This window comes from Notolepis coatsorum, assembly GCF_963971535.1.
Source record: "Notolepis coatsorum genome assembly, chromosome: 11".
NCBI lineage: Eukaryota > Metazoa > Chordata > Actinopteri > Aulopiformes > Paralepididae > Notolepis > Notolepis coatsorum.
The window spans coordinates 76,960,147-77,032,235 of NC_140175.1; the positions used below are offsets into that span (position 1 = coordinate 76,960,147).

A 72,089-nucleotide genomic window follows, 5' to 3' on the forward strand; every position below is an offset into this window, starting at 1 on the left:
CCCACCAATTGCACATGCTGAGATGATAAGGAAGGATGGAACTCTTCTCTGCAGCCCGGAAGAAATTGCAGATGGTTTCAATGATTTCTTTGTAAATGTTGGCTTCATTGGCATCTTGTATAGCAGACTCTAACTTGAGCCCTTGTCAGATAAAGGTATAATTCTCCTCACTCCCAAGTTTTGATCCTCCTAGTACTAAGGAAGTGTAGGAGATAATCATGATCTTAATTAAAGAACTCCGCTCAAGGTCATGATGGGATTAAAAGCAGTCTCTTCAAAGACACTTGATTATATCATCCATCCTTTAACTCATTCTATCATTATCCCTTCAATCCGGTATCATCCCTCACAACCTCAAAATCGCCAGTCATACCAATTTATAAATCTGGAGACCCAAAGGACTTTGGCAATTACCGTCCTATATCTATTTTGCCCTGCTTTTCAAAAGTCTTAGAGAAACTGGTATACTCAAGAATCTCTAACCATCTAACTAAGAACAACATCCTGTATAACCATCAGTATGGTTTCCGTAAAAAATACTCCACAGAACATGCATTGCTACAGCTAGTCAATAACATCTCCTCAGCACTTGATGACAAAAAAATTGCTATTGGTGTCTTTCTAGATCTGAGCAAAGCTTTTGATACCGTCAACTACAACATTCTCATCTCTAAACTCAATAGATATGGTGTTCAGGATATTGCCCTCAAGTGGTTTACTAACTACTTAGACAACAGAGAGCAGTTTGTGTCATCCAATGGATGCTCATCTGTTAAACCAAGGATCCTCTTCGGGGTTTCACATGGTTCCATTCTGGGCCCTTTATTAGTTTGTATTTACATTAATGATTTGGCTATGTCTTGTAATACTCTACTTCCATTATTAGCTATTCATCATGACTTCAAGTCCCTGATTGTATGTGTGAATGAGGAACTTGAAATAGTCTCTATCTGGTTTCAATGCAACAAGCTAACTCTAAATGTCAAACAGTTTTACTTCATGGTCTTCTGCAACAAAAATAAGTACTACCCTAAAGAAGAATCTAAAATATTAATTAATGGAAATGAAATTCTCCAAGTGCCTTTCACAAAATGTTTAGGAATTGCTATAGATGAAGGGTTCAATTAGCATAATCGCATTGACTGTCTGCAAAAAGTCAATGATGATGCTTGGAATTTTGAGAAAGGTCTGCCTCATGATACATCCCTCTGCCCATCTAACCTTGTATTATAGCTTTTTATATCCTTACCTTAACTACTGTAATATAGTCTGGGCTGCAATATATCCATCATATCTTAACAAATTAGTCATAATCCAAAAGAGGTTCCTCAGGACCTCTTTACCTTTCCTCACTACACGACTAAGGTACCCATGTACATGTCAAAATACTTCCCAAAGGTCAGTGAATACCACGACCACAACACCAGAGGGAGCTCCACAAATCATGTTAAACCCAGATTCGGCTCAAACAAGGGACTAAACGTGGAACGCCCTACCCAAAGCTGTAAAGGAATGTGAATCACTACCCACTTTCAAAACCACTCTCAGAGCACCTACGGGAGACTGCAATTCGAAACTGGCCCCTGTAAATGTACAGTAAATGTCCTAACCCAAGAATACACGAGACCCTCTTCTTGGGACCAAGTAAGGTTGTCGATATTCCAATGTACAGTTTTGCTTGTACAGTTTCCCCCACCCTGTCTACCCAACCCACCCCCCACCCAACCACCTCCAATGTACAGTTACCCCCCCCCCCACCCACCCAACCTCCAATGTACAGTTTCTACGTCAAATGTATATACTCTTTTTTTAGACTCTTTGTATCACAAACAGTAAATCTGGTATGTCATAAATGTATAGATGTAGCAGTACTGTCTATCTGTATGCTAGGGGGTCCACATCTCAGAGGACCTGACATGGTCAACACACATAGGCACAGTAGTAAAGAAGGCGAAACAGCGTCTCTACCACCTGAGACAGTTAAGGAAGTTCAGAGTATCGGGGAAGATACTCCAGTCCTTCTACTCAGGAGCTGTAGAGAGCATCCTGACCGGAAACATCACTGCCTGGTATGGAAACGGCACGGCACAGGACAAGAAGGCCCTACAGAAAGTGGTGCGCTCAGCCGAGCGTACCACGGGTATTGCACTACCCCCCCCTGCAGGTTCTATACAACAAGAGGTGCAAATCCAGAGCCTGCAGGATAATGAAAGACCCTCACCACCCCAATAACAGCCTGTTTCAGCTGCTGAGGTCAGGCAGACGCCTGCAAATCCTAGCTACTAGGACAGAGCGGCTTAGGCTCAGCTTCTTCCCCCAGGCCATCAGAGCCATGAACAATGTACATTGAGTGCTCAGAACATTGAGCTGTCCACACACAAGCACACATGAACACACACACGACACGCACACTGTGCACGCTCACACACGAGCAGCCACTTAACACTTTAACATGAGCGGGCACACACTCATGTCGCACACACGCACACTTATGGCCAAAGGAAAGGACACTTTAAATTAGAATAACAGGAACAGTGTATTGCACTACCAAAGCTAACTAGCATGTCACACATGCGCTGTAAATAACTATGTACAGATACCGAGATGTCACTCCATGTTACCTGCTATCTGTTACTGCACAATGTTGTTTCTTCTTTGATTCTATTATATGTACCACTGTATTGCACATCGTTGCGGGCAAGACCACCCGCATTTCATTGTATACCTGTATGCCGTGACAATTAAAACTCTTGACTTGACTTGACTTGACTATGTCGTGTATGTCATATATGTTATGATGAATTGAAAATGGGGGACCCTGATGTAAACTAGACGAAAGTCTCTCTGGTCTGCATCCCCTTAACAATTGTGTGTATTGAGCCGTACTGTATTGTACCCATTCTGCAATCTGTTAATAAAGTTTTCAATCAAGGATGATTTCCCACTCTACCAGATATGAACCATCTGCACTATCAATTGACAAACTTAATACCTTTCAAACATGCTCATTCATATTCAAGTTCATTAACAATAGGCAAGATCTTCCTGATACCTTCCATAGTTTCTTCATCTTTTCATCAGAATTTCACTCGTATCCAACAAACCATAGCAATAAACTCCACTTACCTCTCTGTCGGACATCTAGCCATCAATTCAACATTAGCTTTAGAGGTCCTAAACTCTGGAACACTAAGGCAGGGGTAGGCAACCCTAGGCACGTGTGCCTGCATAGGCACGCGGGGGCATTTTCATAGGCACAGGGGGCAGCATAAAATATTATATATTTTTGCTTTGAAATATTATAGTGAAATATTTTGCACTGTTGTCGCATTTATCTTGTTGAAATCCTCCCACAGGATCTTTTTACTACCACATATTTAATTGAGACCCTTTATTTGTTTATTATTTCAATTTAGCTGGAAATACATTGAATGTTCATCTGTAATAAAGTTTTCATTCAATGAATCAATCTGCACATTGAATGAAAACTTTATTAACAGATTGTTCTTGTTACTGACTCGTGTCAATCTTCCATGTTTTCGCTATAGTGTCTGCGTTATGTCTCTGATCCTGTTTTGTAGTTTATTTTCTAGACCATGCTTACATATATTTCGTTCATATTGTTTATGGACAATGAGATGGGAGTGGAACTTTGTACAAGTTCATTCCCTCCTAGCACCCTTTTTTTACTTTTTTTTTAATAATGTGCTAAATAACTAATCTCTCTCTCTCTCTCTAATGCTATTAAATACAATTAGCAACATACTCCGAGATGTATAGTTAAATAAAAATACAGATTTGGGTGGTCTAACCTAGTTTGCTAATTAGTCAAGTTTTTCTAACCAAGTAGGGTCCATTTGATAGTTTTATTAGTTTATAGCAAAGTGTTAGTGAATGAATGGGAAAAATAAACCGGCACTTGAGCTGCAAGGGAGCTCAAACAAACATCACAAAACTAACTGGTCAGACTACTGCTTGGCCTTACTCACAAAACCCACCTTACCCCTGCACATTTTGACAACCTGGGATGGCTTAGAGTAGACGACAGAGCAGTACAGCAACATGCAATGGGCCTGGTCTACAAGATGCACTACACCACTGGGATACCCATGTACATGTCGAAATACTTCCCAAAGATCAGTGAATTTCACACCCACAACACCAGTTCAACCCAGATTCAGCTCAAACATGGGACTAAACACGTTGCGCAATTATGCAACAATAATGTGGAATGCCCTACCCAGAACCGTGAAGGAATGTGAATCCCTACCCTCCTTCAAAACCGCTCTCAAAGAGCTACGGGTGGCTGCAATTAGAAACTGGCCCCTGTAAATGTCAAAATCCAAATTTTACTACACAGTTCTGTTTGTCATTGTGGTAATATTGCCTGTGAATTTCATAATTAATATGTGTGAATAAATTAGAGAACCATAATGTAAAGCCAGGTGTACCTTTCAATAGCAGAGTGGACTCAGTGGCTAAATAAGGAACCATACTGGAGACAGTTGCAGCAGATAACAGCAGGAACAGTTATTTCAACCCACACTCAAGCAATGACTAATTTAGAGAACAAACAACACCTTCTCGAATTGACTATGTAAATGTAGAAGCAGAAGACAGCTGGGCTAACCAGAGACCAGATACGGGCTCAGACTGGTTGAAGAGCAGAATCTATTAATCAACTGTTTAGTATCAAAAGGTCTCATATGATGTCTGGTATCAGTCTAAGAAAGCACCGACTGTACTTGGATGATATTAGACATCTATAACCATATAGAAGGAACGTTAAAGTTATATATTCATTTAGAGGAGATTTGGGCAGCCAAGGAGGGGGGCCATCAAGACCCCCCCTTCTGTGCACTGAAGGAAGACAATGACGGGGGCCACCAGCGGCCCCCTCTGTTTATTGAGTCAAGGCCCCCACAGAGAAACCCAGAGGTGGGGGCAGCCAGCCCCCTCAGAAGACCGCCCACAGAGGACCACCTGATTGGACCAAAATGTATTACTGGAATATTATGATTGGAGGAAAGTTATAGTATATAAGAGCGAACATATTGGTAGTTCAGGAGCCCAGACCCCACCCCAGGTCTGCGGCTCCACCTCTACCCACCCAGAGAATGCTGTTGGCTGATGTTCATGTAAGTAGGCCGGATGGTCCCATGGTTGGTTAGAATAGAATGTAAAGATACTTATCTTAGAAACCAGGCTTACTTATATGAACAGGGGCTTACAGTATTTTCTCTATGTTCAAATTATGTTAACAAATGACGTATGTACCTACATGTTGGGGTTTTGAGATGCAAACCTTGTTGATTCTGTGTACAAAACAGACATGATTAATGTATTCTGATAATCCTTGTATGTGAAAAGCAACCTTTTTATTCACTCTTGGTCGCCGAGACAAATAAATCCATGAGTTGAATTCGAACTCTGTTGTCTGGACTGCACGTTTATTTCTCATCTGACTAAGTCAGATGAGGAGAGATCAACAATTCTATCACTTATGATCCTTTCTCCTCCTTCCAGTTAAGCGACCTCCTTGTACTGTACAATAACCTTAGATTATTGTTAGGATTCTATAGGATTATACTACATCATGCATGTCATAAATGTCATGATTGAAAATGGGGGACCCCAATGTAAACAAGACAAAGGTCTTTTTCTGGTCTGCATCCTCTTAGCAGTTTGTTTTGTATTGAGCCGTACTGTATTGTATACCCATTCTGCAATCTGTTAATAAAGTTTTCAATCAAGCTGTGAATCATATGTGATTTGACAATTGAGAAATGTTCTGAGCAGCCAAATTAGCTGTTTTTGAGCTGGGTTTTATAAGTTATTCATGTTTATTTATTTCTTGATTTTTTTTGCATACATGCACACACAGACATGTTATTCGTGTTTTTAATCATTCAAATTTGACTGGGTGGTTAATTAATAACACATTGTTCTGTGGCGTGACCACGTTTATTTTTGCTTTAACCAGACTTTAACCTGGAGGAAATTGCAAAACGGATGCAAGATAAGTGTTAATAAGGGAGGGCGGCTGGGTGGCGCAGCGGACATTGTGCTCGTCACCAACGCAAGAGACACCAGTCTCGAATCCGGCTGTCAGCGTTGCCTCCGGCTTGGGCCAGCCGTCATACTGACTCAATTGGCAGAGTCAGCGGGAGGGGAGTCAATGGGTGGTAGTCTGGTCGTTGTAAACAGCAACTCCTACAGATCGGTCAGGGCGCCTGCACAGCAAAGACAGGAAATGGCAGGGGCAGTGTGAGCCTCCCACACGTTACACCTCGCCAATGAGAGTCCGCACTGGCAGGTGAAAAGAAGTGACTGGCTGCCTCCACATGTATCGGAGGGGACATGTGATGGGCTTCTATCCTCCCTACGACCGACCAGTGGGGGGCACATGCAAGCAACGATCAGGACAGGGGAGGGAGAATTGGCACAAGAGGAAAATTGGGATGGGAGAAAAAAAAATCACAGAAAAAGGAGGAAAAAAAGTAGGTAAAAAAAAAAGTGTTAATAGGGCAACTCCCCCCTCCTTGATGATCAGGAGTAGCGGGAGTAACCGTCCCATAGCAGAATAACACTATCTGCTTGGAATTGGAACAATTCTGCAAGGCTGTGCTCAACATGAAGACTATTCTGCACAAGATGACGGCTCTCTATTATTATAAATTGTGATTTTGTCTGAATCTGAACATTTTTAGATATGATCATATTTGCCTCTACTGTAGTTTCATAATTGATTTGTGGAAACATTGGAATCGATGCCTTTATGTATTTTAATCTATGTTGTTGGCCTGGTTTCTTTTGTTATTGTATTTTTGTTGTTGTTTTGTATATGTGTAATATGGACCTTGAGTCTGGAATAAAGTCTTCATCATCATCATCATCATCATCATCATAAAGCAATCATCAAAAGCAATAATAAATATTAAATGTTCTTGTTATTGTTCGAACCATTGGCCCAATTTATTAGGCAATCGGAGGACATCGTCCCCATAATTGTTATGGTTTGTAACCGACCCCAATCGCACAACACAAGACAGGTATGAGAGTAAGCCAAAACAGGGCATTTATTCAATACAAACAAAAAGCGGCACTGTCCCTTTAAGGGAGAACACAAAAATACTGGAAACAAAGAAATAGGGAAAAATGTGGCACTGTGCCTTTAAGAGGCGAGCAGGCTAAGGGGCTAAGGCTAAAGGACAGGGCCAGGGCAAAAAGGTCAGGGCAGGAACAGGGGCACTGGAGAGGGGGAAACAGGGACAGAGGCCCGGGGAGGCGGGCTGGAGACAGGGACAGAGAAACAGGGTTAAGGCCTTGGACAGGGCGAGGGCCAGAGCTGCTTACAGGGATGGCAGGGTTCAGACGGCGGAGGCCTGGCAAGGAGATCCTCCTCGGAAGTGAAGAGACGCATCCTCCCGTGGGATAGGAAGCGATGCGCGCCGGCTTGAGCGTCTGGAGTAGGAGCGCGCCGGCGATGCGCGCCGGCTTGAGCGTCTGGAGTAGGAGCGCGCCGGCTTGAAGAGACGAATCCTCCCGTGGGATAGGAAGCGATGCGCGCCGGCTTGAGCGTCTGGAGTAGGAGCGCGCCGGCTTGAAGAGACGCATCCTCCCGTGGGATAGGAAGCGATGCGCGCCGGCTTGAGCGTCTGGAGTTGGAGCGCGCCGGCTTGACGTCTGGAGTGGGACACTGGAAAACCTCCCGTAGAGGATTAGAGAGCGTAGACGGTGTCCCACTCCAGGCAAACGGCGACAGGTGGTGATGGCTGGCACCTCGTCTCACGCCGGAGACACGGCAGGTGATGGTAACGTCCAGGACTCCATGAACACTGAACACAGAAAAGGATAAAGAGTCCAGAACAAAGAACCAGCATACAGAACGACCCGACGAGGATTGGAGGGGAGGTCCAGGTATTTAAAGCCCTCTGGGGCGCTAATCATAACTTATCACAGCTGTGAAAGGTAGTCCAAGGGTGGGGGCTGGTGAAGAGCAGAGGAGAGTAAAACATCGCGAGGGTGGGGGCTGGTGAGGTGAGGAGACAGGGAATTAAAGGTCCAGGGAACAGGCGAACCTCACAATAATGGTCAATAATACTCCACACAAAATTGCTCTCTATGCGGATGACCTACTGATTTTTATGGACGACCCCTCCCGGTCGGCCACAAAATTACTGGGAATAATCGACGACTTTGGTAAATTGTCAGGCTTTAAGATTAACTGGAACAAATCAGCCTGCCTACCTCTTAATGAGCTGGCCAAGGCGGTGCGACTACCAGCTGATATCCCCGTAGTGGAACATTTTAAATACTTGGGCATAGAGATATTCCCCACGCTGAGTCAAACTACTAAGTACAACTTCACGGGTACTTATGAGAAAATACGCCAGGATCTAGACAGGTGGTCGTCCCTTCCTAACTTCTTACAAGCCCGGGCTTCCATAATCAAAATGAACGTCCTGCCTAGGATACATTTTGTTAGCTCAATGCTCCCCCTGCCCCCTCCAATAGACCACTGGCGCAAGGTACAATCGATGGTATCTAAGTTTATCTGGAATAACAAACGCCCGAGAATCAAAAGAGCTACTACTCAACGTAGGAAACAAGATGGGGGCCTCGCAATCCCTGATTTTAAGCTTTATTTCTGGTCCTTTTCACTGAGACCTCTGATGTGCTGGCTAGACCCTGTAGAGGCTGTATCTTGGCGCTCCTTAGAAGCGGCGGCGGTTTCACCGCTAAGATTGCAGGATGTAGTGTACTCCACTGTCCCTATTTCGAAATGCCGACTGAGGTATGGACCGATCATAACTCACGTGATCCAAACGTGGCGTAATGTACAGAAGTCGTGTGGGGTTAAATGCCCATGGCACCTGGACTCTCCAATTTTTAATCATCAGCAACTACTTGTTGGGCACAAGCCGGTTAGTATTCCTCAATGGCAAAGGAGGGGAGTTCATACTCTGGAGGATATTTATGATAAGAACGGCCTTTGGGCGTTTCAGGACTTAAGAGAATTTTATGATCTTCCCGGCGAGTCCTTCTTTCTTTACCTTCAACTAAGGTCAGCGCTGAGGGCGCATGGCGTGCCGTGGGCTCAAGCTTTGCAACCACACCCCTTCCTCAGGCTCATAGTGGACAGGACGACCTCCAGAGGGTTTGTCTCAGACTTTTATACGCTCTTAATTCAATCCACGTATAAAAATTTGTCATTGGATACAATCTGGCGTGTGGATATCCCGGAGTTGGACCCCGAGTTTGACTGGGATGATGTTTGGGCAAATGTGGCATTGTCTTCCCGCAACCCCAATCACCAGCAAATAAATTTTAATTATATTCATAGGACCTATCTTACACCTAGGAAGCTATTTGCTATGGGACTGGTAACCGACTCTCGGTGCACTTTGTGTTCTCAAAGGGCCGCTGGCACTTATATGCATATGTATTGGGATTGCCCACCAGTGGCCCGCTTCTGGAGGTCAATAACGGACAAACTTTCAGATTTGTGTGGCTTAACTATCCCATTCACAGCTGTTACGCTTCTCCTGAACGATATAACGACACTACCCGCATCCGTACAACTAAAAAGAGTTGTCCTAGCGGGCGTCACAGCAGCGAAGAAGCTAATAGCATTGAGATGGAAGGAGCCTGAGAAGCTCACAGTGATTAACTGGTCCCTAACACTGTTGGATGTGATTTATCTTGAGATATCCACGGCGCGGGTGATTGGGGTGGGGCAGGCTGGTATTGACCTGTGGTTTGCAACAGCTGAGAAGGTCAGGACCGCCGTGTGCGGCTGAGCGGGGTGGAGGTGCTTGTTCGGGGGAGTCCGGCGGTCTCGTGGGAGGGGGAGGAGGAAATGTCTTGTCTGTCTTGTCTTTTGTCTTGTCCTTCTTAACTTTAACTGGGGGAATAACTGGGGGAATTTTATTGCTATTTCTTCACTGTTTGGGCACTTTTGCACGGTTCCTGTGAGTCTATGGAACACTCTGTAGGTTTTTGTTTTTCGAAAAGGTTCATTGTTTTGTATTTCTGGTCGGGTACTCAGGGGCAGCGTTTTTTCTACCTCAGGATCTTAAGCCGTTTTGAGGCTGGGCTCCAACCACTGTGTGGCCTGGTGACAATTGCCACATTGTTATGCAGCTGGGAATCTCTGACATCACTGATATGCACGTTTTGAGATGACTCAGATTGGTGAGGGTGAGGGTTGTGAGGGGAATTGGAAGAGTGCGCCAATATGAGAATTAGAGACATAAGTCTTATTGATATAGAGCCACACGGCCGGGAAACGGTACTGAATACTGGGAAAGGCCAATTGTAAGATAGTACCCCTTTAAATTAAAATGTTGTACTCTGTTTTTATAAATTGTTATTTCTTTTATTATTATTGCTCTGTTATCTCCCTGTGAAGTTTTGTGTATTGTTATTATGGTTATTGTATTGTGTTGTCTTGTTTTCATGTTAAGAAAATTTGATAAAAAATTAGGCCAATATTGCGGTCTGGTGGGCCGTGGTGGAAAAACTAAAAGAACACATATGACTCTGGAAAGTACTGAAAGTACTGGATAAGGTATTATATTGATGGCTCACGTTGGGGTCCTGGGGCGAGAGGGGGGAGATAGGGCGAATATTCATGTATGTTGATGGTTATGGTGTTTTTGTATTTTAAATTTTGTTTTGTTTATTATTTTTCATTCAATATTGGTCCTATGTATATTTTCTGACCCCCTTCTGATCTGGGTCTGGTGATCGTGGGCTCTGGCTGGGGTGGGCCGCGGTTCGGGGTCTCTGCGGGTCGAGGCGCTAAAGAGGCGTGGTGCTTTGGCTCGCGGGGGGGCCGGGCTGTGGGTCCTCCGGGACTGTGGCTTGCGGTTGCTGGACCTGGAGGTGGAGGGGGCTCGGTAAGCACTTTTTATAGTAAAGATTTTATTTTGTTATCCTTTTTCTTTGTGACAACTTGTATTGACTGGTTGTGTATCCGATATATAATAAGTCTAATTTATTGTCTAGTCATTGTTGTGTTAGTTTGTGTTCTTGGATGTCTGTTATGTAATAGTCATTATTGTGCTGTGTTGTTTCTTGTTTGAAAATATGAAAATAAAAAGATGGTAAAAAAAAAAAAAATTCTTGTTATTGTATGAGCTGTATCATGTGGACTGCTTTTATCCAAAGCGCTTTACAACATGCCTCACATTCACCATTCACACACCAACAGCGGAGGCATGCAACCATGCAAGGTGTCAACCAATCGGGAGAAGTTAGGGGTTAAATGTCTTGCTCAAGGACACACGCATGCACACCAAGCTACAACAATGTAATGACCATTTTCTCAAAATTACATATTGCCTTTATGCAAAAAACTCAACTTAACAGTATTACCACATTTGATTCAGTGCTTCATAACAAAAATCGCTGGTAATTCTTTATTAAAAAAGCTGGTAAGCAATTTCTTTCATTATTATTATTACATTTTCTTTACAACTTTTGTCATTTCCTTTTTATGGGGTATTTTATGTAATATAATTGCCATATAGTATTTTTCTCACAATAGAATTAAAAAAAAAAAACTCTGTAGTTATGCATTGGGTTCCAAAAAAACTGAACTATTCCTTTAACCTTTTTAAGTCCAAAACCCATGAGAGATGCACTTCCTTGCCATGGGACCCAGACTCATGTAATTATATGGCTCATTTACATTTAACATCATTCTAATATTTGTGTGTGCAAGCCTTTCCCTCATTAACATACTATAAGGAGCTGTTGAACCTGGCTCAATGCGGTCTGTTATAGATCCTATGTTGACATTTTGAGACTTAAAAATATGTCAAGAGGTTTTCCTGGTTAGGGTCAGGTTAAAGATTGGGCAATTAAAAAGGTGTGGTAAAGGTTAGTGTTAGGTTATACATTATGGGAAAGTATGACATTTAAACATGATAAGGCCTGCGTACATGTAGTTGCCATAACACGGGACAATATCAGCAGGCAAAGGATTACCTGACTACCTCTTTAGATAACAGGCATCATTTATTTGAGCCCTTCTGAAGCATGGACAGATGCCAAGTTTTCACTTAAATATCTTCTCACAGAATGTATAAGAACTTGTTGTGTTCCTTGAAGAGATACCACTGCTATAATGTCCCACGCTATGATATCCCATCAAATGAACATGTATTGTTTTGCACGGCATTAAAAAGAGGTTACAGTTTAATGACACCGCAGTAAAACAAAGGTTATCCTATAACCCTAGTTATGAATAATAGCGAGCGCTTTGCTCTATTGGAACTATCCCTTCATATCCTAAAATGAAAGCTTTCACCTTGTGTACACCTGCCCACCTGCCTGACCACTCCCACATGGTCCGCTCCTATAAAGCGGGGTCATGGCCATACAACAGCTCCTTCCCCAGTCTTTCACCACCGAAACGGAAGACCGTGGGGTCCTCAGTGAGTCAGAGCAAAGCGCTCGCTACTACTCATATAACTAGGGTTATAGGATAACCTTCGTTATATTTCGTTAATAGTTTACGCTTTGCTCTATTGGAACACAAGAGCTGAGCAGAGCATAAGCCCGACACATGCACCCGCTGAGGTCCCCTACAACCATCAGAACCGGGGAGGATCCGGGCCCCCCCTAGCGAGGGACGGGAGGGAGATCGGACCCGACTGTGCAAAGAGGGTTTAGCGCCTCAAACGCACAGGGTGAGCAGACCGTGGGACTTACCTTTGTTTAGAAGGGCCCGCGACTACTCAGACGCGCATCCCACACGCCACCAGGGAACGGACGTGAGCAAAAACCCTGTCACAGCCCCCAATATCGCAGGGTTGGAGTAAAAAAACAAAACATGAATGAATGAATTAATGAATGAAAACTTTATTTAACAGATTGCAGAATGGGTACAATACAGTATGGCTCAATACACACAATTGTTAAGGGGATGCAGACCAGAGAAAGATGTTTGTCTTGTTTACATCAGGGTCCCCCATTTTCAATTCATATTGACATTTATGACATACACACAACATACATGACATTTATGGCATAGGGACATACAGGTATTTAGTACTGTTACATTTGTGACATATACGATATTCAAATATACAGTACTGTTACCCATAGATCCTGACAGAGTATATACATATGATGGGGAGGGGACTGTACATTAGGAGGGGGTGGGTGGGTGGGAGAGAAATATACATCCGGTGGAGAGGAGACTGTACATTTGGAGGGGGTGAGTGGGTGGGAGAGAATATATACATGCTGTGGGGAGGAGACTGTCTATTAGGAGGGGGTGGGGGGTTTGGACATTTACGGTGGCCAGTTTCGAATTGCAGCCTCCCGTAGGTGCTCTTTAAGAGCGGTTTTGAATGTGGGTAGGGATTCACATGCCTTTACAGCTTTGGGTAGGGCGTTCCACATTGATGTGGCATAATTGCGAAACTTGTTTAGTCCCTTGTTTGAGCCGAATCTGGGTTTAACATGATTTATTTTATTATTTTTTTTTATTATCTTTTTCCCCCTCCTTCTTTTTTCCGATTTTTCTCCCATCCCACTGTTAGTCGTTATGCCAATTCCCAACCCCCTTCCTGGTTGTTGCGCACTTTCCCCTACTGTTGGTCCGAGAGGCCGGAGACTGTCACATGCTTTCCTCCGACGCATGTGCAGCCAGCCTGGCCGCGCAGATTCTCACTGGGAGAGTGTAACGTGTGGGAGGCCGCACTACCTCTCACCAGATCCTACCTTCGCTGAGAAGGCGCCCCGACCGAACTGTAGGGGTCGCTGTCCACAACGCCCAGGACCCACCCACGGCTCCCCTCCCCCTAACTCAGCCAAACGAGTTAGTATAGCGATCAGCCCGAGCCAAGGCAATGCTGACTCTCCGGGAGTCGAGACCGCAGCCTCTTGCATTGGTGACGAGCACAATCTCCGCTACGCCACCTGACCGCTAACATGATTTGTTGAGCTTCCTCTGGTGTTGTGGTCGTGGTATTCACTGACCTTTGGGAAGTATTTTGACATGTACATGGGTACCTTAGTCGTATAGTGTATTTTGTAGACCAGGCCCATTGCAAGTTGCTGTACTCTGTCGTCTACTCTAAGCCATCCTAGGTTGTCAAAGTGGGCAGGGGTGAGGTGGGTTCTAGGGGTAAGGTCACGTAGAAGTCTGACCAGTTTGTTTTGTGATGTTTGTAATCTTGTTTTTAGCGCCTTTGAGGTGCTTTGGTACCATGAGATGCAAGCATAGTCGTAGTACCCTTGAATGAGTGCTCCTGCCAGAGTCTTCAGGGTATTCTTGTTTACCAGAGAGGAGATCCGGTACAAGAATCTAGTTCGTTGGTTGACTTTCTTTATTACATTGGATGCCATTTTGTCACAGGAAAGATTTGGCTCTAGGATGGAACCCAGGTAGGTAATTTCATCTGTCCTTGTGACAATATTATCACCCACTGTAACTGAGAAGCCGTCGGTCTTGCTGAGTTTGTTATTTGAACTGAAGAGAATGGACTCCGTTTTGCCCATGTGTAATGATAGTTTGTTATCAGCGAGCCATATGCAGATTTTGCCTAGTTTTGCTGAGGGTTTTTTCAACCTGCAACTTGTTCTTGTCAGAGACCAGCAAGGCTGAGTCGTCCGCAAACAGAAACAAGTTGCAGTCACAAGCTGACGACATGTCATTTGCATAAATTAGGAACAGTAGCGGTCCTAGTATGCTTCCTTGTGGAACACCACAGCTCACTGTGAGGGGGGGGGGGGGGGTAGAGTACCGTTTACCTCCACCATCTGTTCTCTCCCCTCCAGGTAGGATTGCATCCAGCTCACTGATAAACTATCAAAACCAATTGCTTTTAGCTTGTCAATCAGAATGGAGTGATTGACAGTGTCGAAGGCCTTTTGTAGGTCCACCATGACCATGCCGCAGTATTTGCCCGCGTCCACCTCTTGTTTGATGTGGTCGTTCAAATAGAGAAGGCATGTGTCAGTGGAGTGGGATGTTCTGAAGCCAGATTGGAATTCGTAGATTAGATTTTTTTCCGCCAGGTACTTTTCGACCTGTTCGTAGACTATTTTCTCCATGACTTTCGAGATGGAGGTAAGAATAGAAACAGGGCGGTAGTTGCCTGGGTCTAATTTGCTGCCCTTTTTGTGCAGAGGGGTCACTCTCGCAATTTTGAAGTCCTTGGGGACATGTCCCTGTTTTATGGAGAGGTTTATTATGTGTGTGATGACTGGGGTGATGGCGGCTGCTGAGTCTCTGAGGAATTTGGAGGGGATGTTGTCATGGCCAGTGGCCTTGTTAGGTTGGAGGGCGCTCAGTTTTTTGAGTACCTCATCGGTTGTTACCATTTCTAGTTTGAAGTCGTCTTTGCGGACCCCTAGGTTTTTGTAGTATGCTACTATGTGTTCTACCCCATAATGCCCTGAGTGGGAGGGTAGTTTGTTTACCAGTGTTGTGGCTATGTTTGTGAAGAAGATGTTTAAGTAATTGGCTACATCCAGCTTGTCTGTGATGAGCGTGTTGTCCGTCTTTATGTTTATGTTTGAGAATCTGGTTTTAAGTTTTTTACTGCAGCCTAGTTGATTATTGAGTAATTTCCAAAGTTCACATGGTTTGTTTTAGTTTCTCAGTTTTGTCATTGATGAATTATTTTTTCACGGTTTTGATCATGGTGTTTACGTCATTACTTAGTCTGTTTCTTTGAATTTTTTTTCAACCACGTTGGCTTAGAGTTCACTGTTTGAGCTTTTGGAAAGCTTTGTCTGACTTAATTTTTTGTCTCTGGTTTTCATAGCGGCCAGTATTTCAGTGTGCATCCATGGCTCAGCGCGATTTTTAATCCTGGTGGTTCTTAGGGGTGCCATGTTGTTGAGTATTGTTGTGAATTTGGTTTTGAATCCAAGCCATGTTTCTTCAACCTGTGTACCACTGAGTTCATCTGACCAGTCCATGCTCTCCAGTTCAAGGTTAAAGGCCTCGCTAGAGTAGGTTTTGAGGTCTCTAGATGTGACTGTTTTGTGACAGCCGGCCTTCTGTTTTAGCTTTTTGCGGGTACAGAAAATCATATAATGATCACTTAACCCGCATGCCATCACCCCTTTATTGGAGATCATGGACTTGTCAGAGGTCAAAATTAGGTCAATGGTGGTTTGTGTTGAATCACATACCCTTGTGGGTTGGGTGATTAGCTGGCTGAGGCCGTGCAGATCACAAAACCTACTGAAGGCCTTGAAGACGGGTGCTGCTTTACGCAGCATATCCGTGTTCCAGTCCCCAATAAGAATTTTTTCTACACCCTCCACCCCAGCTAAACACCCATCAAGTGTGTCATAGAAGCCACTCTGTTCTGGCGGTCTATAGATTGTGCCTACTAGTACTGGTTTTGCCCTATCAAATAAGATTTCAATCCAAACAGTTTCAATTTCGTCATGGTTAAGGTCAGTACGGTTGATGAATTTGGTATCTTAGTGAATATACACACAGACGCCACCTCCATATTGATTCCAACCCTGTGGCAAGGCCGTAGCAGCGGAACGTGGAGGAGGTCCCAGCCTCAGGCCACCCCGGCGCTAGGACCCCCTGAAAAAAGGGGCCTGGTGAGGTCTATGAGGCCGTGGCATCGAGACCCCACCAGACAGTCACTGGTGACACCACCACCCACATCGCCAGCGTATCGGACAGGGCCTAAACCAGGTGAAGGCCCTTCTCCCCTTGGCACGCCGCTCTGAAGCGCTCCCAAGGAGGCTTCCCCCCCACAATAACGTGGGGCCAGCCGGCGCACCGGGGAGACAACCCTCCAAGGAAGTTGATCCCTCAATCCAGGCCGACAGGTCCCAAGAGTAGAACTCGACCTGCGCCCGGAGCACTGCGAACTAGACAGACGCCTAAGGGGCTTACTGTAAGAACAGTATCCCGGTGGAAAGGGTGTTCCGGTATGCTGTGCACCATGTCACAATCTCCACGAACCCCGACCCCGCCAAATTATTAATCCCGCGGGGTCAAGGTTCAGAGAAAGAGTTTGACACAATTGGCAGACATCATGAAAGATGCGGGGGCATACTCTCGGGCAGCCGGGGTCAGACCCGGGCTCAACCCGAGAGTCGACTCTGCTACCAACACACGGGGGAGACAACCACCCCCCTATGTTTATTATAACAGGAGGTGGGAGCTCCCTTAACCCACTAAGAAACCCCAGAAACACAACTGCGTGTATACACAGGCTATACAATGCAGTTCAAGCGTTTCAGGTTTAAAAAGGGTTAACCCAGGCCAACAGGTTATTGAGGGCAAGGCCCGACCTGGGCCTGGTGGACCGGGACCTACACAGGGATGCATAGAGGAGTTGACCGAAGCAGCCTTCCCGACAGCCCCCTCCCATCCCCGGTTTAACATGGAGGGAGGGGTGAAACAAATGGAGAAGGACCAACCCCCTAACATCGTGCAAAAAGGTACAACACAGTATGGACCAATGCATGCCACTGTTAAGGGCAATTCAAGGTGACATGTATATGACACACACAACCCCCTGTGACGTCCGGCCCGACCTGGCACAGAGTCCCTCGGGGAACCAGAACCTGTCTGCGCCCCGGCGGACAACAGGTTAAACTGATCCGGTCCGGCGCGACAAGGACCAGTCCCGTGCCCTAGTCACGCCGCCGCCCCCATTCCTAAGAGGGGGGTAGGTACACGTGTTGATCCAAAACATCACAGAGGGCGCCACCAAGACGGTCAGTACGCAAACGCACTGCTCTTGGTGGCCCACCCAAAGGCGTAAACCCCCCCTGCCAATGTTTGATCTACTCTGTCATCTCCCCCCGGAGATGTACGTGAGCCGTCGAGTCTAACCTAGTGCACTGGCGCTGGGTAGAGAAAAAAAATCTCCTTCCCAGCCGACCGCATAAAAAAACGCAGTTTTTATGATGTTGGGCAACCAAGGCGCGCCGGACCCACAAAGCATATTCAATCATTGAAAAAACACCCTGGGCCAGCGCTGATCGGTCTCATAAGACCATACGCCGATTTCATAAAACAGCGTATGCTCGCAAAGAACCCAAGAACAGTGACGGCGAATTTCTAACAAGAAAGAGCCTCACAACGTTTCCCCTTGCTGTCTGGGACGAGCAGCAGGGAGCCGGTCTACAAAAGACACAGACACGGGTCCTCACATGACGAGCCTGGGAATAACAACCGCGTCAATTCTGCTCCTTATGTAAGAGGGGAAAACAGCGGTTTTCCCAGAGAGACCTCAACGTGAGTAAACAATTGAAAAAGGTTCATGTAACACATTGGACCAAGACTCTCTGAGGAGGAGGCTCTGAAACTCTGAGGAGGCTCCCTCACTGAGAGGGAGGTTCTGAAACTCAGAGGAGACTCTGAAACTCCCTGAGGAGGAGGCTCTGACCCAATATACACTACTGATAGGGAGCAGAGTAGAAGACAATTGTCCCTACTACATTGCACCACCTATCCTTTACAATGACAGTGGGCTGCAGCACAGGCCCTGTAACTCACGGACATGTCTCTTGGCCAGCAAGAAAAAGCGCCTGTGACGTTTTCAAATGGCCGGGGGAAACCAGTGTCCCACCTATCCTGATTTGGTGTGGGAGACAGGAACCCCCCCTGTGACGAGAGAGACCTCGACAGGGAGACTGATAGGTAGAAAGGCACAACCTCTCTGCCAATCAGTCTTGTAAGGATATAACTATATCCGGGAGGGGGGAGGTTTATTTTATCCTCCCCCTCACCACCTCACCCCTGATACGACGCCAAAAGAAAGCAGAGCCGTGACGCCAGGTGCATGGCGCACCAGATGAAAGCACATACTTACCTGTAGAGTAAAAGCTTTACATCATGCACGCCAGCCACAGCCGATAACCTCGTTTGTGTAAAAAACAGGCTTTATCCACGGCTCTGGCTTATGTGTGAAAACTTGCCACCCGTTATTTTTATCATTACCCTTAACACTTTGAGTGCCAGCCACGAGAAATCTCGTTAGTTCATGCCATGCGTTGAGTGCCACGAACGAGAAATCTCGTTATTTAATCGTAATTATTTTTATTATCGATTTCCATTAATTTTTCATCAATCTAGCCTCACGTTACCAGTGGGGATCTATCTGAGCTCGAACAGGGAAAATACCGCCCCCTAACGTCTCTCCGGATGGTATTGCACCCATTGGATTGGACTGAATGAAAATGATGGGGGAAAAAAGGGTCCGGAATCCACATTTTACTTGTCAGGCATGTAACCGCAGACGATCCCAGTCATTGCCCACCCTCAGAACAGCGTGGAATATATGTTTCCAGTACCCAGCGTTGGATCAATAAACACGATCGATATTTGGAATGGCGATCAGGAATTGGAATAATCTTTTTGGAGGACATCTGATCTGAGGTAAGGAATCTATTTTACCAGTCTGGGGATAATCAGAGCTCTTTTCACCTATATCTCAGCGTGTCCCATATGTGTGTGTGTGGCTGTGAGTGTGTGTGCTGATCAGGAAATAAGATAATCGATTCTTCAGCCCGCTTCTCTAGCGTGCATAAGTACACATATACTATCGATAATCTAGCGTTTATTTGAAAACGGTTAATAAATAGGCCGAAAAATTACAACGTGTTTTGTGTATTCCAGTAAAGCTCGATTCCTGCAGAATCTTTTTTTTTTCTGAAAGTTTCAAAAAACTATTAAAAAAACAATCAGTTTCGACAATGTTGACTGCACACAAGTCATTGATAAGCGATGGCGTATTAGACACATAGGCATAATTTAAGATATAGTTTATGCGTTCACAAATGTGCTCGCCCTCCCATTGACTACAGCGCTGGCACTCAAGCGCCATTTCTGGCGCCCCCTGCTGGCACTCAAAGTGTTAAGCAAAATAAAATAAAAATATCAAGCTAAAGAGAGGGACTCAAGGCCCTTGGTCATATGCCACTATGTACAACTCTGTAGGCTAACACCCAGACCAGTTGTGGACTCAATGCTACGTTTCCTAAACGTTACATGAAACACACACAACTTCTCATCATACAATAAAAAAACCCAGTTCACTTTTACTCACGTAAGAAGAACGCTGTTTTTAAGTAGAGAGAAGGACATAAGCCTTGGCCAAGTGCTAGAACTTACAAGCCTTGCTAAGCTATACAAAATAGCGACCAACACAATTTTCAAAGAAAACTGCAAGGAAGAAACGCAACCCCAGCATTTGTAGCTGTGAGTTCACATAGCACACGTCGTATCTCGCAAAATGCAGTGAAGTAACACACGTTCTGTTTAAACAAAAACATTGTTATTAACCAAAAACATTCGGGACGGGGAGGAAGGAAGAGTGGGGCATAGTGTAATGTCCTACCTGACCACCGGACGCAGGATGAATGGTCGCAACAAATGACTGGTCCACCATGTTGACGAGGCCTCTCGCTGGCGGGGCCAGAAGCGGCGACGGCTGGAGCCTCGCTCCGGCGCGACGCCCACATCCTGCGGCCGGTCATGGTGCAGGCCAACGACATCTTCTGCCAGAGATGACGCCGTAGTCAAGAGTGCTCAGGGCCCGCTACTTCCTCACGGCTAATGTCAACGGTTTTAGCACAAGCTAACAGCTAACTCCAGGCTGACGGTTAGCATCGCCTAACAGCTAACTGGCTAACAGCTAGCTCTTATCGGCTATCGATAGCCACCAGCTAACGCAGTAGCAAGCTAAAGCGGCTACTACTGAAGCTGTGTAACGTGAGGAATAGCGATACAGGCCAAACACTTCAGACAGCCGACTGTCTCTCCTTCTTTTTATCCAAAAGAAAAAAGAGAAGGCAACACACGTCCCTCTCACAGAACGGTGTTACCAGATACAGCGGCATCGGCAGCAAGCTCCGTTGTATGTGGGCTGCAGCCGTCTTGAGCTCGGAGATATTCTCCTAATGAAACACTGAGCTTGCATCCTCCGCGCCGGGTGCTTTCGTCTTGAAAAGCGGGGCCAGCGCGGTGGCAGAGGGTATCCGTCTTCAGAGACCGGGGACTTGAACCCCAGACTCGGAATCACGGTCCCAGGAAAACAAAGCTACGACCTCTCTGAGGAGCACTGTTTTATCGTGGGGCATCAAACTAGAACCCCCTCCACACCGCTATGGAGAGGCAACGAAGGGATTCTTGCTTGGAGCCGACCTTACGCAAGCTGCGCAGTTGCCCCCGCACAACTGACACACCTGAGGCTCGCGTCAAAACATCACCCGCCCTAGAGAGACCTTCAGCTCTCTCAGCCGACCGCCTCTCGAGGCATAGTATCCAGCTGCACAGCCGGAGCACAACGCCGGCGGGGGACTGCTCAGCGACGTGCGCCCCAATGCGAAGCGCCGGTGGAGGTCAGAATGATCATCATCTTCTAGACTCTCCGGTGGTGACGACATTATCCTTTCTCCCGTTAATTAGTGAGAGAGGGAGAAACTAAATAAAATGCCAACACAGCTCCTATAACTAAACTAACTACTTTAACACTAAACTTAAAGCAGTGCTATGACATGGGCTTCGGTGGTGAATGTAGGGAAGGAGCTGTTGTATGGCCATGACCCCACTTTATAGGAGCGGATGTGGGAGTGGTCAGGCAGGTGGGCAGGTGTACACGAGGTGAAAGCTTTCATTTTAGGATATGATTAAAGGGATGGTTCCTGTAACTGAGGGGTACAATTCCCTGACTGTATTAATCAAGTATTGGTATCATTAAACCACTACCGTCTTAATGTACATTACTGGCCATACTGTACACAAGTATATGATGAGAACTTCTCCACAATGAAACGGTTTCCACACAAATACTCGTTTAGAATATTTATTACATCAAAGGAATATTAGATTACATTACTTAGATCAATTCGGATGCGCTTATAAGGCAAAGAATGTGCGTAGGCAAGTCAATACTGAATATTAGGAATTATCTAGGGAATAATGGTAGGGGAGTTACTACCGGTTGTAAGCCAGCAGGGGGAGGCAATGCTCTATACAAAGTCAATGGTTCCACAGGCGACAATTACTCCCTGTGTCAGCGGGGAAAGGCAGCCTCTGTACTCTCAATGTGCGCGCCGCACAGGTGAAGCCGTGGAGTCTCTGCTCCGACAGAGACGGGCTCGAGTGATGTCCTCTCGGGCATGTGTAGATCCCACAGCAGTGGGTGTAGACGGTTCTCTGCTCCAGCAGCTTGGTGAAGAATGAAGAATAATAATAGTAATCCTGCCGGAAAGTGGCTCTGCAATCACCGGTGTAGGTATCCTCCGTGGTGCGCGGTGGTTCACAATTGAACTTGACGTTACTATCCTATTAGCACGCGGCAATAAGTGCTCTATGTAGACACACAATTACTCACTTCACGTGGTCTTTGACTCGTAATGAAGGCTTTTACTAGTAAGGAGCGAACGATACGTTAAACAAACGTAGTAGGATAAACACGACTCTATTTGGGGCAATACGAGCCCTACTCTGCCCACGTTGCATAATGGGGAGAGACGTCACTTGGATAACTGGAACTGAACGAGACTGAACGGGACAAGGGACTTCTACATTTCTTGCGCCATATTTATATGTGCGGGGGATAAGTAGTGCCGCTCTGCTTTCGGTAGCCGTATTCCTGCGCGGAGCTGGGGCTAGTAAGGGCATGTTCGTCGGCACCATTGAACTCGACTCAAGGGGCCTGTCTGCTGGCGCCAGGTCCTGGTCCAATGAGAGAATGAACTATTATGGGCTGTAGGCTAAAGGGATATTCCGTGCATATGTACAAAGAATATACAAGGGATATCAAACGACATACAAATACTATTCAATCTATATCCATAAATAAATATATATATTCGGTTTAATCTGACCCTTTGTAACAGTTCCAATAGAGCAAAGCGTAAGCTATTAACGAAATATAACTGCTTCTTATCTTTGTAGGAGAAACACTTGTTCCTTTCGGACACATTCTACCTGAGATGAGACAAACACTGGACACTTTCTTCGCACTGGTACAGCCGATGTTCTCCCTCACAGTACTGGCACTCAATCTTCCACTGGTCCTCTTTCGTCAAGGGGGTGTTGTGGTTCTTGTGTGGTACTGATTCGGCTTGGTGCATAACGGTCACCAACCGGCGGTTATCCGTTTGTCCCCGAGGTCCGAGTCTTGGGCTTGGTCCACTCCATACGAACGTGTCGAGTCGTAGGCTACTGACCTCCCTGGCGAGGAACTCAGATAGGTCTAGGAGGGATGCCTCTCGACCGTTGGGGTCGCGGTAGTCTCTCTGCCGCCTGAAGCGCTCTTGTCGGGCGGGAGGGAGCTTCTCTAATATCCTCTCTACGTTAGAGTTAGCGTACAGTTCGTAGATACCCTTTTCCTTTTGGGACCCCAGCATCCCTACCAGGGACTGTACTTTGATAGACAGGTCATCTAATGCTCGGTTGTCTCTGGCTGGGGGGAGACGGTCAATGTCTCTTATCTCCTGTATCACATAGTCCCATACGCGTCCATAACGTTGGTCGAGTGCTGCTAGAGCCGCTGTGTATGGGGTAGTAGAGTTGGCATAGGCCAGCGCTATATTGTGCGCTCGGGGCACCTTGAGGTGCTTCAATAGGGTAGCATACTTGTGGCGTTCATCAGCTACATCAACCATCATGGTCTCTAAGCACATCCGTAGTTCCGTGTACTGTGCTCGGTTCTCATGGGTGAAGTCTGGAAACGTCGGCGCGCCAAGGTACGATGCCATGGATGACTGGCACATCGGTGAGCGTTGGGGAAGAGGCCTCCTAGGCGAGTCTCCCCGTGCGTGTCGTCTTGGGCTGGTACTTGGTGGGTACCGAAGGTCGGGTACCCAGGTGCTGTCCCTCGGGGCTGGCGGTGCGTCAAACTCACCCGTGAGTTGAGTCGGGGGTTTGTAGCGCAGGGCCTCGGGGCTGACTTCTGGGCTGTACTGGACCTCCTGGTCCAGAGTACGTTGCTGCTGGTCGGGGCTGTACTGGGCCTCCTGGGCCAGAGTACGTTGCTGCTGGTCGGCTTGACATTCCTCCTCTTCCTCTTCCTCTGCTAGGACCTGGAGTCTTTTGTTCAGTCTCTCGGCGTGGTCCGGTTCTTCCCGGTTGCTGGGTCTCGTATGGACCGGCTGGGGAGGGGGTTCGGAGACGTGGACAGGATCCTCCTGTTGGCGGGGTCCCGGGTCGCTTCGTCGGGTAGGGGAATGTGTCCTAGACCCATGTCTTGACGATCTCTGAGAGCTCCGTGTGGAGTGAGGGGGTGTCGCCATGGCAACCAGTTTGTCCATCAGCTCCGCCTGCAGCCGGTCGTGCTCTGCCGCGCGCTGGGCATGGGCTGCGTCGCGCGCTGCTTCGCGCTGGGCATTGGCGACGTCGCGCTGCGCATTGGCGCTGGCCTGGGCAGCGTCGTGCTGTGCGTTGGCGGCGTCGCGCTGGGCATGTGCGACGTCGCGCTGTGCATTGGCGGCGGCGTGCTGTGCATCGGCGCGGCTTCTCTCAATGTTCTCTTCTGTCTGGAGGCGTCTGGTCTCCAGTCTTATGCGGTCGTCTTCACTCCTTTGTTGCGCCTGGAAGCACTCTCGCTCGCCTGCAAAATGTTCGCGCTCGCGCGTCTGTTGCGCTTGAAGTCGATCGCGTTCGGTGGAGGCTGCCAGGGTGGCGATGAGTGCTTGCGCCAGCATCTTGTCCGCCGCGCTGGGGGAAGACGCCGTTCGGGGCGATCGGCTCCCGGCAGTACTTGTTGGAGATCCGTTCTCCTGTCGCGCACCGAGGAGATCCATCTCCTGGGTGCGCGTCTCTTCTTGTGGTGGGTCGGGTTCCATCCCGGGAGGGCTTTCTTTATCCTGGAGCGCTCCGGGGACTACCTCGTCGGCGTTGTCGGGGGATAAAGTCGTGTCAGTTCCCTCCTGGTCCCCACCGTGAGCTTGGTCAGTTACATTAGAACCCACTAGGGCCTCTGTTGGCGGGGTAGCCTGGTTGGTAGGGTCGGACATAATTTTACTGTCCGCTTTAGTTATTTTATCCGTATCTAATTTCCCTTTAAAGCTAGGTATTGGACTGACAGCGTATGCCTCTAGATAGGGAGGTGGCTGCCATCTGCGCTGCGGGCGATCTAGCTTAGGAGAACCGTTTGTGGAGTGTTCGTCATCGGCCATGTCAATATTAATATTATATTAATATTACGCTAATTATTCTCCGGCTCGAAGGACCAATTGTAACTGAGGGGTACAATTCCCTGACTGTATTAATCAAGTATTGGTATCATTAAACCACTACCGTCTTAATGTACATTACTGGCCATACTGTACACAAGTATATGATGAGAACTTCTCCACAATGAAACGGTTTCCACACAAATACTCGTTTAGAATATTTATTACATCAAAGGAATATTAGATTACATTACTTAGATCAATTCGGATGCGCTTATAAGGCAAAGAATGTGCGTAGGCAAGTCAATACTGAATATTAGGAATTATCTAGGGAATAATGGTAGGGGAGTTACTACCGGTTGTAAGCCAGCAGGGGGAGGCAATGCTCTATACAAAGTCAATGGTTCCACAGGCGACAATTACTCCCTGTGTCAGCGGGGAAAGGCAGCCTCTGTACTCTCAATGTGCGCGCCGCACAGGTGAAGCCGTGGAGTCTCTGCTCCGACAGAGACGGGCTCGAGTGATGTCCTCCCGGGCATGTGTAGATCCCACAGCAGTGGGTGTAGACGGTTCTCTGCTCCAGCAGCTTGGTGAAGAATGAAGAATAATAATAGTAATCCTGCCGGAAAGTGGCTCTGCAATCACCGGTGTAGGTATCCTCCGTGGTGCGCGGTGGTTCACAATTGAACTTGACGTTACTATCCTATTAGCACGCGGCAATAAGTGCTCTATGTAGACACACAATTACTCACTTCACGTGGTCTTTGACTCGTAATGAAGGCTTTTACTAGTAAGGAGCAAACGATACGTTAAACAAACGTAGTAGGATAAACACGACTCTATTTGGGGCAATACGAGCCCTACTCTGCCCACGTTGCATAATGGGGAGAGACGTCACTTGGATAACTGGAACTGAACGAGACTGAACGGGACAAGGGACTTCTACATTTCTTGCGCCATATTTATATGTGCGGGGGATAAGTAGTGCCGCTCTGCTTTCGGTAGCCGTATTCCTGCGCGGAGCTGGGGCTAGTAAGGGCATGTTCGTCGGCACCATTGAACTCGACTCAAGGGGCCTGTCTGCTGGCGCCAGGTCCTGGTCCAATGAGAGAATGAACTATTATGGGCTGTAGGCTAAAGGGATATTCCGTGCATATGTACAAAGAATATACAAGGGATATCAAACGACATACAAATACTATTCAATCTATATCCATAAATAAATATATATATTCGGTTTAATCTGACCCTTTGTAACAGTTCCAATAGAGCAAAGCGTAAGCTATTAACGAAATATAACTGCTTCTTATCTTTGTAGGAGAAACACTTGTTCCTTTCGGACACATTCTACCTGAGATGAGACAAACACTGGACACTTTGGTGGTGACCTCACTATGCTCTGCCTGAGATGAGACAAGCTACTGGCAAACACTGGACCCCTGCACACATCTTCCTCTATGTGACAATCTGACCGTAACCTGACTGCTATTTGTTATCAGACTCTCTGACTCATTGGTAAAATAGCTAACTTAGTAATCTCAACTTCCTCACTCATGTACTAGGCACTGCAGCAAACAAGCAAAGTTATTAATGGTTATAGTAGCAGGTATGCATGTTGAGTTCTATACCTACAATGTACTATGGAATTACTATGTAGGGTGTGGGGACAGCAGTTTATTATTTGGGATAATTTTTTTTATCAAAATCTTGATTTGGCCATATCTGCATATCATGGCCATAACACACATTTAGACTGGCGCGAAAGACTAATGTCACCGTTTGTTGTTCTGGCAGTTAATCTCACACCCCTCTCTGAGTCCACTGGTTGTGAAATATTTGCTAGTACTTTCGCCCTTAATTAGTTCAAGACATCAAGTATTTTCACATTATTGGAAAATTAGGAACATTGATTCTTCCCTCACTGGGGCAGAACCCTCCAGTATAGGGAATGACAATTGTAAATTTCTTAGGAAAAAGATAAACGATATTTGTACCTTATAAAGAAACATCAATTTAAATGAGAAATATATGAATGGACCATTTGTACCTTTTAGTACAAACATGAACCTCCAAGATATACAAATGTTTGATGAAGGAAATATACATACACAAAATGAATGTAAAACGCACTGGGTTTATTGATAACCTGTAGTGTTAGACAATGCAGTGAATGTATCTATGCATCATGTATTCGTGTGTATTATATGCAACATATTTGTGTTTTGTAAACATTGTAAATATTCAAATACACATTATTTTGTATTTTCAAGAAGTGGTAGTGCAGTTTTTCTTCTTTTATGTATAAAACAAACAAGCCATAACTCCTGCAGCACTTGGAATACAATCAAGCAAGATGGAAGAACGTTGATTTTGTAGTGTAGGGGATACTGAAACTGAGCAGCATAGCAGAGACATAACACAATGTGTCAGCTTGGAAACAAAATCACAACAGGCTATTATATCCACAGAAAGCATTTAGTTATACATTATTAACTTTAAAAGGAAGTGATTCAAATATCTGGTGAAATACTAGTTAAAGTTGTCAAGGTTGTGTGGCTTTAAATCTCTGGTGAAGTTGCACAGGTTAACACGTGATATGATATGTAGTGCACAATGTAGAGTGATGGTGCATAATGAAACAATTTTAACTGTTTTAATTTTTGTTCAGTTGTCTTTCAGTTTGGCATAACAAATAGCAAATAGACTGTAGAGTGTGTGACTCTATTTTCAATCTAACATCAGAATTATACAGGCCAGACAAAGTGATTAGCGAAAGCTAATGTACAATGAATAATGCCAACATGCAAGTTCCCATATGGGCTGAACATTTCCCTTTGAGTTGCTACTGTTGCATACATCAAATAAGGGGCGGCGGGGTACTGTAATACCATTTGATAGATAATAATATCTAATTTAAAGAGGAATACCAGTACCTTTAAACATTCATATATGATATTCCTTTGGCATAGTAGATCAGAGATCTAAACAAAAGCAAAGGAATATGGTATTTCCACACCTTCCCACCAGTGTAAACAATACTGGTCTTACAGAACATGGTATAATATAGTAAGATTATGAAAAAACAGTGTTGATAATAAATCATGGCAAAAAAAAGTGACAGACGCATTTTAAGTGAAATCCTCAAACTACAAAGACAGACAATTAAAAGGAACTGTTGATTTAAGAAATTAATCATTTTAAAGTGCAGAAATATTACTAATCACATAGAGATATACAAATTCAGGAAGCAGTCTAGGCTGTCATTATTACTCACAATGATTCCTGTGAACCAAAGTTATACAGTAACTACCAGGTTTCAAACCATATCGATGTACAGTACATTAACATTAGCTGCTAACACAATGCTGTACCTGCCTGCACACATCAAAATCCACTCATGGGTTTAAAATAAAATTTAAAACCTTAACAGCACAGACCAGCAGATAAAATCATTTGGTTACTATGGTAACCTCGGTTCTCTGATAACATGAGGTATCTCACTATGGGGTAAGCCTCTTTGCCTAGTCCTCAGAAGCCCAATATCATTACGCCATGACTGGCTGGCAGTCGCGACGCCTGCGTCGGGAGGAGGGCCCTACTCTCCCAGATATGGCTGATGCAGCGTCACAAGGCCATTCAAAATAAACACACCTCTTACTCTGAGGTGTGGTCTGGTGAGATACCTCACTCATGTTATCAGAGAACCAGCGCTTATGATAGTAAGAGTAATAGTAAAGTTCTCTTTTGAAACATTTGCTTGGTATCTCACTATGGGGATATACCAACTCTCGTATTGCCAGACAAGCTTATCTTGATGACCGACTACCAAGTTTATTAGGCAGAGGAACAGTGACCCTCAGTGGAGCTCACACTGAGCACGGTATGCACCACATATGGTGCAGTGACATCCAGTGCATAAAACCCTGCAAAGGTATGTGGTGAGGCCAGACTTGCCACCATACATATGTCCTGGATAGAGAAGCCCTTGAACAGGACCCAGGACGTTGCCATCCCCCTGGCCGAGTGTGAATGCAAGCCAACAGGAATTTGAAGCCTCTTGCTGCTGTCGGCTAAAGCAAAAGCTCCCACTATCCAATGGGAGAGACGTTGTTCAGTGATAGGCTTACCTGTATGGAGCCTAGTCCAGCACACAAACAACTGATCTGCCTTCCTAAAATCCTTAGTCTTGTCCATGTAGATGCACGTGTAATCATCGCTGCTGGTGGAATGCTGCCAACTCAGGGGGAAGACACACCACGTTGTGATTCTTGGGTACGAATGCCGGATTAAGGCATAGTACCACCAATGCATCCCCTGGGGCAAACTACATTCAGCATGCACCAAAACCTTTTGATCTGCCCGATCCAAGAGCCCAAAGGGGGAGTGAGATAATGCGTCCAAGACCACATTCGGGTTGGGGCAAGTTGCTGGGATACTGGATGTAGGCTGCAAACGCCCTTCAGAAAACACCCAATAAGGGGATGTCACACCCCCATAGTCACATCTCTAAAAAGGGGGAAGTCTGGCCAAGCCCAGAGGTCCTGGGTAAGTCGTTCTGGGTAAGGATGAACAATTTCCCCCAGTGCCTGTGAGAGAAGGTCCCTGCGTGGGGAGGGGCCATGGCTGGCTGCAGAGCAGCTGAATGATCTCTTCCAGTTGATGTTTGTCCGGCCAATGTGGAGCTATCAGGATAGCTCCACATTGTGAGATGCTTTCTGAGTGAACGGAGAAGAGGTTTTTGAATGGATTTTTGACACTGCGTCAGCCATATATATATATAATATATACATTACACACACACAGTAAATAGGGAGAGGATGTCCCTTCTCCTGATGCAGGCGTCACAACTATCAGCCGGTCAAGTATGGCGTAATGATACTGGGCTTCTGAGGACCACACAGAGAGGCATATCCCATAGTGAGATACTGAGCAAATGTTTGAAAGATATATTATCTACATAAATAGTGGTGAAACACCTCAGACAAAATAGAAATAAAATGAAAAGCAGTCTCATCATTACATCAATGTCCATAAAATCATTCACAGAAACAGGACGGTCAGTAAAAAAATGTATAAAGAATGCAACATCACACTTGGGACCCGAGTAATGTCCCTTGCTCATATCCGAGCTGCATTAAGGTCCGGTTTCATATTCATTCATCTACTTTAAACTTTATGTCAAAGTATATCACATCAGATCGATCAATCAGACCACACCGAATGCTAATCAATGAGCCCGTTTTAAAATCAGGAATTGTTGAAAAATTAGATCTACACTAAGAGAAACGTCAGGTTATCCAACCGATAATATAAATATGGACAGACATAGTGCAAGGTTTTCAGTCTTGCGCCTAATAGTCTATGTCCCTGAACCGACACTCCATAATTAAGGCTATTGTCAAAAGGGTTCTAAATTGTTCCAGTGTGTCTGACAAATTCAGGAAAATACTTGAGTTCAATAAAAAAAAGACGAAGACTAAAAAAGTAAAAATTCTTCAATTGCTCAATGAAGCAGATCAATTATTGAGTTTTGATTGGATTATACTGGAATCACACTTTATATTAGTGCAATCTCTATTAACAGTGGATCACTGTTAGCCCTGATTATGGTATCGCACCATAGACACGAGTTTCATCACTAATCCCAGGAGGTTTAACAGGTCTTCAAAAAGATTATGTTAACTAGCAGCAACACACATGTTGTTCCTAGAAGTGATTAGGGCACATCAACCCCATCCCTCCGTCGGTGACGGAAACCTTTTTACTTTGACTTTGACAAGACTCATAGTTCTGATTCATTCAAGACAAATCAGGGAGCAATTTCACATCAAAATTCCAGATTTGAAAGAATCATACGAACAATTGACTTGAATCGAAAGAGAAGGGACCGCACCCCAGTAAAAAAAAAACTATATACAAGGTGAAAAATAAGATATAGCCTTTTGCAATTTTGTGTCCCAGAACGGTGGATTAAACAATAGATTAAAATGGGGTTTGTAAGGTAGGAACCTGAGGTAGGAACCACATGTTGCTGAGTCACTGAACCTTTGACATAAAGTAAGCAATATACTGCACGCTTGGCAATCCTCTTCTCCCAGATTTCCCACTTCCTGTTTGGGGCTATGACGTAAGCAGGGGCTGGCGTTCTGTGGCACTGCTCTGAAAAGCGAGATCAAAAGGAGAAAGAAAAGAACAGTTAGATCAAAATAAATTACTCTTATAAGATTAGCTGACAGATATTCTATCCGATTTATTCATGACACGGGAAGAAAAACGAGGAGTTGTCAACAATGCAGTGAAGGGAGTTCAGCATCCTGCATTCTGTCAAAATAGACCATGATTTCTTGTGTTCAAATACTTTTTGAAGACCTAGAATTTGTCAAAGTAATTTCCCATACGTCTCCATACTTTTGAAGACCTAAAATCTCAGTCACAATTATTTCTCATACATCTCTATACATTTGAACCTGTCAACATAATTTTCCATATGTCTCTGTGCTGTTTTAATTTTTTGCCAAGTACTAAAATGACAAAAAAAAAATCAGAGTAATCCAGCTATTGGCCATATTCTGGTTAGGTCGCTTTCACATATAGTTTTGGTGGACTCGGTGCGGTTCTGGTGGTTTAGTTGCAACATTGTTGCATTCTTCATTTGGTTCGCCTGCGTTCACACTAAAATCTGTGAGGCGCACCCTATGCACCGAACTATCTGAACAATGTCACGCGGTCGAAAAGGGCGCTCGTCTATTGGACACAATGGAGAGTGGAAATCCCTCCCTTTCAGGAAGTGAAATGCGCGTCAACACAAACTGCGTGAGCGTGATAGTAGCAGAGACGTGGCATTGATCCATCGTTCGATTATAATTCCCATTACCGCCATCCTCTCGCTAAACAACTTGTACACCTCGTTGTTTTTGTGAGTGCCCACATTCCCCACAAGCAGCTGTTTTATTTGGTCTTCAGCCCCCCAAGTCTGTCCACGAGACATGTTTACACAGTGTGCTTGTTTTGCAGTGAATGCGCACCGCGGTAATATTAATAATAATAACAGCTGTGTTTTTTCTCTTCCTTGTTCTACCCCAAGATGCACAGTAGATAGATAGATAGATGCAGTGTGCTTGTTTTGCAGTGAATGCGCGCCGCGGTAATATTAATAATAATAACAGCTGTTTTTTATTTCTTCCTTGTTCTACCCTAAGATGCACAGTAGATAGATAGATGCAGTGTGCTTGTTTTGCAGTGAATGCGCGCCGCGGTAATAATATACCCAAGATGGTTTATCAGGTGACTTCCTACGTTTGGTTCGATGAAGCCGAACCGAGACCCACGCTTTCAGGCGGACCAGAGTTCGCCTGCTTGGTCCGCGGACCGAGTTCGACGCGCATTCACACAAACCCGAAAAACCGGACTATCGAATTCTGGTCCGGACCAAACAGCCCCTGTGTGAAAGCGACCTTTAAGGTCTTATTCAGGTAGCCATTCGTACTGCTCAGTACCCTTGAAGTAGCACTCGGATTCAAAAAGGTTGGTGACCCCTGGTGTAGACTACCTCATGCAATCCATGTGGAGTCGCCAACCACATATTTTAACCCGACAGCGAGGAGTTTCACTGGGAGAGAGTGTAACGCCCACGGAGGTTCACGCTATCTCCCCCAGATCCCCTCCCTGCTGAACAGGTACCCCAACTGACCAGTAGGAGTCTATTGCAATGACCAGGACTCGCATCCCACTGGCTTTCCACCCACGACCACTGCCAACTGTGTTCGTAGGGACGACTGACCAAGCCGGAGGTACCCCTGCTGTGAATTGAACCTGGGTCTCTGCTGTGGTAGGCCAGTGCTTAGACCTCTACCAAACGTCCCGCCTGTCCTTCTTTGACTGATTGAAAACTTTATTAACAGATCGCAGAATGGGTACAATACAGTACAGCTCAATACAACAACTGCTAAGAGGATGAAAAATACTTTTGTCTTGTTTACATAGGGGTCCTCTATTTTCAATTCATCAAAACATTTAGAGACATACAAATATACAGTACTGTGTAAGAAAAAGAGACCATAAAAAAATATATACATCCGAAGGGGAAGACACTGTACATTGGAGGGGGGTGGGTGGGTGGGGGGTTTGGACTTTTACCAGGGCCAGTTTCTAATTGCAGCCACCCGTAGGTGCCCTTTGAGAGCGGTTTTGAAGGAGGGTAGGGATTCACATTCCTTTACGGCTGTTGGTAGGGCGTTCCACATTATTGTGGCATAGTTGCGAAACGAGTTTAATCCCTCGTTTGAGCCTGAGCAATAGTGGGTTACTTTTACAACATATGAAATAAATCATGATGATATTCATCTGCCCAGAAAGGAGAGGATTTCTGGTGACATCAGAATGTACCGTCACGGTGACCAATCGCAGCCACTCTTATTGTCTGGGACCAAATACGGCCACGCCCCATTCCCAGTAAAAAGTGGGAATCTCTAGAATGGGTTTCGGGCGACGCTGTATACGGAAGTGGCTCTCAAGGTGACGATTAGACAACACTTTCTGTTGTCAGTAGATGGCAGCATTGGTTTAAAATTAAAAGGTGAAAATGTTGAAAACTACATGAATACATTTCCCAAGAGCGTTAGCACAGGTCACTGGGATGTGTCTATTCTTCGACGTGATCTAAACAGCGGTATGCGACCGCAGTATAACGACCGCGAATGGTAAACTAATTATCTTAACAAAAGTGCCCTGGTAGCGTTACATATGTTGTCTAAAGGGGGACATATGGTACAATTTAAGATTTTAATGATAATCGGCATATAAAGGACAACATAAAGCATTGTTAATTTGTAAGAAACCTCAATGAAAACGGTAATATTCGCTATTGTTATGAAAATGTGCTAGAATCCTATAAAAATGTGGACGCATTTGGTCTACCTTCCGTTACATGTGACCCTATGGCTTTGTGCAGAAGGTGCAAACCAGTAGTGAACGGAGTTACATGTAACATGCCACAGTAACCCGTTTACTATCTAAATAAACTACGCAGCTTAGGCAGCAGGGCCTTTTAACCAAAGCCTCTCATAATCAGAGTACGAGCTTACCCGGGTTCTGGTGGCCACGCTGTATCTATCCAAAACCAAGTTAATCGAGTTAGTCGGTTTAGAATCGTCTGTCCATGTAAAGAACCAATGACTCACAGTTCATTAGCAAAATGAATGAATTGAAAATGGGGGACCCTGATGTAAACAAGACGAAAGTCTTTCTCTGGTCTGCATCCCCTTAACAATTGTGTGTATTGAGCTGTACTGTATTGTACCCATTCTGCAATCTGTTAATAAAGTTTTCAATCAATCAATCAATCAAACACTGAGGTCTTTCACATAACGACAAATGCAAACCCACATCTTGTATTCATTGACATCTTGTATAAAACCTGATCTCCTACCTCGGGGGTCTTCTGGCGACAGATGAGAACCATGAAGATCAACCCCAGGAGGACACCCAGACCAATCACCATGAAGGGAATGTGGACCACGACCTGCTGCTCGAACACTATCAGCTGCAGCTTCTTGGCCGACTCGTCGTCAATGATGACACTCTTGAGAGGAGGGCAGAAGAGCAGGGTTAGAATGATAGGATAACATCCAACAACCAATCACAGGACTTTCCCCAGGACCTTTTAAGAAGATGGTGCTGAATTGTAACTAGGGGGTGGTCCGGAGGCAAAAAAAAATGCAATAAAGAAAGTAATTTTCTGTAATTTCCTGCAACTTAAAAACATAATCTCAATAAAATAGCAAACACAAGGGTAAGTTCCAAATAAGTTATTTATTTAAGTACATTGTATAAGGTTGCACAATAGTTAACGTCGAACACAAAAAACACACACACACACACACACACTGGAACAGAACAATCACATATTAGACAATGATGTATCCGTTTCTAAGCTGGCCCCAAACATTCAAATAAATGTTTTTTTTTAACACATGGTGGCATTCGTTGTCATGGCGCCTGCATCACACATAAAGGTCCAGCTGTTAGCAATGATAATTTCCAATATTTCTGCTGTCCGATGAAAACCTTTTACGTAAAAAGAAAACTGTTCGGGAATTACGAAAAATTACTTATGTAGAATAGGTTTGGTGTTTAGGGATTTCATGGACCCTAAGGTCATGAAATGGTTTCTATTTCAAACGTTCAAATAAACAAAACATTAAAAGATTTTCACGCAACAGCAGAGATATGACTCTGAAAGAGGAAGTGCTGGTAGAAGGAGATGTCAAGTTAGCATCGCAATGAAGGAAGCTTTCAAATTGAAACAAATTCATGGGAAATAAGCGTGTGATGGGTTGCTATGGAGGATAGACATTGGTTGACATTGGCTTAACCTGTGCTAGCAGGTGATAAATCAATTGTCATGGTTGGTGTGGGTGTTTCTGAATCATTAAAATTAACTGAATTGTAGCAAACTGGTTTCATTACTTGTCGACAAGCTAATGATGTCAGACTTTAATTGTCAGGCTCATTGACTCCCATTAATTCCAACTGCAATGCTGGTCCCCGGTTCCTCACAATGCAAAGAACTGTGGGACACATGCTGTAGCAACCGTTGTCATCTCCTTCTAATAGTGTTTCTAGATTGAGGTGAGAGTATGAGCTGGCTGCTAGCCCATAATCCCAGTAATGGTGATGCTTAAAAATGTCCTAACCTTAATTTAAAGTCTGTGCTGAGTGTGAGTGTGTGCAACAAGACAATCTTTGTGTACCTCATTGAGATAGACCACAGGAAGCACCACTGTCCTCACCTTTCTTGTTTGACTGAATGGAAAGAGAATGACAAACGTTATTATTATTATTAGTAGTAGTAGTATTAACAGAATTGGGCCTATCAAGAGAAAACCCTCCCAACAGCGATGCATGAAACACAGTCCAATTGCTCATGTGAGCTCTTCCATTTGGGCACAACCAGTGTCACATAATCTGTAAAAGGCTGCAGTCTCATTTCAAGAAAGATGAAAGACACAAATGTAAAACAGTGCCCAAAGATACCTAGTCCAAAAGTCCAGTAATAATGATGACGATGGCATTATTATTACCGGTACTTAATAATTTGCAGTACAATTTAGGATTCCATGATCAGACTGCGATTGTGCCTTTGATTACAGTATGATGACAAGGCTGGGGGGGGGTAAAATAAAGAATATTGATCGTTATCTAGCTTAGATGGTTTACAAAGAAAAACTAAAATAATCAAAAACACATGGGCTAGATCCACAAAGAATGGATTGGATCTGCACGGTGATTGATTTAATGAAAATTGTATTAACAGATTGCAGAATGGGTACAATACAGTACGGCTCAATACACACAATTGTTAACACTTTGACTGCCATGAAACGTCTTTAGACGTCTTTGCTGGCCATGCTAAAGTTGCCGGAGGACGCTTTACGTTGTCCTTATATCAATATTTCAAAAATCTGTGATCGGATTAATATGTCCCCTCCGCTGGCCTGAGATCCACCAGCAGGACCCACTGAGCTCTCTGGCGGTTCAGGAGCGCCATCTGGTGGCCGATCGGCGCAATCGCTTAAACAGGATGTGCCATAGAGGTTGTGCTAGACGTCCGTATTGCTTCCGGCCACTCGGTACATGTCCCGGGACTCTGGCTCGTCACGCTACATAGCGATCGATTGCCAATAACTCGATAAACAACATGATTTGGACGTATATACCATTATACAAGCTGGAAATGGACCGGGTAAATCGCCATCCCATAATGATAGAATTTCTACTCTACGACGATCGCCCAACGGCGCACGGAGACTGGGGTGAGTTTGAGCGTGTAACGTTACCGTCTTCGATACTAACTGCTATTATCAACATTTGACCCACATTAGATGATTGGTATAACGCTGCCCACGGAATTATAAACGCCCCCTCGCCCATCCGGTCAACATCAGATGACGTGTAGTAACTTCTAGAAGTACGTCTAGTTGGAATTTTTTATATCGCGCTGATTGCCATCAAACTGTATTTCATCATCAATATAATGCATTTGGGGCTATATATCACGTTCTGGAGAAAGCTGCAGAAAGAGATGAAAACATACTTATACATTAGACCATACTACTATGAATATGTGAATGAAAAAGTTTAACGTTGCTACACAATGAACAATACATATAGGACTTTGAATGGGCCCTAATAATGGCAATGTAGCAATAGAATTAAAAAAGTTATAGCCCTGCAAAGAAGGGGACTTTCTCCATAGACAAATAGAGCCGGCAACCTATGGTATATCATGAATTTAACCCAAGGCAACCAAAGTGTTAAGGGGATGCAGACCAGAGAAAGACTTTCGTCTTGTTTACATCAGGGTCCCCCATTTTCAATTCATAATGAATTGTAAGTAAGGGTGCAACTTGCTCTGTGCAATCCATTCTTTGTGGATCTAGCCCACAGTGTCATAAAGATATGTCTCAGTTTCCCTTTAATAGTAGCATAACAGTATTTCTGAAAAAACCTGTTGGGATTTGAATGGATAGATTTTCAAAAACTCAAGACTACCTCACGGAATATACATTTTCTCAAAAGTTAAAATGTATTTCCTTTCTCGTCAAAAATCAATCAATAAATAAAGAAAAATGTACATTAAATAATAACCCTTAACAATGAGTCAAGGGAAGAGTAGCCCCATAAAATTATAGCCACACTTCACAGCTTAATACTGTGTTCTATGAGTGAGGAGGCAATCGACCTCTTTACTTGAAAATTGTTCTTGTGATAATACTAATAATAACTTTGTGAACACTTTACTCTGTGCCAAACCCATATAAAAGTATAGAAGATTTGAATTCGCCTCTACATAGACATCGTGCAGCCAGTTTGTTACTTACGACGCGAAGCTGGAGATTTGCTCCATAAAGACGTTGATCTGCATCCTCTTCGCTGCCTGTAGCACCAAACCTGTGAGCTGGGAAACAGAACCATACCCTGGCGTTAGAAACAGCACAGACATGCAGTCAGGTTCAAAAGTATAACGAAAGAGTTATGAGCAATCTATTCACAAAAACTGCAGCACAGTATCATGGGAGAAAGATTACAACTGAACAACGACAACAGCTCCCGCACTTCCTCATTCCGTCACCACAACAACACGACACGTCATCAGTACAACCCACACGTGAATGCTTTAAACCTCCGCCCCCTGGCAAAAGCATCACAGCCCATTCAAACTCAACCACTTCTGAAAGTTGCTGTTTAATGCCCGGTCTATCTATCAATAGCAAGGCCCTCATTGTAAATTAATTTATAATGGACAATAATCTGGACTTTCTATGCATTACTGAAACATGGCAAAAACATCAAGAATATTTCTCACTGAACCAGACCTCACCCCCCTGATACACCTACTTGGATAAACCACGCTACCATAAGCTTGGTGGTGGTATTGCCACAATTCATCACCAAAACATCAAAACAACTGCAATAACCATCATGGCCCTCTCCTCATTTAACACCTTGTTTTTAAACTGTCTGGTCCTAAACTGTCTCGCCTGTTTTATTGCAACACTACTATCACCGACATCTAAGAAGGGAGATCCCCCCTTGAACGGCCCTTCTAAGGTTTCTCTCCTCCACATTGCCTGTGGTGCATTTTTTCCTAATGCTAGGTTTTAGTGAGTTTTTCCTTACCTTCGCGTGGAGTATGTCTGCGAGTGTTGCATTCATTTATTTTACATTTTTTGGACTTCATAGTGTTTTTGTTTTGTTCTTGATTTATTGTGATTTATTTATTCTTCTTGACTTGTTTAATGAAGACGTGTCCGGCCCATGGGGACATTAACGTGTGTTGTCGGGCCTTACAAATAAATTTGATTTGATTTAAACCCCTGGTTACTGCAGTCATTACCGCCTCCCCAAACCAAACCCTGCCATTCCCTCTGAACTGTCAGAGTTCCTCACACAATTCTGTGCCATCTCTCCATTCTATTACTCTGTGACTTCAATATACATATTGACTTGGCTGACTCCAAACGCGCTACTGAACTCCTGGACGCTCTAATTCTTTTCCCACCCACAACAAAGAACACACTCTGGATCTGATCTGCACCTCCGGCCTCTCCAACAATCTCACCAGCTATGACCTCACCATCTCTGACCATCTCGCCATCACCCTGGACATTCTCATCCCCACCCCCCGCGTGAAACAAAAGCGCATAACCTTCCGGAACCTTAAATCAATCCACCCCCCCTCCCTTTCCTCCCTACTGGCCGACACCCTCCCTGACCCCGCCCTCATCCAGAATTTCTCCCCCACTGAACTGGTCAACACCTACAACCACACTCACCTCCTGACTCAACCAACTTGCTCCCTTAAAAAAAACAAATCTGTCTCCTTCACCCACTCTGCCCCCTGGTAGTGGTACACCCACCATATCCATCAGCTAAAATCCAAGGGCCGTCAGCTTGAATGCCTTGTAAACAAAACCGGTCTCACTGTCCATAAAGATTCCTACAAACTCCATCAACAGCACTACAAAGAAGCCCTCAAACTCACGCTTCTCCCACTACTCCTCCATCATACAATCTGGCAGCAACAACCAAAGGACACTTTTCTCCACCATAAACAAACTCCTCAAACCCATGGACACCATCTCCAACTCATTCACTGTCAGTCAATGTACCTCATTTCTCTCTCACTTTCAAACTAAAATTGACACAATTCACAACCAACTGGCCAATTCCTCCATCTCCATTGTCTCTGATCCGGAACCCGACCCCACCCCCAAATCCCCCACTCTCATCCTTCTCTGAAATCACAGCATCCAACCTATCCACCATCATGACTCGCATGAAATCTTCAACCTGCACCCCTCCCCCTTAGTCAAGGCCTGCCTCCCCTCACTCTCTCGCCTGATCACTATATCATAAACTCCTCTGTCAAATTTTAGAACAAGCTGTTGCCACTCAGTTAACATCCCACCTTGAATCCAATAACCTCTACGAACCCTTCCAATCCGGCTTTCGCACCAAACACAGCACCATTCTACACCAACAACTCCAAATGCCCCATTGCCCATGTCCCCCACGGTGTTCCCCAGGGTTCAGTACTTGGTCCCCTACTGTTTACCCTCTACATTCTCCCACTTGGACAGATCCTCCACAAACATGGCCTCCGATTACACTGCTATGCTGATGACACACAGCTCCTCCTTTCCACCAAGACGATCACTGCCACCACCCACTCCACCCATCCATCACCTGCCTTTCTGACATACAAATCTGGATGCAAAAAAACTCTTAACTCATTCAGCGCCAATCACGGAAAAAGTCGGGTTAACTCGCCATGCGTTGAGCGCCAATCACGAGGCTTTAATCGTTATTTCTTTTATTAGCTATATCCATTAATTTTTCATCCATCCAGCCTGATGTTATCATTGGGAATGGGTCTGAGCTCGCAAAGGGCAAATACCGCCGCCTACGCCTTCCAGCTGAAATCCCTTCCCCTTGGGCTGTGCAGTGATCTAAGAAGTCCGGTCCAGGGGAGCTCCAGTAGCTCACCACGTACCGCGAGTGCTATTTCAGCGCCGTGGACAACCGCGCTCGCGCGGATCTGGGGCTGAGTGCGTTCGAATCCCGGACGGCAACCGTGCCTTTCCCAGAGTGTCTTCCCCCCCATCTGAACCCTTTCAGCCTGCTTCTGTCAGTCGAACTTGACCAAGTATGAATGCGAAGAAAAAGCGATAAACGCTAAAAAGAACCAGGTGACTGGTCAAAGTTAAAAAAAAAAAAAGAAGTCCGGTCCAGGTTTTCCTTCTTGGGCATGCTGTATCGTTATAACACATGGACTGGGGAGACTGAGAGCAGCGTGGATTATGCCTTTCGGACATATAATGTTGGATAAATAAACGCGATCAATATTTGGAATGGCGATCAGGAATTGGATTAGTCTTATTGCAGGACATCAGATGTGAGGTAAGGACTCTATGTTACGAATCTTGGGTTAATCCGATGTTTCTTTCGCCACCATCGGAGCGTGTGTGTGTGTGTGTGTGTGTTTCTGACGTTGGCTGCAGGCAAGCACTGAGAAGCGATTTTTCAGCCCCCGCTTCTGTTCACGCATGATGACACATAATACAGATAATAGCGTTATTTTCAGAACAATTCATAAATCAAGCGACAAATGGCACGATTTCTAAGGAAATACATTGAAGCGCCATTTGCTCGAGTTTCTTGAGATTAGACGGAATGCTCTGGAAATACTCTTATTCACCACAGTATAAAATGGAAATGTATGGATGAAAAAACAATGTGTTTTGTGCATGTTAACTGGAAGCAACTCACTGACAATCGACTGGTGTATTAGATCCATAGCTATACTATTTCATATTTTAAGCACTCGCAAGTGAACAAAGCGCCCCATTGACTTACAGCAATGGCGTTCTACCCAGAAGGTAGACAGCAACCCCTGGCGCTGAATGAGTTAAACTCAACTGTAACAAATCATCATTGGCCCAAATTCCCTGACCCACCCTAATTGTCAACATTGACGGCTCCATTGTCACCCCCTCCACCCACGTCCGCAACCTAGGTATCATTCTCGACCCCACCCTTTCCTTCCTCCTGCATGTAAACCAGATCACTAAAACCGCCTTCTTCCACCTCAGGAACATTGCCTGTCTAGTTGTCTACACCCCTCGCCCTTCTCTGCTGCCGAAACACTGACCCATGCACTTATCACTTCCCGACTGGACTACTGCAACAGCATTCTGTATGGCACATCAACCAAAATCCTCAATAAACTACAATACGTCCAAAACTTTGCTGCTCGCATGCTCAGCTCCACCCGCCGCTCCGACCACATCACCCCATCCTCCACGATCTCCACTGGCTATAGATATGACAACTAATAAAACCTAACAACCTGCGTCACTTCATGTGAAATGTGTCACAGGACTTTGACCAGTGAAAATATCTTAATCATCTCATATACTGGCAGAGTTGAGATGGCTATGCATGATAGGAGGTGTAAGCATAAATATAATAAATAAACACAATCAACCACCCACAGTTAGTTAGCGACATCAATGAATACAAGTTTCAGATTTTATTTTAGAGTGAACCATGGACTTGATGCAACAAATTATTTTAAGAAAACACACCCTCCTGGTTTCTGTGGTTGTACTTTGGTGATTTGGTGTATTATTTTTCAATGCAAATAAAAGCAAATATTTCAATGCTCCAACCTACGACCTCCCCTACCCTACTTTCTCTCCCTCTCCTGCCCCCCCCTCCCCTCGGTTTTCCCTACTTCCCTGACTGTTCCCCTACTGGACTCAGTATCCGTTACTTGTTACCCGTGGTTTTATGTCCTGCATATTCATACTGTTGCTTATTCCCTGTGGTTATTTGTTTCTCTGTTAATTTGTTTTGCTCATTGTCAGCATCTCTGGGTTCTTGAAAAGCGCTTTATAAATAAAATGTATTATTATTATTAAAGCGCTTTGGATAAAAACGCTATATAAATGTAGCCATTTACAATTTGCATTGAAAATGCAATATTGCTAACCTTGAGATATACAGTAAAACGATGCAGTATTTTTTCTTCATCAAAATATTGATAATCTTTGGATCCTCTCCAGCTGAGCGAACATGACCTGGTTGGTTCATCTACAGATTCCTTGCGATCGTTAGTTTCATATTGTCCTCATTTTCACTGCAGCGTTAACGTTGAGCCCAGAGCCCATGACAGATGGTAATGTCAGCCTGCAGATATTATTTAAATTCTACACAAAACGACCATGGTTTTCCCTCGCTTTAGCAGAGGAGTAGATGGTGCCAGTGGGATGGGTTTAGTTAGTACATACTGTAACATTGAAACCGATACAACAGCCATTCGTATTCACATCTATATGTTTGACTGGCCAGTTCACCTATGATGGCTTGTATCCTCCTTCTACCACCTTTGCACCTCTCGTACACTGATCCACGTCTTCCATCTCTTCCGTCTTGACTACTGTAACTCACTCCTCTATGGCATCAGTGCCTTTCATCAAACTGGTCCAGAGCACATCCAGCCCACTTCCAACTCACACCTAATCCTGGTCTTCTTCCCATCTCCCACCAGATCACCTACAAAGCCCTTCACCAACTGCACAGCCCCACATCTCACTGTCCTCCTCTCTCCCTAACTACCCTCTCAGTCCCTCAGATCCACTCAGCCTCACTTCTCTCCACCTCCAATTCCAACCTTTGCAGTTTTGTGGACAGAGCTCTTCTCCAGGGCAGCTCCCAGGCTCTGGATCTTCCTCCCACAAGACATTAGAGACTCTCAGTTTTTCTATCTCGTCTCAAGACCCATCTCTTCTCTACTGCCTTCGCTCTTTTGGCGTCCGTCATATTTTCTCTGTGAACAGCAAGCACCTCTACATCTACTCTACGGCATGGAGAAATGGCTTCTGGTGTGACCAGCCAGGCTCCTGTTCGCACGAGAATGGTGCTTCACGGCACTTCAGCGTCTGGTGTGTCTCATAAAGTAAGTCTCGGAAAGTTCATGTGTCCATAACGATGGAATCATTTGGATGAACATTCCAGTGAGGGCTGTGTTGTGCATTCCAACTTTTGAGTCTCACGCACTTTCCAAACTTGAAACAATATTCATTTCAATGAAAAGCAGGGAAGGAAACTAACTTGCGGCATCGTAAATTCACAAGACACTTCTATTTTTAGAATATAATAATCTGGTTGTTTACCCACCACTGTGTCTTGTACAGTGGACAAACCAACATTTTGGCTGGCGTTCCATTTCCCACCATGGGGAAAACTCACCCTGGCTGATTGTTGTTATCTGAGGAGAGGGCCCCACCTATTGGCAGTACTGAGTGTAACATGGTACTTGTGACCAGAGAGGCTGAATACCATTTCAATGTTTCAAAACAATAACAACATGTGCAACTCATCCTGGTCCCTGGAAATAATAACCCAGTACATCATTTGCAACCACAGAGAGTAGGTATGGATTTAATGGGTTTGCTGATGGCGTCCAGTCTCGTTTAACTGCAAACATCCACGCATCACGCTGGGGGTGTTTCTTTGATTTGGGACAGTACGTTTGTGCCCGACGATCGGGAACAACCCAACCCTGGGCAGCAAGGTCCTCAAAACTAATTAAGACATTTACCAGTATGTTGAAATTCAGAAGAAGTGAAGTGGAACATGTGTTTCTTTGGGCTTAAAAGCTCTACACAGACCCAGTTTTATGAGCCACGGAACCATAAAATGGCCTTAACTCATTAACTTCCCTGGGCTCACCAGGATTCTGAACCTCTAGCCTGCCCAAGGTGACAGGATCCAGTACACCAGCCTGCATTGGAGCTTTATCTGTCACCTAAACAGCATGTTACAAATTAACCTTGTTATATGGCTTGGTTTGGGCCTAATTCTGCATGTGACTGGCATATTAGCCTGACTGTAAAGATGAGTCGTGTGGTTCTATTGAGCCCATTTCCATTCGATATCTTGTGGTGAGAAGTCATGGGACCCCTTTGAAAATGGCCATGCCATGGCATTTGCTGTACCTCCCATGGAATTTAAGCTAGCTTAAAGTATCTTAATTTTGGAAAATTATTAATATTATTAATTAATTCGACCCATTTGCCAGTGGACCAGCTTAGGAAATGAGCCTGCTAGAGCCCTTTAAAGACGATAATAAGATGTCAGGAAATGGGTAACATAAACAAGGCAGGCTGGGGGGCTCAAAATTCCAGAACTCTCAGGCAGACTGTGAGCTGAGGATTACGTAATGTTAAGACGGCAAATGAGTTAAAAGAGGCATTCTAAAAAGGGGGTACATACTTTATACTTAGACAAAATATAGACAAAATATGAATTGCGCTGAAGGTGCAGATCCAGAACAGAGCCGCACCCAAAGACAGGTGCTAATGTCCTACCGGGTGGAGGTCAATGGTGGTCTGGTGTTGCTCCTTCTCGGGATTCATTCCAAACACATCCATGACAAACTTCTCATCCGCCTGGTAGAAGTGTGGCGAGGACATGATAATGGGTGCACCTAAAGGGAATGGAAAGGATAGATGTTAGTCATCGTGTGCTACTTCTGCTTTGATTGATCGCCGTCAAGGTCGTCACTTGGTGGCCAAGCAGGGAACTCCTCGTAATTGTTTATAAACCTAACCCATACCTTGACATTAAGATAAGTGGGAGAGGGCGGCTAGGTGGTGCAGTGGGCAAGGCGCTCACCACCAATGCAGGAGACGCTGGGTTCGAGCCCAGCTCTCCACATTGCTATCAGCTTGGCTGGTCGTTCATACTAATACAATTGGCAGTATTAGGGGGTGGGAAGCTGATGGGTGGGGATCGGACGTTGTGGACAGCGACTCCTACAGGTCGGTTGGTGCGCCTGCGCAGCAAAATCAGGAAGCGACGGGGGCAGCGTGCCCTTCAAATGCAGACCCCCGCCGCTGAGAGATCGCGCTGTGCAGGTGAAAAGATGCGACTGCTGCTTCCTCGAGTACCGGAGGGGACACGTGATGTAAGGCTTAGTCCTTAGCTTAGCCGGCTTGTGGAGGCATGGCCTAACAGCATTCGAGACAGGGGAGGGTAGAATTGGACGATACGAAATTGGGATGGGAGAAAAGGTAGATCAAAAAAAGATAAGTGGGAGAAACCTCAACATTTTTCACCCAATTTTCTTTAGTTTTTTGGGGGGATTTTGCTGCTGAATGTAGTGAAAACACTGGATCACCTTGTTTACATGGGCTGACATTGAGCAGGCCAGATCCCAGGCAGTTGCCAGCAGGGACACAGAAGCCTGCGTTATCCGGGTTCACTGTGCTGTTGGCAAACACCTTGCTGGGCGGGACGAAGCGGTATGCAGGAATCCCCTTCACATACAGATCCTCTACGTACTGGGAATATAGAGACCTGAAGAGGAGAGAGACAGACACTGTTGATTTTCACTAAACTAACCTAGCAGCCTGGCTTATCAAATTCTGTCAAATTCTTATTAATGTCTATTTAACTCTTAGGTAGTCCTGTTTTTTTTTGTTTTTTTTACCTAAATTACTATTTCAATAGTATATATTTTCTATTTCTTCCCCAATTGTATTTTTGCTGGATCCAACATGGCTGGCCTACAGGAGGAAAGGTGCCTGACTGTCTGATGTTGTACAACGGTCTGCAAGCCACAATTACGTGACTATAAGCAGATAATTTGGCTTTGCCAATGTAACAACTGCTTGACAACCACCTCTCACTCAGCCCTAAAAGACCTCTGCTGGCTTCCCGTCTCCCACCAGATAGACTACAACCCGCCCCCTCCCCATTTTCGACTGATGCCAGTGAAAATGAGTATGCAAGCTAACTTTACGCTAGCAAGGCTTTCTGTCAATATGTTGCCTAAGTTTGATAAACAGTAGATCCGACAGTATGTTTGATGAGGCTAGCTACTAGCTATCCAGACATGTCATTGTTCTCAAATCATTAACTTCTTCCACAAACAAATATGCAAATCAGCCATGTGCTTTATTTTGCAAGAGCCGTATTGTTTACCCAAGTGGCATGCTGCTGATGTCGGTTTGCTAAACACTGATTAAACTAAATAAATACTGCCTCTCCAAACAACAGAGTGCTTTGTCAGCGCAATTTCGATGAAAGCCTCAGATATTTGTCCAACAGAAGTTTTACATTCACAAGTCAAATCACAGCAGTTGATACCGAGCACATCACATCAGGTGCCTGCTAACGTTATCTAGATCAGCTGATGCACAGATGTGAATAGTTAGGTGGATAAGGCAGACAACCAAAGGCAGACAACCAGTAACAGCAAATACGGTCACACTGTAATGTTGTGACAGTGCGTAATCACTGTGAAGGAGGAATGCTTTCAGTAATGTTTTACTAGGTTAGGTACAATGTACTGAAGATGCTCCATAAACAGTGAATTGGTGTATACGAGTATTTTATTTAGTCTATGAGAAAGAAGGTGCATATTAATCTTCTAGGTGGGCTTCGTGGTGAGCTGATTAATTGAAGAGGTACATGTAGACCTACCTAAACGGTCCATACAGTACTAGACTAAAAGGTACATGTAGACCTACCTAAACGGTCCATACAGTACTAGACTAAAAGGTACATGTGTAAACCTACCTAAACGGTCCATACAGTACTAGACTAAAAGGTACATGTGTAAACCTACCTAAACGGTCCATACAGTACTAGACTAAAAGGTACATGTGTAAACCTACCTAAACAGTCCATGTGTAAACCTACCTAAAAGGTACATGTGTAAACCTACCTAAAAGGTACATGTGTAAACCTACCTAAACAGTCCATGCAGTACTAGACTAAAAGGTACATGTAGACCTACCTAAACAGTCCATGCAGTACTAGACTAAAAGGTGTACATGTGTAAACCTACCTAAACAGTCCATGCAGTACTAGACTAAAAGGTACATGTGTAAACCTACCTAAACGGTCCATACAGTACTAGACTAAAAGGTACATGTGTAAACCTACCTAAAAGGTACATGTGTAAACCTACCTAAACGGTCCATACAATACTACAAGTGCTACACTTCAAGGCAAGGTTAGAAAGGAACATTAGTTTAGCATTTAGTTGTCATAAAGGTGCTCTGTCATATAAACAATCACAGAATATGGACACCTTTGTGTCTATGAAGCATCAACCAGTGGTGAGCTCGGTCCTAAAAAAAAGGCCAAAAGCCTTAACTTCAGTTACTATAGTTTGCCTTTGTATGACAGTACTGATATAGTGGTCATAGTCATTTTAGAGGGATACAGATATGGTAGTAAAAATACACGTGTAGGGGGAGTGATGGAAGTTACAGCTTTTTGCTTTGACCTCATTCAAGAGGCTAGTACCAGCCAGTCCGTTAAGGCAGCCAGGCTAAATCTGTGCCGCTAATCCTCTATCCAGACCTGAACAATACTGAGAGATAAGTCTCAGCAGTTCCGGATGGTTGAGATTGAAAATATATAGAAGTTACACTCGTCAACTCAAGCCATAATGAGAAAGCTGGGGAAGGCGACAACCAGTAACAGCAAATCAGACCAAGCTGACCAAATGGACATTCACAAAAAAATTCAAATACATATCTTGCATGATGTAAATTTGCAACAAGGAAAAACAACAAGGAAAAAGCATGTTCAACTTTGCTCGCAGACCAAACCAAATGGAAGTCAATCAGTGAATCAATGTAATGCTGTGTCCAAAACAGGCCACTGTATTGTATCTTATCAAAGGGATAGTTCCTTTCTCAGCACAATCAATGTAGTTAACTTCTTCATACTGGAGACCCGCAGCTTGGGGTCACGCTCCCGTCTCTACAAGCTGAACGGACCTGTTTCCACTATGGAGTAGGTTTCAGTTCTGTTCAGTCAGCTTGTACAGACAGGAGCTTGACCTCACTGACTTCGCATTAGTTTGTGGCTAACTAAGTAAAGCCTACATTAGGCTTAGCGATAAGACAATATTATTGTTTACATATCGTGCACGTGGCCACGATAATGGCCCTTGCTTCTCCCCCCGATTACAGAATGATATTTATTTATGCAATGCCCGTTATGAATCTTGCACTATAGTCAAGTGTTAATTTACAGTGCTACATATCCATCACAGCCCACTATCAATTCTGATTGGAAGGTGGAATCAAACCTGCATATATCGGTATCGGTTGATATCGGTATCGGAAATTAAGAGTTGGACAATATCGGTATATCGGTAAAAAAGCCAATATCGAGCATCCCTAATTGTAACGTTAACTTTATAGCAAAGGCCTGTGTCAAGCTAGTAGTGACAATATATGAGTCTTTCTTTAGCTTTTTTTGGACGATAATATAATTTGTTATTTTTAATGAGACTCTTATTTATATATTTAACCTTTATTTTACCAGGTAGTCACTTGAGATCAAATATCTCTTTTTCGAGCAAGACCTGGCCAAAATGGCAGCAAAACAAAAACATACAAATACACAAAACACAGACCGAGACATAAAAGGCAAAGTGGGGCAAGGGGATACATTTGAGCTGCAGCAAACAAGATTGAATGGGATTGGGGGAGATTGGAGGGTAGGGTAAAAAGGTAGAGGATGGAAGGTGAGGCTTTGCAGGAGGTTGCTGGGGAGAAGGTCAAGTTAAAAATATAAAATATAACACCACATTATGCAGTGAAGCATCGACATTCTCCCATCTCATTCTTTAAAATGCCCTTAATTTGAACTTTAAAATCAGATATGGTAGTGAGGGCCTGCAGTTTCAAAGTTTTTTGAAGTCCATTCCAGGCAGAGGGAGCAGAGAACATGATGACCCTTTTCCCAAACTCTGTGCGGGTTCTGGGTACTGAAGCATATAAATAGTCCTGGGATCGTAAGCTGTAAAATGGGTTTGATGTGATGGTGAGGTATGAACCGAGGTAAAAAGGGAGCCGAGTCTGACCAATAATTGCTTTATAAATGAAGGTGTACCAATGAAGCAGTCTACAGGGCAGTCAAGGACGGCATACAGAGTGCAATGATGGGTAAGTGATTTATATCCGGTAATGAATCTTAATACACCATGGTAAGCGGTAGTCTCTCATTGGGCTAACTTCTAGTGAGTGGAACAGTGAAAGTAAACTATTCCCCATCTTTCTGGGGACCCCCTGGAACCCCCTCAAGAATCTCTGCCCTAGTCAACCCACCTGCACAGGTCCGAGGAGAACATGTACAGCCTAGACAACCCACCTGCACAGGTCCGAGGAGAACATGTACAGCCTAGTCAACCCACCTGCACAGGTCCGAGGAGAACATGTACAGCCTAGTCAACCCACCTGCACAGGTCCGAGGAGAACATGTACAGCCTCTCATCTCTGGAGATGACTGGGTGGAACGCGGCACCATTGGTTCCGTTGACCATGTTACAGTCGTCTGTGATCCACCACTTCACCGAGCTGCATAGAAAAAAACACATCCAACATGGGTGAGTGTGTGTGTTGCATTCAATTTGAATTAGTACATTTTATTTTTATTTTTTTATTATCTTTCCCCCCCTCCTTTTTTCCGATTTTTCTCCCATCCCACTGTTAGTCGTTATGCCAATTCCCAACCCCCTTCCTGGTTGTTGCGCACCCCCCCCCTACTGTTGGTCCGAGAGGCCGGAGACTGTCACATGTTTTCCTCCGACACATGTGCAGCCAGCCGGCAGCCAGCCTGGCAGCGCAGATTCTCACCGGGAGAGTGTAACGTGTGGAAGGTCACACTACCTTTCTCCAGATCCTACCCTCGCTGTGCAGGCGCCCCGACCGAACTGTAGGGGTCGCTGTCCACAACGCCCAGGACCCACCCACGGCTTCCCTCCCCCTAACTCAGCCAAACGAGTTAGTATAGTGATCAGCCCAAGCCAAGGCAATGCTGACTCTCCGGGAGTCGAGACAGCAGCCTCTTGCATTGGTGACGAGCACAATCTCCGCTACGCCACCTGACCGCCCTGAATTAGTAAATTTGAAAAACACAAATTTGTATTATTATTATTTAAAGTATTTTATTAAAAAAATTATTTTAATATATTATTATTATCATCATCATATCATTCAGCTGATACTGTCATTGATTGAATTTAGAAAACAAGCAATAGGTCCATCACCTTGAGCTAGCATCGAAAAGAGATTAAATGCCATATGGTTTACCTTTCACCGTTCCAGGTATCCACTCTGGCAAAGTCCTTGTAGTTATCCTGGCCGGTGAAGAACACATAATCTCCATCGTTGGTGGCGTTGGCCTGTGAGGAAAACAACAACAAAAAGAACCGTTACCAGGATACAACAGGGTATCAGTATGTAGGGATGCACTGTCTGATACCAGGATACAACAGTGTATCAGTATTATAGGGATGCACTGTCTGATACCAGGATAAAACAGGGTATCAGTATATAAGGATGCACTGTCTGATACCAGGATAAAACAGGGTATCAGTATATAAGGATGCACTGTCTGGTACCAGGATAAAACAGGGTATCAGTATATAAGGATGCACTGTCTGATACCAGGATAAAACAGCGTATCAGTATATAGGGATGCACTGTATGATACCAGGATAAAACAGGGTATCAGTATGTAGGGATGCTCTGTATGATACCAGGATAAAACATAATGCATTGCATGGTTATAAGATTGATGATGATTATATACCAATAACAGGAATTGGGAGAATGTCCCCAGTACTACACTCAAATACTAAGAGCCTTATATAACATGCCAGATATCAAAACAAAGTGACTTGATTTGCTGCATTCTCTTTACACACAGAAGTGTATTAGATCTCTCAATGCTGGTTCAGACAGATATTGACACGATTGTGTCACGGCCGACACATTTCCAGCGTCGTACCCGATTATGAACGCCAAGAGCGACGAATGGGAACATGATCAAAGACCAGCGATGTGGCGTCTGGGACGCCCCATGACAGAAAGTCGAGCATGTTTTTTCTTCTAGTGTGACAATTCCTGCAACATGCGCTTTCGACTTTGGATAAAAACTAGCGCCCCCTCTCCCTGCCAAGACATGGTGACCATCGTGAAAGACAAAAATATTGTGTAGTCTGATCCTGGCATAACGTAGAAAACACAGATTATATCTCAATCACTTTTGTCCAATAAGCCCAAACTAATGGTCTAAGTATATGCTGTTCAGCTTCTTATCCATAAGAAAAACAGACCTTATAGAAGAGTCCGAACACATCATCCAGACTAGGTTGAATAACTTTAAGGGCTTTCAGCAGAGCATCCTCGTAGCCCCACAGAAGCTCTCCAACAGTGCGAGTGGTGAACAGCTCTGCACCGGTTTCCCGCATGTAGTCCGAGATTAATCTGGGTATGAAAGGGACATTCTTGAATTGCTCCATCACCGTCTGGAAGGACAAATGGGGGGGGGGGGGGGGGGGGGGGGGGGGGGGAGAAGGAATGTAAGGAGAAAGGAGAAAAACAGTATTCCATAGAGATTATGGACTAAATTAAATAAGTGTTCTTAAAATGTATAGTCAATGAAGACTCTGGGACAACACTATTTAAACAAAACCTTGCTTTCGGTGGCCACAAGTCCACCTGATCTTAACCAAATAATGTTCTAGGTCTAGTGGAGCTGCTTGGTCACTTTGGTAGTGTGGCTTACTACCCCCCAAAATATGATATTTTAATTAGCTTCCTATTGATATTCTGGATAAAGTAGATTATAATACCTTACATCTCCAGACAACTCACTCTCTCTCTGCATTATCTCCATCTCTCACGCACAGTTTTGCATACTTTCATCTTGCATATTCTCTGACCTTTACCATAAAATATTTATTGAGCATTGTTTCTAATTAATATCTTAACACAGGAACAGAAGGTTGACAGATCTCTATCAGATCAGAATATTGTAAGCTACAGTAAGATCAAGTTGTCTGAAAACATAGTGTGTGTGTTTCATTACGCAAGGTGGGCAGATGAGATGTGGCTGTGTTTTGATAGACTATGAGCCTATTATGTATTAAACATTTATTTTGGTGAAGAAATGTATATTTGATTTAATAAATTACTCTTACAGTGGGTACAGAAACCAAATCATTGCCATCCGTGATAGATTCGGATTGTGATTTTAAAGAATGCTTCTTAACTCCATAAATCGAATAATCACAATTGCGCAGCTCGCAATAATCCAATGTTGAGCATTTTGATTGGATAGATAATTGAATCAGATTAGAATATCAGCCACCGAGTGTTCACTAGAGCCTCATTAACAGATTACTGCATGGCACATTGGCATCATTTGACGCACGGATGGTAATTACATGTTTTTTTTTAACCTTTATGTAACCAGCCAGGTTACTTAAAGGAAAACTCCAACATTTTGGGAAATTAGCTTATTTAACATCTTCCCTGGAGTTAGACAAGAAGATACATACCTTTTTTGTCTCCGTGCGTGCATTTAGCTTTGGGAACAGTCGCTCCGTTAGCATAGCTTAGCTTCATCACTGGAAGTGAGGCAGGACAGTAGCCTGACGTTCCCTACAGGTTTGTTGATATTCTCATTCCTTCAAAGGATCCGAACCGATTGAAGTTTATGGATACCATGACTTAAAATCCTCTTACCTTGACGATTAAAAGCCTCCCCAATTTAGAAAACAGTAATCCAATGGCTGGTATTGATAATATACTACTAACTACTGGACGCTCGGAGCTAACCGGAGCTAACACAGAACAGGATGGTAAAGCAAATATAATGACTTCCTTTCTGGGGTTTTCAAAATAAAAGTGCGATGTTTATAGCAGCGGAAAATGTTTATTTTGTACATTATCTAACGTTAACACGAACCTAAACTAACTTTAGGTTAGTTGTAACGTTAGTTTAGGTTCGTGTTAACGTTCGATAATGTACAAAATAAACATTTTCCGCTGCTATAAACGTTGCACTTTTATTTTGAAAACCCCAGAAAGGAAGTCATTATATTTGCTTTACCATCCTGTTCTGTGTTAGCTCCGGTTAGCTCCAAGCGTCCAGTAGTTAGTAGTATATTATCAATACCAGCCATTGTATTACGGTTTTCTAAATTGGGGAGGCTTTTAATCGTCAAGGTAAGAGGATTTTAAGTCATGGTATCCATAAACTTCAATCGGTTCGGATCCTTTGAAGGAATGAGAATATCAACAAACCTGTAGGGAACGTCAGGCTACTGTCCTGCCTCACTTCCAGTGATGAAGCTAAGCTATGCTAACGGAGCGACTGTTCCCAAAGCTAAATGCACGCACAGAGACAAAAAAGGTATGTATCTTCTTGTCTAACTCCAGGGAAGATGTTAAATAAGCTAATTTCCCAAAATGTTGGAGTTTTCCTTTAAGAACAGCTTTTTATTTACAAGGATGGCCTGTAATGACTTTATTCCTGTGCCCACCATAGGACTAACTTATACAATCAAATATAAATTTCTTCACCAAAATAAACGTGTTTAATACATACACTATAGAAACATAAGTCACATTTCATCTGTGATGAAACACACACAATGTGTGCTAGATCAATGCGAAGATTCTGGATATGGAATAAGGAGGAGCAATTACACCAATGGTAATTTTAAATGAAGACTAAGGAGACTGCGATTCTGTAGAAAATAAAAGAAATAATAAGGCATATCAAACATACAATATGGCAATACAAAATGACACGTATGAGATCAACTCTCAACAACCTTTTCCCACACAATCACAATCCTGTGTTTCAGGGTAACTACTTTAAGGATTTATCTTTTTTTAAGGTTAGGTGCACCACACTATTCAACTAGGTGATTTGGATCCAATATAAAAAGTAGAGCTGGGCCGTTAACGGCGTTAACGTGCTGCGTTAACGCTATACTAGTATCGCGTGATAATATAATTAACGCATTAAGCTAAAAAAAAAAAAAAAAAAAAAAAAAATTAAATTTTAATTTTTTTACCTTTATTTACCCAGGGTAGGTTCGCTGAGCACAGATGCTCTTTTTCAGGAACGCCCTGCTTCACATTCACACAGTTCCATTCACACCTGGGAGCTGCCCAGTACAACCACAGTTGACACCATTGGCCACTGAGCAACTCCACTGGAGCAGTTGATTCAAGCCATGTCACATAGTTCAAGTTTGAAATGATTCTTTCTGTTTTGCTCCTGAGAGTGTGCTAGATACTGTACTGTACTGGTAATATTATTTATTTGTGTTAACTTCTGAATAAAACAACTTATTAAATACAAGTACATCTTATTGAACATTATTTTGATATTTCATTACCAATTATCATAGCAAAACAGCTTTTTCAAACAGTCTGTAATGCATTTTGGAAACGGGAGATGGGCTCATGGTGTAATGGGCCACCTGGCCTGAGAAACATAAGGAGGAAAGAAAAAGTAAGGACTTACTTCTGGTCATTATTTGGGTAGAACACACATATTTTGAATGCCTTCGGCAGGTTTTTCTTTTTTTTAAGCCATTTTAATCTAGATTAATCTAGATTAAATCCAGGATTGCAGATAGATTAATCTAGATTAAAAAAATTAATCTATGCCCACCTCCAATAAAAAAGGTAAATATTGAGAGGTTAAATATCAATATAAATCTTCTTTCCACTTATTCTTCACTAGAACCATTTGGATAAATTATTAAAACTCAAAACGAAGTCTGCACAAAAACAACCAAACGATATATAGATGTATATGGATTATTATATTGTATATTGTTTACACTGCCTTTTTATAAAAATTTTACTTCTCCGCTGTACTATAATTATGTGATCTGTACCTGTATGTCTTCTACTACCTGTACCTCCCCTCCCCCCTCCCCCATGCTGCCATGATGCCTGCATTTCCCCAAGGGGATCAACAATACAAAGGAATATCTTATCTTATTGTGGATGCAGTTTATCCTAACAAATGATGATTGTTGCTGAGCTTGCTCCTGGTCTCATGGGTTGGAACAACTCGCCATTAAAAAGTTGCTTCACCCTCAAGAAAAACCAGGGCATTCTGGGCATTCAGAGATTTTATTCAAAAGGTTTGTCGGCTTGGTGGACATCTGCACCAGCTTTACTCCCTGCGGCAGCACCATGAATCTAATGCTGAGCCTCTGTTTCCTGTGTGTAACACAGAGGCCACTCAGTTGCAACACAAGAGTTTCACCCCCGGGAATACAAGCTTCTTACACCATTTACATTTTACTGGGTTACATCACATTTATGCAAGTGTGTGTGTGTTCTTGACACATTCTGTTGAAATTCAGGAATTCTATTGAAATTCAGGAATTCTGTTGAAATTCAGGAAAGTCAGCACTATGCATTCAATGGGCAATGCACCTCTCCATCACATGTACAGATAGTTGCCAGCACCCACAGCCAGTCTATCTATATAATGAGACAGATCACTGTGGCCGTTTTGAATGGGGAAATCTGTACACACAACACAAAAAATGGCAGCTACTGCAAAATAAACAATATTCAGAGAAAATGATTACCGGTAAATGTCATGTGATTTCATGTTTAGTCAAATTATAATTTGCTGCATCTTGAGGTGAAATGGGAGTTTTAAAGATGTTTAAAATGAATAACAATCTCTGCCAAAAGGCTGGGAATAGTGAAGTGAGTGGTTGCCAGTTAATGCGCACATTCAACGCAGAATTGGTTAATTTACCGAATTCCCAGGAAATGTGTATCATCATCATTTTCCTACATAATATAACATGAAATATATATACTCCATTCAGGATGATCATTTATGTGCTTCTATTAAAAGGAACATGCCACCATTATGAGAAATGCACTTACCATCTTCTCCAGAGTCAGACAAGAAGATAGATACCAATTTCCTCTCGTTCAGTAGAAAGTAGCTTGGAAGCGGATATGGACACCTCTCCTGGAGTTTTAAGCTAGGCTAGCGGTCCGTATCCGCTACCATTCATTTGTGCTAAACTAGACTAGCTTGCAGCCGCATAGCTTTCTACAGAACGCACAGAGAGGAACTTGGTATCCATCTTCTTGTCTGACACTGGAGAAGACGGTAAGTGCATATCCCATCATTTTGGTGTGTTCACATGGTTCATCCAGGAGCATGTACTACAGAACCCTGAGGATTATTTGTTTAGAATTTCCAACAACATACCACAACAGGAATATTGATGGTCCTGATGAGGTCACTCTCAGGGCCGCGGGACATGTCGAGCTGAAATATGTATGTCTTAGTGTTCACTGCTGCTACCTTGGTGCCATTGTCCAGGAAGGTCACTTGCTCCATAGGCCGATATTCCCTGTAGAACAAAACATATCATGGTAGTCTAATGGTCAGAGGAGTGATACAATGAGCGCTCTATCCTTGGATATAAGACATAACAACTTAAGGGGCACTTCACCTAAAAACAATGCTGAATTATTTTGCACATAATCTCACACGCATCCAAAAATTCTAAACCGTTTTGCACACATTAATTTAGGTTGACAGTTATTGAGCGTAAATTTGTTTGAATATGGCCACCAGTGATGTCGTTGAGGACATTGAAAATTGTATATGAAACAGACTGCCATGAATGCTCTATACTATAGCTAATGAATAAGTTACATTTTCAAATGTTTTCACTTTTTTTTTACTGTATGAAGCACAATCTCAGGAGGCTCAAACAGAACCAAGCATTTCACTGTAATGTACATGTACCTAATATGAGGAAAAAAACAAAACTTGATTTAGAAACTCCAATTTTTGTAAATGTCAACAAATGCCACTGTCGAGATCAAACATGGCACATTTTCACGCCAGTGTCGCTAGTGTCCAACTGTCAAACTGACGCGAATAAAGAGAGACAATGACAAATGCATACATGTGTCAAAAGTAATCTGACCAGGAAGCCATGGGGTCATGAATAAACAATGGCCTCTTCCTATAAAATACTCAAACCTTATCAATGAAAGATGTAAAGGCCTCCGACAGAACATGGACAAATTAGTAGATAAGACAAAGTCAACGTTAGCCCTTCTGTAGCTTGGCTGTATGGCAGTGGGTTTGCACACCCCCAATGCAGCTTCCTGCTACAGTATCTACCGGCTAAGTCAAGAGTAAAGATGTTTTTAGTCCAGAATATTAATACATCAACAAATATGTAAGAAGAAGCTGAAGAAAAAGCCTGCTAGCTTACAATTGCACAGCTCTCCTGGCTGAAATTATTTTATTGTTGGGGCGAGTCGATTGATTCTAAACAATGTTCCCACCTTTCCTCACAGGCCAGTGACTTCATACATCTAGACATTATCTTATAATTCCCATAATTACCATTGATTGACCTATTCACATGGTGTTCATACCCAGGTTGGATTCCATTCCACCTTGAGTTTCTAGAGAACATTTACATTTAGCTGACTTATAAGTTTTGTACAATAACAAGAACACAATGATCATGCTTCTGGTCATGTGAAGTGACCCGACCTCATTTCCCTTAAATATCACATGATGACTTGGTCACAAAACCATGACACAGCATTTCTCAGAGTTCTAACTCTACCCCTTCCTCTGGGCTACTTCCAAAGGCAGGGATTCCCCCAGTTTAATACAGTCTAGCATGGTGACATGAGCAACCAGGGCTTGTTGCCTCACCACCGGGCTTAGACATTGGCGGAGGGGAAATAAATAGAAAGTAGACCTAACATTTCTAACATGGCTTGGGGTTGGTTGGTTTGCTATTACTATGTAACATTTTGAATGTTGTCACATTTTCAATTCCCCTTCAGATTATAGTATAGCATATATGTAATAGAACAAACTGTATGTGTCCCCAAGGGGCAACTGGCTAGCTGGGCATATCAACACAGTAGAAAGGACATAGTGTAACATACTGTAACGGCCACGGATGCCTAGACTAACTACTGTAGCCCTTGGCTAACAGGTCGGACCCTTTAGTTGACTGGTCAGCGCTGTCCCCTGTGATCTGGGTGACCCGGGATCGATTCCCGGCTGCCCCCTGAATTCGCTACAATACATAACAGTAGCCACATAAATAAAGCGCAGTGACCCTGGAGACCCTGCAACGGCAAACTTAAAAACTGCTTCTAGGTGGGATTGAGAGAAGCATGTCTGCTGGATATGTGTAAGGTCCAGTCGCCACAAAAGGGTGAATCTCTTAACTCTCAAACTGTAGGTGGATGGAAAAAGTTACGTTTCCAGTGATCTGTATCTATCTCTCTCGCCCAAGAGGTTTTTTCAATCAGGACAGGAGGACACCGACAAACTGTGAACATAACGCTATTCTTCTGACCTGTAGGTGTAAGGCCCCATCTCAACCACGGCAGGCCGTTCCCCGTCCATCACCTCCAGAGAGTTGGTCAGGTTGAAGAAGTAGAACTGCATGTAGACGGGCGGGGGCGGACTCTCCCAGGCTTTATACGACTCTGTTCCATTCTTCAGCACCACTTGCTATGGGGAACAGAGAGGGCATTTGGGTTAGCAGTCAACAGTACACACATGTGACAAATGTCATGATGTCATGTATGTTGTGTGTATGTCATAAATGTCACTATGAATTGAAAATGGGGGACCCTGATGTAAACAAGACAAACGTCTTTCTCTGGTCTGCATCCCCTTAACAATTGTGTGTATTGAGCCGTACTGTATTGTACCCATTCTGTAATCTGTTAAATAAAGTTTTCATTCATTCATTCATGACTCATGCAGCTTGTGATGATGTCCTCTTGGTCCACACACAGGAAATTGGCAAACTACAGGCATGACCACGAACCACCAGCCAAAGTTGCCACATTTACTATCCATAGTATACATTATCTATTATCTTACACTAGTCTGTTAAAGGCCATACAGACAGAACGTTATAACGTATTTAAAACAGTAGCCTAAGCGACATTATTACCAACAGAAGGCTAGCTAATAATAGCTAGATAACTAAAAATACTCAATCAATAGCGTCACGAGAAGTCTGAGACTTGTCTGGCAAGCAAGTCAATTTGCTTACCTGTTTTACCATCGAGTCCATTAACTTTGGAAACACGTTCACCAAGGATAAAGAAATACCCAAAAGAAGAAGTAAAATAGAAAACACTCCGGTGCTGTAAACACAGCATGTCTTACACAGCATGGTTAAAAAAAACTGATTAAAACTAACGTTAGCAGCAGTAGTTTATGGTTGACATTCGCTAGCTAACTCTGTCTCTCACTGCTTGTGTCCACTGGTTTGTTTTGACAGCCTCCTGCTCCGACACGGTGAACTTCACCGAAAATAAGGGATTCTACTTCCGGTCTGAAATTCACTGAAAATGTAAAAGTAAAAGACCACCCCGATTCCATTATACAAGCTTTTAGTTAGAAAGTTAGGATGAGAGCAAATTAATGGTGATGTTAAATAATAATAATACCATAAACCCCAGTTAACCAGCAAGGCCTGCTACTGCCTATGGGCCACATGTATAGAAGAAGAAGAAGACAGTCCTCCACACGTCGCCTGCCGTGCAGCGCTCCTGGAGCAGTTTTGGAGGCCAGTGCCTTGCTCAAGGGCACTTAGAGCTGGTGGGCACCATACATGTAATATACCAGCCAACAGCTCAAAGCTGGAATACATCCTGCCGTCAGCGCGGGGGATCGAACCAACAACCTTTTCGGTTACTGGCCAGTGGCCAGTCTCTTACCTCTAGGCCGCCCTGTCTCCATATAGGTTCTCTAAAAGGTGTTAAAAAAAGACAAAAAAAAATACCAAATCTATACCAAATGATACAGGAAGCTCTCTTCTTGCATAAACATACAAGTTTAAAGCCACAGCAGTGTAATATTAATCTCTGGGAGCCTTTTTACAGCAGCATAAATATGTCACTCTGCTATGACCGTATAGCCGTACTGTACCCATTCTGCAACTGTTAAATAAAGTTTTCATTAATTCATTCATTCATGGCTTTAAAGTTTAAACTAATGTTATTATGCAAGAATAAAGCTCCTTGTATCATGTCTCATGTGTTATATGTTTTGTATCCTAAGTCTTCTTTTAACAGGTTACATGTTTGGCAGCTTTTTCTACATTATAGGTTTAATGTAGCGGGTCCCCCAGGGTGCCTGTACGTTAATGCCAAGCAAGCAGTGCAAAAATGCTTCCGCATTCGTCACCGCACGCTAGTGCGGTAAAGCGCCCTTCTTTTCAGACAAATGCTACCGTGCGTGCACCGGCGGCGGCGTGCTCGCTCAGGTGCGTGCGTGCGCCGGCGTGCTCGCGCGAGGTGCCCGCGCATGCGACACGAGCGGAGCTCAATATATATAAGTCACCGCCCCTTATTCAGTATCCAACAAATAGCTCAATCGGCAAGGACACATGGCTGTGGATCCTATGGCTTGTTTGCTGGCGAGTTCGAATCCCATCGAAAATATTTTTTAACGTGATTTTTTTTTAACGTGTATTCTTTCGCCGATTAAGGTTAGGCATTGTTTCGGAGTTGGTTAAGGTTAGAACGGTTAAGTTTAGGCGCTGTTAAGGAGCTGGTTAAGGTTAGAGTTTGTCAAAGAGAATGGCAATATAATTTCTATGGTTAAGGTTAGGCATGGTTAAGGTTAAGGTTAAGGTTAGGCATTGTTTCGGAGTTGGTTAAGGTTAGAACGGTTAAGTTTAGGCGTTGTTAAGGAGCTGGTTAAGGTTAGAGTTTGTCAAAGAGAATGGCAATAGACAGCCTATTTCCGCGAAAATGAAAGGCGCATTACTGCATGCCACTACGGTAAATTTTTGCACTGCTTGCTTGGCATAAAGCTACACGCCCCCAGGGTATTGTGATATGATTGTTATTGTGCTGTATTGCCAGACTTGATCAGAATCGTAATGAATTTGTACATTTCAGAGCTTTTATTTTGAAGGCAGCACATCTCCACTGGAAATTGTATTTAAGATAACTTGACACAGCTAGCTCGGACTAGCCGGAGATAAAACCATAGATATATCTATGGATAAAACCACCCTCGCTACCGTGGCCGACATTATTCAACACCATTTCAAACGAAACCCGTGCCGTGAGAGAATGTTTGTACATTTCTGATTGAAAGTTGAAATCATATAAAGACTCGTGTCATTTTTTTGTTTACATCAGCGGGATGTTTTCTAATCACATGACATGATTGACGCATCCTAGACGCGCGATTACGAAACCTAGCCGCATTTGTCGGAGACGCTCTCTGATTGGCCGACGCTTTCTACACTGGTTAGCTTGGCACTCTTTCGAAGTTGGTTAAGGTTAGAGTTTGTCTTAGAGCATGGCGATAGGAACGCCACGTAGTTTGCAGGCTGTTTGACGAGGAAATGGTTAAAGACAGAGCTCGTCACGCGATTGGCCAAACGCGTCAGTGGCCAATCAGAGAGCGTCAGTCAGTGCCAATCAGAGAGCGTCTCCGAGAAATACGGCTATGTTTCGTAATCACGCATCCTAGACTAGTCGGACTCCACCAACAGATGGCAGCAAATGTGAATTATCGGTCAGTGGTCTACCATGATGAATTGAAAATGGGGGACCCTGATGTAAACAAGACGAAAGTCTTTCTCTGGTCTGCATCCCCTTAACAATTGTATGTATTGAGCTGTACTGTACTGTACCCATTCTGCAATCTGTTAATAAACGTTTCAATCAAACCACAACAATCTTAGTTTGATAGTCTTGACTGGAGACTGTGTTGTTGTTGTCATAGTCTTAGCACAATATGGTTATTGTGATTCAATATGCCATACATTTCATACATGTTGCAATATGACAGTGGAGTGAAACCCAAGCTAAATATTTTCTACTATAATACAAAATATCATTGTAAATCATAATAAACGGTTTCTACAGTCTATGGACCAGACATCAAAACTGACCACCACTGTCCAGGAAGTTGTGGGGGTGGGGGGGGGGGGGGTGTTCAAAGCAACGTCCTGATGTAAAGAACACGTCAGAATTACACAGCAACGTATGGCATATTGAATATCAAGAACACAATGTAGTGTAATGTTCATGAATACTCTTCTCTGCGATGCAACCACACATCCAGACTGATACACATGCAGATACTGTAGCCATATGCCCCTAGCATATGAGTTATTCTCTCATCATCATCACTGGGAAGTACGAAATAGAACTAGGGTTTAAGAAACCACAAATATCCCTTTAACATACATTATATCTAAACTGGCTCCCCCTCTCCTTCTCACCCTCTGTCTCACCGAACACACATCCCACCACTCTCATTCTATCTCTCTCACACACACACACACACACACACACACACACACACACACACACACACACACACACACACACACACACACACACACACACACACACACACACACACACACACACACACACACACACACACACACACACACACACACACACACACACACACACACACACACACACACACACACACACACACACACACACACACACACACACACACACACACACACACACACACACACACACACACACACACACACACACACACACACACACACACACACACACACACACACACACACACACACACACACACACACACACACACACACACACACACACACACACACACACACACACACACACACACACACACACACACACACACACACACACACACACACACACACACACACACACACACACACACACACACACACACACACACACACACACACACACACACACACACACACACACACACACACACACACACACACACACACACACACACACACACACACACACACACACACACACACACACACACACACACACACACACACACACACACACACACACACACACACACACACACACACACACACACACACACACACACACACACACACACACACACACACACACACACACACACACACACACACACACACACACACACACACACACACACACACACACACACACACACACACACACACACACACACACACACACACACACACACACACACGAGGGAACTGCCGGTCTGTCCAGTAGGTGCAGTGTTCTTAAGAGGAGAGATGATGTCATTGAGAGGGCTGTCCCAGCCTGGCAGGGAGCCAGGTCTGCTTCGAGTTTGCTCTCACATCCAGCAAGGAGGCAGAGCACTCTGGTTCACCCACCTATACTCACTATACCTCTCATATTTTACCACTGAGGCAGAGCACTGGTTCACCCACCTAAACTCACTATACCCCTCGTATTTGACCACTGCATCACTGAGGCAAATCACTGTGTAGGCCTTCATACAGGTGTATATATATCGTAAAAATAAACGCAGTGTCCCAAATAGAGGCCTGTCCCAAATAAAGAGATGCATTTTGACAAGCCGGTCTACATAAATAGTTTATCTGGTTGCCATTGACACTTTTAATGAACATGTTATGATGATTCACCTGAGCCTCACCAACATCTTAATCACATATTTTCATAATTTAGCAGGTTACCATCCAAGCTGATAGAATCACTGCATTAATGGAAAGAGCAGGAGCCAAGTTTTATCAGCCATCTTTTGCTAAGAACCACTGGGGATCTGGTGCAATGAAGTATTAATAATTTAATACTCCATATGATTATTAGATGAATACCCAGTTTTATTTTTTATTCTACTAATCAGAGGAAAGCTGGATCCGTTTCTGTACAGGAAACCAATTCTCTGTCACAGTTGGGAGGCAAGATTATCCACATGGGAACTTAAATGTAAATTTAAGCCACAGGCCAAGATATTTATACTCCGACTCTCTATACAAGAGCCACTTACAGTAGATATCTGCACATCATCATAGTGAATATATATGGCTCTAGAAAACATATATTTATTCTTAATAGCATTAAGAACTAATTTAAGATTAACAACCTGCAGAGTATCAAAAGAAAGCTGCAATTTCTCAATGGCCAGCTGTACAGAATCAGCAGTACAGTACACAATTGTATCGTCAGCATACAAATGGGCATGACAACCGTACAAAGAATAAACACTATCATTGATGTAGATTGTAAAAACGACAGGACCCAAAACTGAGCCTTGTGGGACACCTTTAATTATAAAGCAGGGCTCGCAACTCACTTTTCGATCAGGGTTCGTACGAGTGCTGGAAATCCTTGAAAATGCTTGTATTTCAATGTGGTGTTTTCAAGGTTTGAAAAGTGCTTGAATTGTGTATCAAGTGCTGGACAGTTATTGAAATTGCACTGTATAAATCGCTATCCGACTGAATAGTTAGGTTTTTTGATAAAGAAATAAAATTTCGGAGATCGCCTTTCACGCAAAATGGAGTCCTCTCTCTCAAGCCTCGCCACTCGCGTGCCTGCCCTGCGAACGGCACCCCCCGCCCCTCCTGAAAGCTTGCTTTAATCCCAGTAAAGCTTCTTATTAATTGTTTTAAGACGTTAGCAAGCTAGTGAGCTAGCCTTGCCACAGACGGCTATGTTTATTGTTCATGTTGACAACGACAAGCGACACTGTATATTAACACTTTCAGAGCCCAAGCTTAATCTTGATTTACCGGTTGAATGCCCACCATCCACTTCAATGTTAGCGATAATAACGCCTAATCTATGTTTTAAATTATGGCTATGTGTCTAGTCTGCCTGTCGCTTATCAATGACTCGTTTTCCAGTCAACATTGTCGAAGCGGATTGTTTTTTTATCGGTTCATTTTCGTTTTATAGCATTTTGAAAAGCCCTCGTTTTCAAGGAAAATATAAATATTCCATAATAATCGCCCTTTACTGGAATATTCTAGAATACACAAACGTTGTCATTTTTCGGCCTATTTATGAATAGTTTTCAAATAAACGCTAGATTATCGATAGTATATGTGTACGTATGCACGCTATATAGGCGATCTGAAAAATCGATTCTGATTTCCTCAAAGCGATCGCCCATACAACTCTGATTATCCCAAGACTTGTAAAATAGATTTCTTACCTCAGATGTTCTCCAAAAAGATCATTCAAATTCCTGATCGCCATTCCAAAAATCGATCGCTTTTATTGATCCAACGCTACATACTGTACATATGTATTCCACGCTGTTCTGAGGCTCCACAATGAATCCGATCGGCTCGGGTTACATGCCTGAGAAGTAAAATGTGGATTCTGGATTTTTCTTTTCTCATCCATTTTCATTGAGTCCATTCCAAAAGGGTGCATTACCATCTGGGAGATGATAGGGGGCGGTTTTTTCACATCTGAGCTCCTACAGGGACTGCATACCAACGGGAGACTCGGTTGATGAAATATGAATTCAGATCGCTAATAAAAAAATAAAACGCTAATAAACGTCGTGGGCATTCAGGCATTGGGCTGATAAAACGTGTTATGACGTTTTGGGCATTGAAAGTGTTAAGGTGAGTTAATAAATTCACTGCTCTGCTCTGATAAACTGACTCTTCGGTCAGAGTGTCCAGTCTGCACAACTTGAGTGCGCTCGCTCTGACACACTGAAAGCCAATTTACCTTCAAACTAGTTTCGTTTAGCTAACGCCATTATGCATCGGAGCTGTGGTTTCGCTGTGATCAACATGGCTAACAAGCAAATCAATTCTTTCTATTTTAAGTAGTGATGCACGATATATCGGCCGCCGATATAATATCGGCCGATATGGCCGTTTTTTTACACATCGGTATCGGTCTATCAAGATAGGGCCGATATTAATATAAAAAAAAAAATAAAAATAAAAAAAAAAAAAAAATATTATTATCTTTTTTTTCTTCTTTTTACATGTTTTGGCCTTAAATAGTTTCAAAATATCAGTCATTTCTGAAAATAAGTTACAAAAGTAAAAAAAATTATGCGTTTTGGAAAATAGCTCTTTATTTGATTATCATAAAAAAGTGTTTTCTATACAGAGATATCGACATCGGTAAATATCGGTATCGGCCAGAACAGCAATATTAATATCGGTTATCGGTATCGGCCACAATTTTCACATCGGTGCATCACTAATTTTAAGGAATGTTCTGTAGGATATGTCGGCAACATAAGAAGCCAGGCAGCTACTAGGGGTAGCTGTTTGTGTGAAATAACAAGAGAGGAGACTAAAACGTGCGTCAACTAACTGTGCGTCTGTATCACAACCAATAACATGGGCATCATATAGCTTACATCCTGGTCCCTGCTGGGACGTACCAACTGAACACACCACTGTGGGGGGGTTATACAACATCCTGGTCCCTGCTGGGACGTACCAACTGAAACCACCATTGTGGGGGGTTATATAAAAATCCTTGGTTGATTTGATTTTGTATACATTTTAAATTTTTAAGGCTCAATGAGCTGATTGCCTGCCTACCTCAAAGACTGTAGTCTTATTTTGCACATTTTCAGTAAATATTTGATTGAAATTGAAGTCTTATCTGGTGATTATTTGAGTGATTGTTTCATATTGGCTCAGCCAGGTTATATAGGATGCCAAGTCTACATCGTTTTGGTTGTTTATAGCACAATAACATGATTTAATGTGATGGAAGAAGTAAAATGATCATTTAAATAATATTTTAAATATTTAATTTACCACAGCCGCATAAGATGCTGGAAAAGCTTGAAAATGCACCTTGAAAAGTGCTTGAATTTTGCTTTGGAAAAGGTGTAAAAACCCTGTTTCAATGCTCCAATGGTGTTTATTTGTGACAAACAGCAGATAAACGTTTTGACTCTTCCGGTCTTTTCAAGTATAAACAAGAAATTACATATTTTTTTATACAGAAATGAATTCATTCAGCCCCACCTCGTGATCAGGGGCGGTACCAAGACTTGCATGGTTTTCTAATAAATTTTAGACATTATTTTATAACAATTCATCTTTTACATTTGACTTTTTTCTTTTACAGATTTATTTGAGAAAAAAAATTATATTAAAAACAGTATTAAGACATGATTCATTAAACCTACAGATAGGCAACAGTGTATGAAGTCCATTCTTTAGGCCCGGTCCAGGTCCTAGCCACTGAAAACAAAAAAGGAAAAAGCAAAAAAGACTACCTATTAACCGTCTCCCTCTATTGGCTTATTTATAAATAAGGCTTAATATCAAAGTCCTCATTGAGTCCTGTTGGTGCCATAGTTTTGAGATAATGGATTCTCTTCAATAGGAGATTATCTATATCTCCCCCTCGTCTTGGAAGATGCACTTTCTCTATTCCTAGATATCTTAAAGATGAGACATTGTGGTGTGCCTTTTTAAAATGTAAAGCTACTGGGCTTTTTTCATCCCCATTCCGTATTGTACTCCTGTGTTCAGCAATACATATTTTTAAAGCACGTGTTGTCTTACCAACATATGCTTTACCACATGGGCACCTGAGCATATAGATTACATTGGTTGTTGTACATGTTATTTTGCCTCTTTCCCAGTTGACGGTTGATAGAAAAAAGTGCACTTTTCTGTAAAGTGAGTGTGACACTGAGCACATGAACCACAACGTAGATTTCCATCTGGCAGGTCATCTAAACAAGTTTAAATTTTTTTGGAGGCAGGTCTAATTTAACCACAATGTCTCTGATGTTATGTGCTCTCCTGTATACTAGTCTAGGGGGATCTGAAAAGATTTGTCCAATGTTGGATCAGAACTGAGAAGATGCCAATGTATTTTTTTTTATAGTTTGCTTAAGGTTGTCTAGTGAGTAGTGTGTAACACACTGTATAGGTTGTGCAGAGGTAGTTTTATTTTTTGTAGATTGTAAGCAATCTTCTTTTTTGGCATACTTTCAATGCTGCCTTGTCTACAATGTCCTGTGTGTACCCTTGTTTTAAACATACTTAAGTATCGGTCTGTTCCTGAAAAAACGTGTCTGTACTACAGATTCTACGGATCCTGTAGAACTGACTGATATGTGTTAACATTGGTTGCCAGCCGGATATGACGATTTATCGCTTGGATGCCAGCACGTTAATCAATGGGAGGACGAGCACATTTGCGAGCGATTAAACTATATCTTAAATTATGGCTATGTGTCTAATACACCCGTCGCTTATCAATTACTTGCTTGCAGTCAACATGTACGAAACAGATTGTTTTTTCATCAGTACATTTCCGTTTTATACTGTTTTGAATAAGAGTATAGTTTGAGATTTCTAGTGATTCCAGAGAAATACGCGAAAATAGCCATTTACTAGAATACACAAAACACGTCGTCATATTCCAGCTGATTTATGAATCGTTTTCAAATAAACGCTAGATTATCGAGAGTATTTGTGTTCTTATGCACGATACAAAAGCAGGCTGAAAAATCATTTATTCGTGCCGCAGCCGCGCTCAGCGCCTAACGCCACACACACGTTGTGAACTAGGGCTGCAACGATTAGTCGACATAATCGACGAAGTCGATCATAAAAACTCGTCGACGCCGAATTTTTGCGTCGATGAGTCGTATTAAAAAATATTATTATTATTATTTTTTTTTTAATAATACTTTTTTTTTTTGCACTACCTATCTTTGTGAAAGTGGCTTCTCAGCTCTGGTCCAGCTGAAGACAAAGCAGAGGAACAGATTGGACAATGAGCATGACCTCAGAGTTGCTTTGTCTACCATCACCCCAGACTTTGAGACTCTTGTCAGGAGCAAACAACATCCCCAGTTATCCCATTAGTTCCCTGGGATGTTAAGCTAAGAAGTCTGCTAAGAAGGATATATTATTTATTATTATTATTATTTTATTTCATTGTGTTTATAGTTGCACTTTTGTTGCAACCCCATGAGTTATCCCATTAGTTCCCCCAAACTTACTGTCGGTCTGTTATGTTAAGCTAAGAAGTCTGCTAAGAGCCCAGAAAAGGAGCCGTGCCCACAGGAAGCAGAGATGGAGGGTGTGACAGAAATAATCGTTAGATTAGTCGACTAATCGAAAAAATCGTTAGTTGCAGCCCTATTGTGAACGCTGTGTAAAACAACTCTGATTAACCCAAAACTGGTAACATAGATTCCTTACCTCAGATCAGATGTTCTGCAAAAAGATGAATCAAATTCCTGATCGCCATTCCAAATATTGATCGCGTTTATTGATCCAACGTTATAGTCCGAGACGCATAATCGAAAGCTGCTCCGAGCCTCACCAGTGAATCTGGTAACAGACACTGCTTGTCAGAGATGGGAAAACCCTGGACCGGAGTTTTTCTCTGATGCACTTTTTCACTCAATCCAATCCAATGATGTGCATTACCATCCGGGAGACGATAGGGGGCGGTATTTGCCCTTTGAGCCATTCCCAATGATAGTCAGGCTGGACGGATGAAAAATGAATGGATATCGCTAATAAAAGAAATAACGATTAAATAACGAGAAATCTCGTTATTGGCAACCAACGCATGGCGGCCAATAACGAGAAATCTTGTTGGCAACCAATGTTTAAGTGAGTGGGATGAAATGAATCACTTCTCAATAAATAATTTCTGTAACAAGGTTTCCTGTATACATCCGTTTGGAATGTTCCATTGTCTCTTTTGATTATAATATCAAATTTACTTGGTGTTGGTCATACTCCATAGTAAACTTTAGATGCTCATTTTTGGCATCGAGGAAACCAAAGAATTGTATTAGTGTAATGTCATCCCCTGTCCACAGTATGCAAATATAATATCTTTTCCACATCTTAATGTATGGCGAAAACACATTTGATATATAGTAGAGTTGAATACATAATTAAAATAATGTTTTTTGGCCTCAAAATAGTTACCTCAAGTATTTTGTTCCTCAAATTAATCAATTTGAGGCCTCAAAATAATATTGGTGGCCTCAAAATAGTATTTTGTTCCTTCAAATATTATTTCGAACGATTATTTTGAGGACTCGAATGTATTCATTTGAGGGAATACATGCATTTTGTGGTAACTAAATGCTATTTTGAGGCCACAAAATAGTTTTTTTTATTTTGCGTGGCAGCAATAAGGCTTCGTAGATGCACTTTAATATTTGAGTGAAATTAACGTCAGTGTTCCTTATCCTGAGATAGAATTGGGCTTTATGTAATATTAACAGTAACGTTACATGCATGGACAGTGAATTGAAGCATGATTTGAACAAACCTTCACTCACTGTCCCCCCCCCCCCCCCCCCCCCATAGATGGATATACGAAATGTTTTCAGGTGAGAGAGTAAGGTCAAAATGATGTTACCTGCTGACTGCACTGCCCACAGCAACCCAATATACAATTAAAATAATGTTATACTATACATCTCTACCTCTTATTAGATTATAAATACGATCTTTGGTTGTTATGTTAATGTTGGCCTAAGGCTAAGAGAATAATCAAAGACTCACAAACAAGTCACACAAACAAGTTACTGCCTCTTTGAACTGCTGCGGTCAGGCAAGCAATACCGGAGTCTCATGGCCAGTACAGAGAGACTCAGAAGGAGCTTCTATCCCCAGGCCATCAGGATGCTCAACGACAATAACACTATGGCTAGATCCACAAAGAATGGACTGCACGGAGCAAGTTGCACCCTTACTTACAATTCATTATGAATTGAAAATGGGGGACCCTGATGTAAACAAGACGAAAGTCTTTCTCTGGTCTGCATCCCCCTAACTATGTGGATCTAGCCCTATGTAACAAACCATCAAATAGACTCACAGCACATGCATCCACATGTACACACTCACTTTAAATAAACAACTCACTGTAGCACCCACTTTAGACACGTTATATTTATTGGTAAAGAGATTTGCACTACAATTCATACCTCATTGCACCTTATAGGTTGTACCTCATCCCATTTCTGCATTGTACGGACTGTATTGTAACTCAGTTACTAATTTTTTCTACTCTATATGTATATTGACTGAACACTTTTGTTTACACTTTGTTTACGTACTTTTGACTTTCTATTTTATAATCTATTTTTATCTAGCACATAAATTATTATGCAGAGGCAGCCTATATGTTTTATTATTATTATGCAGAGGCAGCCTATGTTTTATTATTATTATATTATGCAGAGGCAGCCTATGTTTTATTATTATATTATGCTGAGGCAGCCTATGTTTTATTATTATTCTATTATGCAGAGGCAGCGTTTTGCCCACATTCACAGTGGACTCCACAATGGTGTATTGATATACTGTTATTAAATGTGGATTCACAAATACTCTTGTTAGTTTGCTTTATTATAAGAGTATAGTCAAGTCAAGTCAAGAGTCAAGAGTTTTATTTGTCACGGCATACGAGTATACAATGAAATGCGGGTGGTCTTGCCCGCAACGATGTGCAATACAGTGGTACAACATATAATAGAATCCAATACAAAAAACATTGTGCAATAACAGATAACAGGTAACATGGTGTGACATCTCGGTATTTGTACATAGTTATTTACAGAGCATATAGGACATGCTAGGTAGCTTTGGTAGTGCAATACACTGTTACTGTTGCTAATACTAATTTAAAGTGGCCTTTCCTTTTGGCAATAAGTGTTGGTGTGTGCGGCATGAG

The 72,089-nt window shown here is 43.3% G+C and overlaps 1 protein-coding gene across 1 annotated transcript; it reads right to left on the minus strand.

Moving 5' to 3' along the window:
- Window positions 1-30,107: 30,107 nt before the first annotated feature.
- Window positions 30,108-59,843, minus strand: scarb2c (scavenger receptor class B, member 2c). The gene is made up of 12 exons (XM_084324432.1): window positions 59,642-59,843; window positions 58,931-59,088; window positions 56,794-56,938; window positions 51,854-52,045; window positions 50,826-50,917; window positions 49,971-50,090; window positions 45,887-46,065; window positions 45,075-45,193; window positions 38,019-38,095; window positions 35,889-35,940; window positions 34,565-34,717; window positions 30,108-31,296 (listed from the first exon to the last, which is right to left on the minus strand). The coding sequence occupies exons 1-12, from the start codon at window positions 59,762-59,764 to the stop codon at window positions 31,258-31,260; spliced, it is 1,449 nt and encodes a 482-aa protein (XP_084180558.1). The 5' UTR covers window positions 59,765-59,843; the 3' UTR covers window positions 30,108-31,257.
- Window positions 59,844-72,089: the final 12,246 nt, after the last annotated feature.

Bases quoted from the DNA above. Each gene is read 5' to 3' on its own strand.
- scarb2c (XM_084324432.1), bottom strand. From the start codon at position 59,764: ATGCTGTGTAAGACATGCTGTGTTTACAGCACCGGAGTGTTTTCTATT. The intron at 52,046-56,793 runs GTATGTTGTTGG...TTGTCCTTCCAG, and splicing joins CCATCAATATTCCTGTTGTG to ACGGTGATGGAGCAATTCAA. The intron at 45,194-45,886 runs GTGATCCAGTGT...CATTCCCTTTAG, and splicing joins TGTCAGCCCATGTAAACAAG to GTGCACCCATTATCATGTCC.